Source organism: Pezoporus occidentalis, unplaced genomic scaffold, assembly GCF_034315485.1.
Source record: "Pezoporus occidentalis ecotype Australia unplaced genomic scaffold, CSIRO_AGI_Poc_V1 ctg2, whole genome shotgun sequence".
Classification (NCBI taxonomy): Eukaryota; Metazoa; Chordata; class Aves; order Psittaciformes; family Psittacidae; genus Pezoporus; species Pezoporus occidentalis.
Window position 1 is genome coordinate 10,507,095 of NW_026913855.1, and position 66,150 is coordinate 10,573,244.

The 66,150-nt window shown below is 38.7% G+C and overlaps 1 protein-coding gene and 2 long non-coding RNA genes across 8 annotated transcripts in view; 1 reads left to right on the plus strand and 2 right to left on the minus strand.

Moving 5' to 3' along the window:
• LOC134163178 (uncharacterized) overlaps nucleotides 1-1,690 on the minus strand; it is a 4,860-nt gene extending 3,170 nt beyond the window's left edge. The window contains exon 1 of the long non-coding RNA XR_009964611.1: nucleotides 74-1,690. This is a non-coding gene — a long non-coding RNA (uncharacterized LOC134163178). The remainder of the gene's footprint in view (nucleotides 1-73) is intronic.
• Nucleotides 1,691-4,359: 2,669 nt separating this feature from the next.
• On the minus strand, nucleotides 4,360-28,570 carry LOC134163177 (uncharacterized). Of its 2 annotated transcripts, none has more exons than XR_009964610.1 (3): nucleotides 28,519-28,570; nucleotides 21,234-21,360; nucleotides 4,360-5,594 (listed from the first exon to the last, which is right to left on the minus strand). It is a non-coding gene; the product is annotated as an uncharacterized LOC134163177 (long non-coding RNA). The 2 variants fall into 2 exon arrangements; XR_009964609.1 differs by having other exon boundaries at nucleotides 28,452-28,564.
• Nucleotides 28,571-30,249: 1,679 nt separating this feature from the next.
• On the plus strand, nucleotides 30,250-55,459 carry PRP4K (pre-mRNA processing factor kinase PRP4K). 5 transcript variants are annotated; one of them, XR_009964605.1, is made up of 19 exons: nucleotides 30,261-30,425; nucleotides 34,247-35,440; nucleotides 38,500-38,673; nucleotides 38,959-39,114; nucleotides 39,874-39,955; nucleotides 41,026-41,236; nucleotides 43,604-43,677; nucleotides 45,161-45,251; nucleotides 45,606-45,753; nucleotides 47,308-47,445; nucleotides 47,995-48,148; nucleotides 49,117-49,231; nucleotides 49,742-49,893; nucleotides 50,346-50,432; nucleotides 51,389-52,162; nucleotides 52,672-52,717; nucleotides 53,241-53,326; nucleotides 54,151-54,196; nucleotides 55,274-55,459. XR_009964605.1 is itself a non-coding variant. In XM_062617791.1 (15 exons), the coding sequence occupies exons 1-15, from the start codon at nucleotides 30,388-30,390 to the stop codon at nucleotides 51,590-51,592; spliced, it is 3,018 nt and encodes a 1,005-aa protein (XP_062473775.1). In that variant the 5' UTR covers nucleotides 30,261-30,387; the 3' UTR covers nucleotides 51,593-55,459. The 5 variants fall into 5 exon arrangements, 1 of the variants encoding a protein (XP_062473775.1); XR_009964606.1 differs by having other exon boundaries at nucleotides 51,389-52,717; XR_009964607.1 differs by having other exon boundaries at nucleotides 51,389-51,666; nucleotides 52,028-53,326.
• The last annotated feature ends 10,691 nt before the right edge of the window (nucleotides 55,460-66,150 follow it).

Sequence of the window (66,150 nt, forward strand, 5' to 3'; positions counted from 1 at the left end):
GGGTGCGGAGTTATCAAGGCAATGACCCCAAAGAACGCTGAATATCACTTTACAGCGTGGAACATTCACCCACCCCACGTCTGTTGGCTCATCTTCACATGCCATCTCTTGGCGTATGTTTTCTGTATCTAAGAGTCTGCAGGCAGCCGCTTATTGCGAAAATAATCAATACACAGTAAAAGAGAAAATATAACCCATAAAAGTTTTTGAGACAGTTTCTGCTAACACTGCTGCTTTGCAGCCAGTTTATTCCTGTTGGCCTTTTACATTTCCTGCTATATGCAGAATCACCTTTAAGAAGAGGAATGTCAATTTAGAAACACTGATTTAAGTTTTCAATAAACTTGAAAAATTCAGATGCTTTCACGCAATGCAATCCAAGAATGTACATCATGTATATCACCAAGTCCTGTTTAATTATGATCAAGAATCACATACTACTGCCTTGCAGAATGTACAGTTAATTTAACTATTGGTCCTACAACAAAAATCAGGTTTGAGCAATATTATCCAAGTCAGACTTCTCTTTCCTACCTTTTTAGTTTTATTAGCTATCCTAAATTTGTTTTCAAAATGAATCTTCTAGTGGAAGAAGGGAAAGAAGTTACCATTCTTTCTTATTTTTACCACTGTCCTAAAAAGAACTGGTATATTTGAAGAGACTGATGCATACAACTCTCTTTCCTTCCCTAACTTCTTCCCATGACTTGCTCTGCAACCTCAGTGAAGGAAAAATGTAAAGAACCCTCTTCTGCCTGATAATATGCCCACCAGCCCTAAAGAAAGGGTCCTGATCATATTGCTATGAGAACACCTGGAACTACTGCTATGCACACAGATTAATCCAGACGTTATTAGCCAACAGACAAAAAAAAGAGAATATCTACACAACATAGCATTTAAATCATGCTACATGGCATGATGAGACTTAATCTCTGTTCCATTTAACACAGATCTAAATACTCTATGGAACAGAATTTAGAAGCCTAGTCTCCTAGTGCATAAATTTCATAGAAGCACTTGATAAACCCCATTTCCAAAGGGTTTTACCTTTCTGCACTCCCTTGGGAAACTGAGACTATGAAATCCTGACCTCCTGTGCAAAGGAGTGATCTGAATATCCATGTGATAAGCTCATACAGGCAAACAAATTAAACCAGGACTTTCCCTGGGTGTGTTTTGTCAGAGCAGACTCCAACCATCAAAGAAGGAGGGAAGAGTTCATGAGTGAATCATGACCAGCCAGAGGTACCTAAGTCTGAAGATTAAGGGTAAAACTCAATCCTACTTTCAGCCTTACCTATTAACTTAAAGGATCACTGCTGAATGTCAGAATCTTCTGGATTGGATTCTGAGGCACCTAGCTCACTTGTAACTCAATGCGTAACTATGCTGGGACACTGGCTTGCTCTAGACATGCAAAGCTTGGGGTCCGGTGTTCCTACAGCAGTTTCTCAAGTCAGGATTCAGACACTTCTGGAAGGATTCCAAGTCAGTTATGAGATCCACACATTTAAATCCTACTTTATTTCCAAATTCTAATTCTTAGAAGCATTCCAGGTATAAGTGCTCACTCAGCCTTTCCCAACAAACAGCAGGACATTAGGGTACCCAAAACAAACAGCAATAAAATTACACTGTGCCATCCTAATCTGTTTCCCCTTTTTACAACAGTTCTGCAAGTTGGGGGGGGTGGCACGGTATTTACTATTTTAATACCTATGAACTATTAAGAAATTTGCAAAATTCATCTTGATACTGTTAAATGAGTTTCAAACAAGACTGGTGAATGCATGCAAACAGAAATGATCCACACTGAAGCAAAAATCAACCTAGCCTAAAGTTAACTAATAGACTTCACACAGATTTGCATTTACACACTTATGCACCATGTAGGTAACTGTTGGACACCTTTACTGAAGCTGGTAGGATGCTATGTTTAGAAGAGGCCTATATGTGTTTTAACAAATTTAATTAAAATAGCACAAAAAGTTGTGCTCATCCTGATAGATGTGCTTAGTGTTCCAGCCAAGTATCAGTTTAGCCACAATAACTATTCATTCATGCCTAAACCTGTGGCTAACATCAGGCACAGTGTGATTAATCCCAGGGAAATCTGGCAAGAAATGACTATGCTTATTATCTGCTTTTAAAATCATCCCCTATTAATAGTTAAATGTACCTTCAAAACCAAGGGAAGGGAAATAGAACCTAGAACATCAGTGGGTACCCAGTCTTCTAATAGTTTCAGGCAACTTTAATAATATATGGCAGATGACTATCAAGATGACATTTGTCTTAATTTATAGGAAGGGACTCATTAGCACAGGTATTACTATTAAAAACAACCAATCACAAATCTGGAGAATGTGTTGTGTGTTCTGCATGTAACCAGAATCTGCCCCTAACAGATTATACGGCAATCAACAAGCCTGTAGAGACTGATGTTTCCATTTGCAGTTTCCAATTAAAACATGCATTATTTATAACAGTAAAACATTTGCCTGAATATAACAAGACAGAGAGTCCTCTGTCAACTTTGTTACAGCCCCATACCAATGCCGTGGCTGCACTATGTGGAACTACTGCTCTGTGAAAGGTGTTTCCTGACAGCAAAGGGAAGTGAGAAGGAAAGGGAATGCAAGGGACAGTCTCGTCAAGAGGAAACACAGTTAATGGCTTTTTAACAGCCACACAAAAAGCCCACCTCAGTTTCCCTGTGGACTCACATAAATTGACATTCAAACACACTCACATCCACCATCACTGTTTGCTGGTTTACACAGAAAGAAAGCAAAGCATACTAACTTAGATATTCTAAAAAATTCTGCTTGGAGTTGGAAGCAGGCTTGAAAGATTTCTAATATATACGGCAGTGGAACCAGAAATTAATTTCTTACTGATCTAACTATATTTATATAGTTATATAACTATATAATTAATATTTTATATTAATATAGTTTTACATGATAGCCACATAAGTGTTTCATTAATAGCTACTCCTGAATGACCAGGGTGAGTAGACTTTTTATCAAAAGCTAAGTATTCCAGCATGTCTTAACACAACGAAAGAGAAACATGTCAAGATTATTAGGTTCTGTCTAAATTTCTAACTAAATTTCATTCCTTTTCTAGAGAGCAAGGAAGGACTAGACATTTTCTAGAGAGCAATGACAGACTGTGCCATATCCATACTGAAAGATCACTTACAAGGACATACCAAAATCTTTCACTTTACTGCAGAAAAACTGTACTGCCTGAGGCTGGTATAAAGAACAGATTAGAATTTGGCTCTGTAAATCCTACCTTACACATACAAAACCTGCCACATCAGTCTTTTCAGTAAATTGGCTAATGTTGAATATTTCTGCCCCTTTATAATGGGCTAACAAATATACAAAAAAAAAAAGCACCTATTTTGTATTCAAGATCCTATTTCTAATTAACTTATTAAACCTGTCATACAGCCGGCACAACAACAGTGGGGAGAAAAAAATGGGAAATAAAAAACCAAGACCCAGCACATTATAAATTCTAGTGGGCACGCAATTGCACCATGCTGTGCCTGCAGCTCTGCGACTCCAGGCTGTACTCTTGCCTGTTCTCAAACGCTAAGGTTGACCTTATATGAAAGACGTAAAAACAGGACAGAATGCTGCCAGAAGTAATCTTTAGTAATTTAGTAAGTGGTACAGACCATCCTTCACGACATTACTGAATAAATTCCCTAGAAAAGTAGGTTCTATATTGCTTACACCACAGTTGTCAAGGTGACATCAAAATGAAAGCTCAGGTCACTTACCAACTATTACAAGCCCCCTTGTGCTTTTTGCAAGATTGGGGCCATTGATCTGATTCAGTTTCGGCCGAATTCCAGTTTGGTTAATTAAATTCCACATACCTACATCCCCTTGTACTTCACATCTTACGCTACTGCTAAATGCTATTAAACAACCAACACATTAACTCATCATCCTCTGGGCCTATCAACAAGGGTCAAAGTATTCCCCCAGTGCAGTTAATGAAAAGCTGCTGGAATCCTTCAAAGTAAAGTACTGCTGTTGATGTAAATAAGAACCATTCAAGCCATTTCAAGTTAAATAACCATCACACTTGTTGTACAAAAAAGTTAAAATGCTGCAATGTAAATTGCATTAAGGAAAGAAAATATTACCCATTAGTAGCTATGTATATCCTCAGTTGTAAATGTCCAACTATTATACTTCCAGATGAAGCAGCACCAAGTGTTTCTGTTTAGGTATGCATTTCTAACCTCTCCTCTTCCAACTGTATAACAGGAAAATGAGGTCTGTGATGACCATCAGTTTCTAACAGTGTAAGAATTATCTTCTCTGAAAATTAATTTATCTTCAATTCTTTAATAAAGATTCTACCTACAATTTGCCAGTAGCTACTCTCCACATAACTCTTTTAATAACATTTTCCCGTAAATCAAGAAATCTACAACTTACCTGGAAGGGAAACTTTCATCCTGTTGAAGCAGTGTATTCTTTACAATTGTGTTTAAGAGAACAGCGTACATGCACTTCAGTCACTATTTGCTTCTGTCTGGTAGGAAGTTGTGATATTAGCTTTTTTATTTTTAGCAACAGTTACATTTTCTGAGAAACATTTATAGCTGATAACAGACTCTACAAAACCACCATAGTCAAAGAACAAATGTGCAGTCATGGAGTAAAATCAGTCCTCTAACAGCCTAAAATTAGAAAGTATATCATTCTTCTAATTTGATCTTCTAAAGTGAGCAATATCTATTTGGCTGAATAGGGTACAGTTTATGTGATGTCACATTTCAATAGTTTATATTTTTACTTCAACAATGGGTCAGCTTATGATAATAGACACATTTTGTTACAAAATAAATAAATACGAAGGCATTTCAGGATTTTTTTTTACCACATTGAGTCCTACAGCATCAGTAGATTTTTTTTTAACAATTTACTTGTATATATGTTTATATATATATTTAAATATATATATATAATTTATGTAGAGACCCGTATCAAAAATAAGAGATGTAGTACAGAAACAACCAGTAGTGTTCACTGTCAGCTTTGGTACATTTCAACAGATTCTGCCTTCAAATGTCAAACTCTTCATTTGTAAGTAAGCAGAATATATCAGCAAGAGGTAACCAGAACAAAAAATCAACATGTCCACCTTTGTGCAACACAAATCTTCACACTCCTCTCAGCACACTGGAGTTTCCACCTGCCCCAAAATACACAGAAGGCTTTCGGGAAGACCATTCTAAGTGCTTTTAATTGCCGCATAGGGACTGTTTCTTCTTCCAGATAACCCCTGGCTTTCAGCACAGAAGTGTGACAACGCCAACAGCTTCCTTATTCGCAGGGATGCTCTGGTGGAAGTTTAAGCATGAAGAACCTAATTTTCCACAGGAAGTGATCTGAGGGTAAAAGTGAGCTGGGAGCTGGTTAAGAAAGTTCTTGAACCTAGGTGATTTTTCTTAATGTGTTTTTGGAGAAGCTGTTTCTCAGAAGAATAGCAGCAAAAACCACACCTCACCAGTGTGATGTCAGGATATGTGAAGATCCAAGCTCTTCTTCTGAATGCTGTAATAAATTAAAAATGTATCAGTCATTAGTACTATCAGTAGCAGTGAGCAGTGCACAAGCACAGCCTGGCAGTTTGTATTTGGAGTGTTCAGAAATCCAAAATAGCCAAACAAGAGGTGAGGGTATGAGTCATCCCTAGCAAGATCTTGTGGCTCTGTCTAATGGCAAAAGCTAGATCAGAACACAGCCCTCCTGAGCCATAGCTCAATGATTTCACTTACAGCTAGCTGTATGCCCAACTGAGGGTTTCTAGACCTAAAATATGTCTCTTTGTCATCTCAAGCAAGGTAACACCTTTCACTGTTCTTTTTCCAGCCACTGGAGTAAATTAGTGGAGCCTGCACCATGCTTCCAGCAGTGTTTCTACTTCACTTTCAGTTGTGCAAATGTGGATATATCTACTCTTCAAAAATAAAACCTTCATACATGCAATAGGTACCTAAACTCCTATAAGGCCAAGTGCCCCAATTTACCTTTTAACAGGACCTTATATGCATTTACATCCTTAATGTAAGTATTGCACCAGCATGCAGCCACGCACACCAGATACGCACACATTTGTGTGTGCGTGTGTATCTGCATATAATTCCAGCTTAATGTCATGAAAGCTGCAAACCAGTCTGAATATACCAAAAAGTTCTACCTTTCATTTGTCATTTCAACCCACTTAGTTCACGTTATGACACGGACATACTTCAAAATAAAGAAAGTAACCATAACAGCAATACTGTCCATGATTCATTCTACATTAAAATGTGAGGTCTGCTACATACTATGGGTCTAAATTCTGCCCTGAGATAGTGGAATTATCACCTGATCCAAAACCTCAGTTCTTTCACATTCAAGGGAATAGCAAATATAGAACCTAAATCTTTAGATTTTGGCAGTTCCCTCATACAAGGCCAACCCAGAATACAGCTGTATACAGGCTGCAAGAGAACTGAGACTTGTGGGTTAGTCTCAGCACTTGTTACCTAACATCAAACAATCATATTTCAAAACTGACCAATTTGTAATGGTAGCTTCCTTGAATGTAAGGCTTTCCTTAAACAGATACTGAGGATCTGTTTATTTTGGCAACAACTGTTTGCAGCCCTATGAGCTAGGAAATTAAAACCACCACCTACAAGAGGATTCATCCTGCATAATGTTGCCAACGGGTGTCTACTCTAGATTTCCTCTGTAAAGTTAACTGTAGGCAGGCAGTAAGTAACCCTAACGGGGGTGAATTAGCCCACACATTTAACTAATGTCTCATATGAAATTAAGATGTCTTGTGGGAATGCCCACCATTCTCCACTGAGTATAGAAGGGGGTCCACAAAAAGGTCAGATTACACAACTAAATTGGCTAAAATTAATTCTTAGACTTCACAATGCATATACCATACCAGCTTAAAAACCTCAAGGTTGGTGCTGCAAATATTCATGGGTTTCCTGCATTCAGGGTTGTAGTACTCAGGTGATGGTGGTATTTGTATGAATGCAACAAGCAGAAGACTCTAGACCTTCTTAAAGTACACTACATCAGAAAAGGATACCCTAACCCTCCTTTCCCCTTACACCTAAACCAATTACATTTTTTGCTATCTGGCATGTACGAAACTATTTTACTACACAGACATAGAAAACCTTGTGTTTTCAAGGTAAGATTTACACAAATGATGAAATATTTTCCCATATATTCTTATTAAAGAAGCACAGAACTCTCCCTGTCATAATCAGGAACACCAACTTTAAGGAAATCCTCTTGTAGTCTTTGACAGCAAAACTACCAAAAATGTGAGCCTGTCGGATTCTGCATCATCAAAAGGAGTTATCTGACTCTTCCACGTCACTAAGCAAGACAGATACCCCAAGCAAATTTAGGTTTCTTTTTCTACATAGCTCTAAGCTCTTGATAAGACAAAGCCTTAAAGTAAAAAGACTGCTGTGAACAGCATAGTTACATACACATTTTAAGTCTTCAGCTCATTATACATATACACACAAATATATACACATATTGATACAGAGGGATGCACTTTAAAATTAAAATTTCACTGTAATACTGAATTTTGATGATCAGTTTCCACTGGAGAGTTCACTGTATTTTTTCACTCAATATATCTGATGAACGTAAAGCACAAGGTGAAAGCCTGAATAAACTTTTTTCTAACTGAATAACAGCAAACAATATGTATTTATTCACAAACTAAATTAGAATACTGGGAAAGTTTAGAGATTACACTTTTCTGTATATTTCACCACTGCAGTTATGCCATCCTTAGTCTTGTTTACACTCAGGTCTGCATGTGATTTCTACCCTTTACACCTCACTTTTGAATACAGCCCACTGAATCAGTCAAGGGGTTCTGTGTGAGTGTGAAGTACGTGCTTAGGGACTGGAAAAGGGTTGGGTCTTTTTCTGTCCTCTTCTTCTTTAGTATTCTTACATTCTGTTGTATTTTTGATACAATTCTGAATCAGAGTGCGTTATATTCCAGTGTGCTTAAAAAATCTGGTACAGACCTGAAATAGATTACTTAAGAAAAAAAACCTAAACTTAACTGTATTTACCCAGTTCAGGCAAACTGTTTCACAAGTGGTAATTTCAAACAACCAAACTATTTATGTATGGACCATTATGCACACAGCAACTAAATGTTTTGTAAGTAGAGATTTCACATACAAGAAACCAGCAGTTTCAGACATTTGTTAAAGCATTCACTTCCTGATCTCATAGGACTCTCTTTTTTAATTTATTAAAGAACAGTTTTATGAACTTCAAATGGAATTAGTTCCACAGCAAAAGTTGAATGTGCAAGTGTTTACGTTATGATAGCTAATGTGCATCTAAGGGAGCAAAGCAGGCTACGAAGAAGCCTGTCCGAAGAAGGCACATTGGTAATTTGCAAGCAACAAAATCTTTGATCCCTGCAAGAAGGGCTGGCTTATCACAAGTAAATGAAAAATGTTTGTAAAGTAATACTGCAGAAAGAGATAAAATACTGTGACAGGTATTAGAATGGTTTATTAAAAAACAGATTTTTAGCAGTACAGAACTCAGAACTTGCTGAATTACAGCCCCTATCAGGCTTAGCTGTATCCTGTAACTAAAAACTGTATTTCCTACGCCTACTACAGTAATGCATAAAGAGTAATAGGCTATCACTGTTCCACTGTCTACTCTGTGGAGTTCACTGCTATCATACCCCTCAAGTTCTTCAACCACTATTTTCTTCTGCTCATGAATTAGGACATTTTTGATACTTCTTAGAAGTAAATATCTGCAAACAAATATTTGTCTTTCTAATAAGCAACCATTCAATTTTACAAACTTCCCTCATTTGTTACAGCATTTGGATAATGTTTACAATTCTGAATTTTTACACATCTGCAACCAAAATTAGGAAAAATTATTTTTTCCTGTTATTCCAATACTGAACACTGAAAAATTCTCAATGAAAAGAAACCTAAAGAAGTGACTTGTGAACATTAGTTTATCTTAGTTTAAACCTTCTGAGTTTAAAAAACCCCAAAGCAAACAGTACATCATTCAGTGTACAGAGTTTAAAGACATAAGAATTTAACATTTAAACAGCCTCTAAGGCTGCTAAGTACATACTTTCAATATGTACTTAGGCTTTACTAAGACTAGCTAATGCTCCCACTCATCACATGACACATGCTGCCAACACTGCAAAATGAAAAGTATTAGCAGTGTCAGAAATGCAAGCATTTCCTCAGTTGGCAGGAGCAGGAAGGTGGAATCAAAACACTACAACAGAATCACTGTGAAAAAGCAGCATGGTGCCCCTTATACAGCAAATTAGGACATACAGTTAGTGAATGAACACATTTTTGCTTTTATGCAAGTCACTACTATTTGTCCCAGTACCCTGCACGTACAGACACAGATATATCACTGCCTTCTACTGTGTATTTTTGTATTTATAGAATCATAGAATAGTTAGGGTTGGAAAGGACCTTAAGATCATCTAGTTCCAACCCCCCTGCCATGGGCAGGGACTGTCCACATTAAACCATGCCACCCAAGGCTTCGTCCAACGTGGCCTTGAACACTGCCAGGGATGGAGCATTCACAGCCTCCCTGGGCAACCCATTCCAGTGCCTCACCACCCTTACAGTAAAGAAGTTCTTCCTTATATCCAATCTAAACATTCCCTGTTTAAGTTTTAACCCATTACCCCTTGTCCTGTCACTACAGTCCCTAATGGATAGTCCATCCCCAGCATCCCTATAGCCCCCCTTCAGATACTGGAAGGCTGCTATGAGGTCTCCACACAGCCTTCTCTTCTCCAGGCTGAACAACCCCAACTGTGTTCCACATTAGTGTTCCATACATCTTCTAGGACAGTCTTTGCAGTAGTTATATACAGAGTTGTAAAGAGGGGACAGAAAGCAATCCCTTTAAATAAAAAAGCCTTCTTAGAGACAAGCTCCCAATAGGAATATATTTAAATGTGTGAAATTAGGGTGAGGGTTTTACTGTTGCTTTTTAAAAGCCATCAGATTTACAGAATTTGCCTGACAGGGGGATTATTGACACCGACTGTATGAACAGAGTCAGCATTTGCAGGGCCTCTCACATGTTCAGAAACACTGCTGCAGGGAGCTTGCATCAATGAAGGTATAAGAGCAAATCTCACACTTGAAAGCCTTCTCACCTACCAAGAAATAGAAAGCAAATATTAAGGATATAGTATCTTCCATGGGAATATAAAGTATGAGTGGGAAATTCAAAAATATTAGTGGATTCGTATTTACAGCACATCCCCCAAGCCACAACTCACCTTTCCCATGATATTGTTGCTAATGAAGCACGATCTCAGATAATGGTCTAGGCAGTTAAATGCCACAGTCTGTTTTACCAGTAGGAGACCTACTGCATATAAATTTGGCTTCCATCAGAAGTCTAATCAAGAAAAAACAGCCAGAACCATTTCCAAATTTAGTTTTGAATTTTTTTTTCCTGAATTGAAGTTCAGAGGGGCAACTTTCAGCACGCCCTATGTCACCAGTTAAAAACAAACAAAAAAATCCCCCAGAATGGGGAAATGTAGAACAGGAAATTTCCAAGCAGCAACGGAATAACGCTAAAGGAAAGTAATTTTAACTTAATGAAGAAAACACCCAAAGAATTTTCTGTGAAGACAACAAGGATAACAATAACAAAGGAAAACAATGACCTCCGATAACAAAAGCAACAAGAGGTACATTCTTAAAAGGACTAGTCTCCCCTTTCACCTACATGCCCACGGATGATTTCTAACTTACAATATTGTCCTGGGTTCAGCAGTAGCAGGCATTTTTCTCCTTCTTAGTAGCTGGTACAGTGCTGTGTTTCTGACTTTCGGCCTGGGAACAGAGCTGATAATACTGATGTTTTTAGTTACCGCTCAAATGGTTTAGTCTGGCCAAGGACTTTCTGAGCCTCATGCTCTGCCAGGGAGGAGGAGAAGCTGGGAGGAAGCAGAGGCTGACCCAAACTGACCAAAGAGGTATTCCATACCACAGCACGTCATGCCCAGGATGTAACTGAGAGTTACCCAGAAGGGCTAGAGGACTGTGGGGCTGGACGAGGTATGGGTCGGTGCTTGGTTGGGCTGGGGGGGTGAATTATCGGTTGGTGGGTGGTGAGGTGTTGTATTCTCCTCCCTTGTTGTTTCTCTTCTCATTATTATTATTGGTGGTAGCAGTAGTGATTTGTGTTATACCTTAGTTACTAAACTATTCTTAACCTGTGGGAGTTGCATTCTTCTCGATTCTCCTCTCCATCCCTCCAGGAGTACGGGGAGGGCAAGAAGGGGGGGAGTGAGTGAACGATCTGCCTGCCTGGTTTTAAACCATGACAAATATTTATCTTCATATTTTTCTGATGCATGAAAATTATGAAGTATTAGCCATACAGTGAAGAACCTGGAAGGAACCTAACTAGAAAGAAACCACAAACTAAAAAAAAATGAAACAGAATCACAAAATAGTTAAGGCTGAATGGGATCTTGGGAGGTCATATAGTCAGACTCCCAAATAGGCAAACCTATTTTCATTTTTGCAGCCAAAAATAAAACTCAAAACCAACAAGTAAGTACATTTTAGAGAACATATTTTAGGAAACTAAATCTTAACACCAACCCTGGAACAGAAATAATTCTCCTCAAGGCAGTATTTCATGCCAACACTATTACATCTCCAGATATGGTTTTATTAGTGTTATCTTTTAAGAATTATGCAGGGGATATCACATTGAGTGACCACTGCATAGTCAGCATGATGTGGAAATCAAAGCACTTTTTCTGTGCACTCCCAGTTGTCAGTGAGGAAGCAAACAGGAAGAGGCTGATGAGATTTTCAGGAGCAGTTATCGATGGTTTGATAGCTAGATAATAAATCACATTTTCACCAGTAATAAGCAGCTTTCTAAAACTCATTACATGTGTTTGCAGTAGGTTATGTAGCAGATCAGCAGCAGAGCAAGGAATAGGAGATAGTTCTGGATTTGCAATCCTTCTTCTAGACAGTGACTTATTGCCTTCATTTTTTTGCAAAAGTTTAATTTATTTTGCATAGTTTTAGTCACTTGTCTACTTATGTACGTGAACATCATTATCAGTGCCCATACACACTACCTAGCCAGCCCCCTAGGAAAAGTTGGTTCTCTCTTCTTTGGCTCTCACTCTCCTTTTCCTGTATCTTTTGAAGCCCTGTCAGTCGCCTTCTCCATCAGCTAAGAATATTTAATAGAGCAAATGTCTGTCTTTGAAGACATGGCATACTTGCTGCTACAGGGATTGAGAGCCATCTGTCTCAGTAGCGTAAGACGTCTATCAGCCCCCTTCACACCTATGTTTCCTGCCAGACATCTGCCTACCCTCCTCTGCTGCCGTGTGTGATGCCATGGCTCCAGTGCTGCGGGATGGAGCACCACCCATATCACTCAAGTGTCAGAGCGCTACCCTCCTGCCAAACCACTGCAAGCGTATTTAATTTCTGCAACTCACTGAAAAGCTAATTTTGCCAGCGTGGACAAAGGTGGATATTCCCTATTCACTGCTGCCAGATCCTACAGGAGGATCTCCACAATTTATTTATTTAAGTATTATCATAAGCATCTAATTGACTCCCTACTGTCCCGTCCACCCACTCACTGAACACATCAAGTAGCGGGTTTCTGAAGGTCATTAAGGCAACACAGCACATTCCCATCCTATTTATTCAGTTAAACTTATTTTCTATTCCTGTAAAATGCTCAGAAGAAAGGAGAAAGCTTTACTTTTTAAATACCAACAAGATGGAGCAGATTCAATAGTTCCAAGCTACAAAGTACATTCCTCTGTATAGTTCAGAATTTCTTATAAAAGTTGCTTTATTGGCGGAATGATGGACTTAATAAAACTACGGCAATGCAAAGTCTATATAAACAGATCACTTGACTGAGACAGAAAGAACCCCAGAGCATCAGTCACAGACAGGCTGGCCCTTTGATAGAGGTTCAACATTCAACTTTAAAACAGAAACATGAAGCAGGAAGCTTTCCAGAAAATGAAATGGAATGTAGCCAAACTGGACAAACAACAATGTATTATATTAAAAACCATGAAACATGCCAATGTGTGCAAGTTGATTTAAAAAGTTTTGAGAAGACATTCCCATTCTTTCCTGGCCACAGAGCAGCAGTACAAAAATAAAACTTACAAACTGGTTGAAGTCTACATCCCTGTGAACTAGCAAAGTCATCTTTTCTTGTTAATGAGCCATGGGCATAAGGTGTCCTTGTCTTTGAAGTATCTACACCTTTATATATATAATCTGAATATAAATCTCGAACCAGGGTCAAACATATCCTTAAAGACCAACATCTCTGAATGCCATAAAAAAAACCCACTTCAGTTAAAAAACAGCCTGTTTTCTTAAATCAGATCACATGTTTGATATTTGCATATTCAGTGTGAGAGGGAGAACTACCTATAGGTAAAAAATACCCCTTTTCTGTAGAAATCCTTTTCATGTCACAAAAGAATCACTCCTATACAGTATTCAATATTCCAACTCGATAGTATTTTTTTTCCCCTCCTGAGTGGTAATATAAGTAAGACATACATGCAATCGACCTGCATCTGCTGTATCAGAAAGGTCTTTAGCCTTGTTTTGTACTCACAGTGCTGGCAGTGAAAGGCTTTGAGGCCAGGATGCATTCCCACGTGTTTTGACAGGACTAACTGTAAGAACACTTCCTGTCAGAAAGGAAATGAACCTTGTCACATCTAGAAAATCACCATCTATTCTTCCTGTGTAAAGTGGTCTAAGGGATGACATTTCTCAGTTAATGCGTTAATTAAAGCTTTTAATGCCTTTTATTATGAGTATTTAAGGCAGTTAGTTAGGAAAGATTGATATCACTAGGGGAGAAATGACAGCACAAAGATTCCTATCAGACCTGTCTACGATCAAATACTTCAGTTACTATTTTATTATCTTTTAATTATTTATTTACATTCCCAGAATTACATACTTTGCTGTGTTAAAGCAATTTACTAGCAACCAGTATTGCACAATGCAAGACGATCATACTCGATTATTGTATCTTGATGCTTGAATGGTCCATCTATGTTTCCTAGATTTTCTTCGTCTGAATTAAAAAAGACAGATTCTATCTTCTCCACTGTGTGACCTGCTACTCTTTCCGGCCTGCAAGTGGAATTTATTTAAAATTAAAAATAATGTGTATGAAAATGATGTGTGCTTATATACAAAGAGAGGATTCCTAGGGAACACAACTGTAAAGCATTTGATAAGTACTACACAGATCACAGATCTGCTGTTCCAAGTTCCTTGATTTTCCAGATTCTTCCCCACACCATGCTTAGAGTTAAATGGTTTTGAGTTATTCTATGTCTTAAGCACTTAAAGTTCCTCACAACTCAGAAACAACATAGCAAGCACTAGCTGTTCACAAATTCAAACACAAGTCTAATACTGTAAAGTCACATCTTCAACACACAGTAACTTCAAAGGTAGAAATGTAAGCATCAGAGAACATTAAAATCTTTGTCCTGTGGAAGTCAACTATAGCAGATTTAAAAGGTGCTTAGATCTCTACCCAGATTATTGATCAGCGCTCAGCAAAAGGAAACAATGTCATTTTGAGTCATACCTGTAAATAATTAATTACTAAGTAAATACTATTTCCAAATACATGCACTACATTCACATGTTAGATGTAACAAACAGGATTAATTGTTCTTTAAACATTCTGTAATGAAAACACAGCTACTTTCATCATATGCTATGAAGGTAATTAAAGTTCTGATATTTTGGAAACAAAGTATTTCAGAAAGCAATGAAATTAGTTTTTATTATACCCAAGACTTCTACTGGCAAAAGTATTCTTGCTAATTCTAAATTAAGAGTGAATTATACAGCTGTTAATTTATGCAACAGTATTCAAAACAAGGAAGATGAAAAAGGGATGTAACCCTCAGATATTTGTGTGGATTAACACTTTCTTGCAGTAGAGCTTACATTGCTCAAAGAATAAAAGCCCTTCATTTACATGAGGGAACTTAGGTAGACAGGGGAGTTGTTGACTTGTTGGATGCACAGAAAGTGTGAAAGCTGAAACAGTGATCTCTGTATAACCAAGGGCCTATATGGAAAAATCTAGATTTTAACAGCAAGCTTCAAGATGAAAGCCAACTCTGAAAGGCAAGTTGTGCCTCTCTGAATAACTCCTTGTAGTACTTTCTTCCCTCTTTCCTAAATATTTTGCTCTTTCAAGAGGAAAAACACATTAAAAAAAAAAAAATTGTCAGAAATCTAGATTCTAAACTCCTACATGACAGACAGAACTTTTTCAGAGCTAGGAGAGACTGAAAATGCAAAGGCTAATTTCTGTAATATCTTTGTGAATCCAATACAAGTACAGCAGTTCAAAGGTATAACATACCAATTCACAGTCTAGGAAAATTGTTACCATTTCTGCTCATTGAAATCAGAATTAAAACTCTACTTCTTTATGCATTTACAGGAGATGTCTTTCACAATTTCCTTCGTTAGAGGTTTAAACGCTTTGTAGAAAAGTAGAGCTATTTGTATTTTTTAGCTACTTGAATTACTGCTTTATAGAAAAGTGTGAGCACAGCTGCCTGTTTCCAGCACATTTAACTTTGCTTTAGATGCAAATTTCAGAATTTTGAAATGGTTGCCAGCAGTGCCTATCTTATGTAGTGCCTTTGGTGCAAACTCCTCACAAATACTGATGCATTCTTTTTTCTTTAATGAGAAAAGAAAGAATATTCTGTAACTAGGAGGCTTGCTTCAATCCTCTAAGGTTAAGAAGCTGAAGTCCAAAGGAGCCTGGAATTTGTAATATTGATAGTTTAACCTTCCATTCTTCAGATATAAATAAGGTGCATCTGAGACAGTGGGAAATTATGACCTGCTAAACCCGAAGTGTCTTGCATGCTCTTGATCAACTTTTAGGCTCCATGAAGGTCCCACATGCATTGTAACACTTATGATTTTAATGAAGCAACTGGATAAAACTATCAATACATCACTTTCATCAGGGATCAGCTTCATTCTTCCGAGTTCACTTTTGCACATAGATTATAGACAGCTGATATTCACAGATGCCTCTATGATTTTCCCTTCTTTATATGAACTTTATATTTATATGAACTTTATACTGGTTAAAACTCAGTGAATGAAAAGGTTAGACTGCCCCCTCTCTGTCGCTTCTTGCTAACTACTTGATCTTTAACTGACAAAATTATGGCCACACACTTTCAAGAAATTCAGAATGAGATGTAAATCAGCATTTTCCCATACAGTCATGAAAAAAACATCCCATACTCTCAATCAGTAATATGGTATGCCTCCATAAAGTTTTAGTTTATAGAACTGCACTTTGTTGCTGAAATAAGAATAAAAATTGGTTATATTGTTTAGTATTACTACTACTCTCTGTGAACTGAGGCCTTTAATGTGCATGCACTGTCAGCAGAGTGCACAAGCCATCCTTGTACATTGTATTTATATGTGTATTATATGTGTAATCATATGTGAATTAAACCCATCACTATAATTACTGTATTCTCAGTTTTATTTTCTGATGGGACAAAAATGGTTATGACAACATTATTTTGAATTGGAATATTATATTAATGTAAATTGAAATATAGAAAAGAAACATTTGAAAGATGTTAAGCAAGACTTGGGTGCCACTAACTAATAATTGTCATGGGATCCAAGTGTTTGGCTATTTTATCCTTTAAAATACATACACACCTAATGCCATAGTCATAAGAATCTTAAGCATTCATTTAGAACTACCTTCTTTATAAACTTGAATTTGATTTCACTAAATAAATTCTACTGCCTAATACTGAAAATGATGAATACTTCCAATCTATACATTTCAGCTACCCTTGTAGCAAACAAGTTAGGTAGAAATCATCATTTAAAACTTTTTAGATCAGTACGCTGCAGGTTATAATCAAAGAGGAACACTGAAAAGGCATTTGAAAAGTAAAAGCCAGCTCGACGTTGTTCATTTGCTGCCCCCTCCTGGGGAAAGCCAAAGCAAACAGTAAAAGCATCACAAGACAGCCAAGAAATTGTTCCCCGCGTATCATTACCTACGCTTCGCTGATAACTCATCCTTGTGACAGCAGATCTTTTTCCGTTTAAAGGCTTTTTTTAAAAAAAGTTTTAATTTTAAAGTATCAGTAGACTTTAAAATATATTTCCCAAATGAGTCTGTTAATCTAAGCATAATTGGAGACATTTCTGGAGGAAAGAAACTGAGGCTTCTTACTTTGGCATTCTGAAGTCCTGTACAGCAGCACAGACTCTGCACTCCGAGTCAACACAACAACATTCTCTTCAGGCTGTTCTGTCATCAGCTATTAGCCTAAGCTGTAGGACACAACACTGAACTGGCTACAATTTGCAGAAGATTCTGTTCTGCCACAGGGTTAGGACCTTTAGTGGGAAGAAATAAAAGCCACAGGACGGTATTATGGCTAACTGCTACTTTCATTAGTTTGCCCTTTGAAGAGGCTATAAAAGAAACAATGTTAACATGAGGTTTGCTTTGCTATACAGACAGCACAGCAAAACTCAAGTCAGAACTAGGTATGAAAAGTTGAAGTAAGTTTTTAATCTTTGCAGTAATTTACAAGCATCATTCCAGGGACAGCTCTCAGAGAACTAGTCCATAAATGCTTCTGAAACACAGAGGTAACAAATTCATCAGATAATGACACATTTCATATATAACCTCAGACTAAATTTGGATCGCCACACTTCACTGATTTTAAAATAACTGTTGCAATGATAAAAAGATGTAAAATGCTTAATCTTGTTCTTCAATTTCTTTAAAACTGAGACAAGTTATTTCAAAATACCTCACTGTGAACATGGAAGCAACTTGTCTACCTGCTTTGTGAATCTGTAATGACTGAACTGTGCTTTGACTATGACAAGGCTTGTTAACTGACAATTTAATACAAAACAAAAACCAGCTGCCTACGTGCACCATCAGCATGTCGGTCTACTCCCTACTTTACTTGCCAAGCTGCTAGTTCACTTATCAGTGATCAGACCTTTGACTATCCTTTTTTTTTCTTTATTACAGCAATTTCAGCAAGCTACTAAAACATGTATTTACTTCCTTCCACATGAGCAATTACAACTACAAACCAGGAAATCTAGATTCAATATAGACAATTACTTCATTCTTAGAAAACAGCAGGGTAAAGAAGATACCTGGGGAAAAAAACTCTGACAATTTGAGTTAATTAATTATAATACACAACTGTAAAAGTCAGAAAGCGATTACTTAAACTGAAGGTGTCTATTGTGAAAATGTTTTCTCATAATGTAACACACATATGCATGGCCATAAATAACAACTAAGAAAGAAAATGCCCAAAACCAAACTCAGATACTTGGAAGAAACCGAGAAAAACAGAATGCACACCAAGTTCTCTACCTAAATACTAAAAAAGCTATCATTAGAATATTGTATGATGTCCAGTTGTGGATGGGTGGCTACCAGAGATTTCTATCTTCTTTCTCAAAGGAAAATAAACCCACTTTTCTGAATAACAGGAAAGCATCAAATGTCATCTCAAGTTTTCTTTGGAAGCGAGGATGCAACTGAGGTCAGACAAAGTCTTAGTGTTAACTCTTACATCTACAGGTAAGTAGAATTCTGCATTAACTGGTAAGATTGGTGCTTCAATAAATACACCTCTTACAAATGCAGCCACGAGTGCAAAGGAAGCTGTACCCTGTCACAGTTCTTTCATTTCGTCTACATACAGAATTTCAAGAAGCCTCACAGCGCACCTCTTGGCTCTTCAAAGAGCACATCTCAGTGGCTCTCCTTTATCACTGCTTGTAACAAAACTTAAGAGAAAGCCTTTAGAAGCACCTTTTTATCAGCTTACTTTATTCAAAAGACTGGAACTTTCACAAACCAAGAAGAAGACACTTCTTCGAATAGGGAAGCTCATTTTTGTTCAGGCTATCTGTGGGCAGCTTTCTAGTAGAAAATAAGTAATAAATATACATGTGCCACATTATCAATTGTTCTGCAATGAACAGCTACAGAGGTACTTGGAGTATAACAAGCAAAATGGCAACTTTTGCCATGTATAGGTCATACCCTACTGTAGGCAATGCATGTACATTAACCAAAATCCTTCTAGTTGTTTTTGTGTTGAAGCACACAGAATTATCTTCAGCCTTCTTTCCTCTCTTTCATTTTTTTGTTGAGGTTTTTTTCTGATGGATTTATTTGTGATGACCACTCATCGGACATCTGGTTTTGAATACCTGATCCCAAAAGGAAGACAGAAAGGCTGTAGAAGTTTAGCAATTTTCCATATGCTCTTTCAAGTCTTCTCTTGATGGCCAATTAAGAAAGTAAATTAATTCAACAAGAAATCCAAAATACTGTATTGCCCAGTATTTTACATTACCATCAGTGACTGAAAGACTTCAGAATTCGAGACAAGATACTTTCAGGTGAAAGACAAAGTTGTAAAGGGGCTTTCAAAATAGCGTAACCCGTATAATTCAGTCCACTAACAGAGGAAAAAAAGCCTTGTTGATCATCCTGTGTTATGTATGTGAAACACACACTAAGGGCAAAACAACAGCTTCTCAAAAGAGCTAGACAAGCCATTTATTTGGGTTGGAGTTTGTTTTGGTTGGTTTTGGTTGTGTGGTTTGGTTTTCGTTTTTATAACTACAGTGCAGAATTAGATATAAATTATTACATACAGGTAATGTTGAAGAAAGAACTACTCTATTTTACTTTTGGACATGTAAATACAATGAACAGGTATATCACATACTGCAATGTTTAGCTGCCATTCACACACACCCTAGAACAGATTATCATCCTTGGATGCACACTTTCGTTATAAAATTGCCGCAGCGCTGCCCAGCACAAAGAAAAACAAAATTAAATAAGCACAGATTATAATGATAAAAATGGCAGCATTTGGAAAATTGCTCCTGTGTTTGACACACTTGCTGCCACAATGAATATCCCTGTTTCTTAAAAGCGACAAAGTAGGAAGGAGAAATACGATTTTCATTTGCCCTGAACCCACTGGTTTCATCAGATTAGAATGATTTTATCATACAAAAGCTTTATCTAACAATCCACATTTTAAATAGTTGTCTTTTCTAAGTTTCCTGAGCTTCCTATGACCATTATACATGTAGATGAAGATCAAGTAACATATTTGCATAATACAGCTATTACGTTGCAAGGAATTGATTAATTTTTAATATTTGGATATTCCTGACCTAATAAGTTTCCTTTCTCATTCTGTTGTAAAAATAGCATAAGATTCTAATTACATTGTTAAGACTAATACCGAGAAATGACAATCATTTCCAATGTAAAACATAAGCTTCGAAAAACCCACAGCGCTGCATACATATTTAAATATATAGCACGCTTGGCAAGATTAGGAAAAATTAAGTAAGCCCATTAGATGACTGAGAAGATAGCTAGCATTTGTGTCAGAGTAAGTAGAATACTTCTATATCTATTGAAAATATCATTTGCATGGAATCACTTAACTTGACTCAATCTTTTTGGTCCTGACAGAGTTTGGATATTATTGCTTTTTTATGGGGTAATTATTTCAGCAACAAAGCACCAAGAACCCTCTTTTCCACCCCACACTCCCTAAAACTGATGTTAATTGTTATATAAATGAATCGATCAGTTGCACCAACTCTGCAGATAACTTGTAAAATCCATCAACTTAAGCAGTATGTATCAAATGCTCCCCACAAGAACTTGTTAATGTAAGACGTTTCAGCACACTGTCATTTACAAGAAGAAAAAAATAAAGATTTTTTCTTTACCCAGAGTCATCATGACTGATTTATTAAATTGCCAGTTCTTTTTAATATGATAGCACAGTGTCAAGATTACAAATGCTGCTGGCTTATGGAGCCTCCAGTGACTGGGGGAAAAGGGAGGATAACTGCCAATTTTATGACCATTTACAGATTAAAAAAGAAAAAAACAAACCTAAGCGTCTTGCAGCTTTTTGAGATGGTACATTCAAGATAGTATTGTGAATAAACAAATACTTACCTAACCCTCTATACAGTGTACACCAGCTTCTCCAGCATGGTTCAATGGTCAGTAAGTCACCACCAACACAATGTATGTCAGGATGTTACAATGGAGCTGAAGCCAGTGGGTCTAGATGTCACAGGACCTAAAGAAGAAATACGTGAACTTACAAATACCAATGTATTGTATGGTCTCACAGCCTAGCCACTAAATGCATACAGCACATACTGCTGCATAATTATGGCATTTTCAGCATTTTAGTATGTTAATGTAGATCCCCAATATACTTCTCACAACCACAAAATAAATCCTGTATTAAAAACCAAAACGAAATTCCAGCTCATTAAGGTTCCTAAGGCAAGACATAAAAACTAGTAATTGCCAAAATTAAAGTTGCCTTGGTAACATTTATTCCATTGTTTTTTGTGTATATACTCTATGCTCACTTAACAATAAACCAAGGCTAATGAAGCACTACCCATTCTACACACTGTATTTTAGAAGGATCATGTGGGGGAAAGAATATGCATATACAGTCAAGTCAAGCAACTGAAGATTTTGCAAGTGTATATGCCCACGCAGATGACAAGTGACTTTGCATCCTTTATTGGGAGTTATCTTGAATTTCTGTGGGTGTTTGGTTTGTTGGGTTTTCTCTTTGTTTGGTTGGGGGTTTTTAACATGTTTTAGGCTTCATTTCTTTGAAACAAAGTACGTAAGAAGTTAAAATATGCTTTCCAGATTTCATAATGGGGAATTATATTTGGGTAACTGGCATTGCTGAAACCTTTGCAGAAACCTCTGATGCTTGAATTAATTCCCATTTGAATAATGACAGTAATAGTACATAGAAGTTATTGTGTACCCTATTATTTTAATTCTGGTTCACGTGCCTGAGGCTCTAGATCCTTTCTGTCCACTTCAGGCCACCCTTTTCCCCAAGTTATTTTAATTCTCTGAGACTCCTCACTATTTTCTTCACTGCTGACTATGGCCTGTCCACTAGCATTTTTCTTACCATGCCAAATTCTGCTCGAGTTCATTTCCTCATCATGTCCTCCATCAACTTCTCACAAGTCTTCCAGCCACAATAACCTTTAGTATCCAATATCCAACTTTAAAAAAAATAAAAATAAAAGTCAAGAACTTTTGCAGCCAGGTACCAAAGAAAACTGGCAAGTTTTCTTAGTTCTTGTCCCTGCCTCCCTTAAAATCATAGAATCAGCTGGCTGGAAAAGACCTTTAAGATCATCAAGTCCAACCATTACCCCAGGACGGCCAAGACCACGTTACTAAGGGCCTCATCTACACGGTTTTTGAGGGAGCAGGGACAGTGATTCCACCACTACCCTGGGCAGCCTGTTCCAATACTTGATTACTCTCGCGGTAAAGAAATTTCTCCTAATACCCAATCTGAACCTTCCCTAGTGCAGCTTGAGGCCCCTATCTGTTGTCCTATCACTTGTTACTTGGGAGAAGGGACCAACACTCACCTCACTACAACCTCCTCTGAGGTAGTTATAGACAGTGATAAGGTCCCTGCTGAGCCTTCTCTTCTCCAGACTAAACAACCCCAGTTCCCTCAGATGCTCCTAATAAGAGTTGCTCTCCAGACCCTTCACCAGTTCCGTTGCCCTTCTCTGGACCCCCTCCAGCATCTCAATGTCTTTCTTGTAGTGAGGGCACAGAACTGAACACAGGATTTGAGATGTGGCCTCACCAGTACCCAGTACAGGGGGATAACCACTGCTGTGGCCCTGCTGGCCACACTGGTGCTGATACAGGCCAGGATGCTGCTGGCCTTCCTGGCTGCTGGGGCACAAGCTGCTCATGTTCAGCTGTCAGTCAGCACTCCCAGGTTCTTCTCCACAGAGCAGCTTTCCAGCCACTCTTCTCCAAGCCTGTAGCACTGCATGGTGTTGTTCTGACCAAAGCCTGTGGCACTGCATGGGGTTGCTCTGGCCCAAATCTTGAGATTTGTAATTTGTCACAATTAGCTTCCTGCAGTAAGTTATCTTCACTGCTCATTGCATTTTTTGGAGGCTGTGAAAAGGCCAAATCTCCACAGACTTTTGCATGAGGAGTGTGCCTTTTATCTATTCTAACAGAAGACACCATACAAAAAATGCCTAGGTCTTTCCTGCAAGCCATGGGCTATTATGCCTTCTTAAATAAAAGGTATCCATGGTCTTACCAGTTCTAATTCAAAACATTAGGAACAGAAAGTTTTCCCCCATACGCACTCTAGAAAATTGGTTGAATTATTTTGCTTGATCTGTTCTTAAACAAGCATCAGTTGGAGGCAAAGAAACATGAGAAATTGCAGTTTAAACAAAAACAGAAAAGCAAGACAGACGAGCAAGTGAAAACTGCATATTTAAACAAACAATATTAGTAACAAAGAGAGCATCTAGGTTAGTGAAAAAAAAAAGGCAGTATGGTTTTATAACACTAAATATGAAGTAAGCTGTTAAAACATAGAGGAAGCATGAGAAATGCAGGCATACGTCATGAATTAATTTCTGTTTTCAGAAGAAGGGGTCTCCTTTAACAAGTCTTGGGGAAAGCATATATCAGCATGAAGTAGAACTGCTGCTAGAGACACATAGCCTCTACCACTACTAAAAGATAAGTTACAAAAAATCAAATTTGATGGTATAAAAATGCACAGCTCCCCTCCTTTTGTTCACTCTGCAAGATACAAAGCTGGATAGGGTCCTTTGAAAGTTGCTTCATGATTGTAAAAGTATTTAAGTTAGCCTAAGTATTGCTTATGTGATGGCACTAAAGTAAATATATTGATAGGCTGCTACATACTTCCCTGTGATATTCAGCCTGCTTCAGTTAATGAGATTAACTGAAGACAGCAGATAGAAATCAGAGATGCAGAGACAAGTCCCTCCACATAGCTCTGCTCTAACCGCAAGTCTAGGACTTTGTAGGTCAAGGTCACAGGAACTGGGACTGCTAACAGCATGAACTGCAACATGTATTTTTGACATTTTTAAATGTCCACAAAGGAATCAGAAAAAAACCAAACTCTTGGTCAAAAAAGATCTAAGTTGTAGATTGAACTTGGCTTGCCATCATTCAGAGTATCACACTTTCAGTGTTATTCCAGTAGCACTGACATAAAGCTAAAGTCAGAAAAGTTTCAGACAAGAAACATACTTCAGTTTAATGTTTTATGCAGTACAGTATTCCTCCCTCCTCCTTCCAAGTGAAGGGCCCAGTAGTTTAATAACAAAAACCCAATAGATCTGTGAGGTAACAGAGAGTCTTCCTTGTAAGAAGCAAGAATCTCTGCTATAGCAGATAAAAATAAAGCTGTCATTGAGTAAGATGGAGCAAGACTGGTGAAGGAAAATAAACTTGCTGCTACTAACTTAACAAAGAAGAATTTCTTCTTAAACTACCAGGCAACTTGTTAGCCAACCAAGCAATTATCAGTTGCCAAAGTAAGCCCATCAGAAACTCAAATACACATAAAAAAGGATCCAAGCCCCAAGCATGCTGTCATGCATCTAATTTCCTGCACTAAGTGTACTTGCTGTCTTCTCTCCTCTACCTAGTTAATAGCTGTTGAGCTGCCAGCTCAGTGCAGCTGCTACACCTCACTGCTACCATTAGCCTTTGAAGATAGGGATTCTTGTTTAGTGCAAACTGTAACAAGCAAACTGTAAGTCCCTTATCCTCTTCCCCCCCTTCAAAACACAGTTTTACTTTAGCTTAATAAATTTTAAAGCCTTCTTCCACCAATTAAAACAAATCTACCAGTACATAGACTTGCATTACTCAAATATTTAGCACTGGGAAATTCACCTTCACTCGATAAAAGCAGACAGAAGCAAAATGTTTAATCAGAAGTCCTGCATATGCTTTTAGCATTTACAAAGCATTTGTTACACTTCATAAACAAAGCAGTCAACCCTCTCACCAAAAAAAAAAAAAAAAACCAAACCAAAAACCCCCAAAAATAAACCAAAAAACCCCACCAAACCAAAATGCCAACAGCTGTTGAAGGAGGAAGGGGAATTAAAAAAAAAAACAAACAAAAAAACCAACCCAAAACAACACAACAGCCAAAAATACACCTCTTTGGAAAAAACATCTCATCTCTCATACTCAGTGCATGGGTACAGTTTGAAATTGTAACCATGGCTGTACAGATACCTGTAGACTTTGATTCATTCCTTAGCTGTATAAAAAGTCACAGAGTTTAATATAATGGGTTAAAATCAAATTAAATCCATTAAGACCAAGACAATTCTACATTTTAAACAATTACTAAACATTCAAACTTAACTCCTGTGTAGTTTTAAAGTGTTTTGTGCTTATTTAAGTAATATGAGGTTGCATTTGGCTGAAATACACAGTATTTCAGAAAAAAAGAGCAACTATTAATTGAAGATGCAGTTTGACCAAAAGCAAGGTTAGCTCAGCTCTAAGGATGATCCCACAGTGTCAAAACAGCACAACAAAAAGGATAATGAGCAGTTCTCAAAGACTTCAAACCAGAATTTAAAATGAGCTCACAAAATACATACTTGCAGTAGAATCATTTTGATATGAATTATAGAACCTATGAAGAATATTGAAAGGACAACTGGGAAACATCAAAATACCCAAGCTTTAAAGGATTTACTGGTGAGATGAGATACACTTCAGTTGCACATTTTCTTCTAAGTACATATCCTAAATTAGACAGTAAATCTGTCTAAATTTGGTCTGGAGAAAGTACTGGCTGCAGGTTTTGCATAAAGGATTTCTGTTTAATGGAAATCAAGATCACAATCTCTTTCCTGTAAAGGTTTTAATATAAAATAACTTTATAGCAACTTCTGGACTGTTTAAGGTTTAAGATTCAAAGGCCAAAAATAATGACAGGCAGCATGATCAGTCTTTCATACCTTTTGCCTCTTTATCCCTGATGCAGATGGTAAATAGTCACTATGCAGTCTACAGAAATACCAACAACTGCTTTAATTTATACAAGTAAACAACAGATAACATTGCATAACTGCATACAAGAAGCTCTCAGCATGATAGATCAGTATCTTTGTCCTACATAAGAAATTAAGACGAAACTTCAATGTACTCCAAAGTATTTGAGCAATTTGCACTTTTCCTCACTGAGCAGGTCAGGTTTTCATGTAGGTTCAAAGTTATAAAGCACATTGTCGCAAATAATGTTAACAATTACAGCTAAAACTTGAAACTAAATTAAACACAAGCTTGGTGCTAAGGAACATGCAGTTAAAACTTATTTCCAAAACTATTCCCATAGCAAGCAGGAAGGCTCCCATACCCATTGGATCAGCTTCAAAAGTATAATAAATTGGCAGAGAACAGTTCTTTGTACTGCTATGGTAAAACACCCTTTAAAGGAATAAAACACCTGAAAAATACTAGCAAGCTGAAGACTACTGAATTTCTTTCATGTTTCTTCTCCACCTCAGAAATGCACAGAAATTAACACAATGTTAAACAGACATTTAGAAGGGCTTCCTTTGCTCACATTTATTGCAAAAACGCAAATATTAAAACCAAATATAAAACATTCACAATTCCATCATACTACCAATAATTTAAAAAGCTATTAAGTATTGAACCTACTATATTTTTCAATAGGAAGCTAAAATTAAGAACCTTTCTGAATGTGTTAACTTAACAGTGACCAGTAAATTATAATCTTCAAAAATTCACAGTACCCAGACATAATGAAAATTATCAAAAGAGGATCCCAGAAAACCTCATCCCAGACTGCCTTCTCACTAGAGTTATAAGGGAAATAGATTCTTGATCTCCCTTACACCCCCTCCCCCTCAAAACAAAAGGAAACAAATTATTAATTCCAGACACGAGTTATAATTTGCCAATACAAAACGCTTTCCCTTTCACTTAAGAAAACATTGTTTGTATAAGCATTCATAAACCTTTTTCACTGTTGTGGTCATCTCTAGTTTGAAACTGTGTGAATTTCAGCTGTCTTTTTATGTGCTCTGCTTCCCAACCTCTTAGAAAAAAAGTTAAGACTGGACTACAGCCTTGTTGCCAGCTTAGTCGTATGCAATGAAGCGGAGACACTGTATGTCGCTGTTCTAAAACTGACCCTTTCTTTGGTTCCTTTCCCTGCAGAATTTCTGCAATAACCTATGAAAATTTTATTTCCTGCCCTTTTGAACAGTAAAAGCTCAGAACCCCACCTATCCCAAAGATTTTAAAATTAGACTGCACAGTACAATCTAATCTAAACCCTTCAAAACCTACACTGCAACACAGATGTAATGCCCAGCCTGGCTACAATCACAGGAAGCCCTGTAATTCCACATTCCTAACACTCCTAACATTGCCTGTTTTCTTATCTGAGCTCTGCCACAAACTCCAGAGTGCTCCTGCGAGCCATCATCTTATTTCACATAAATCACCTGGCTTTGCACCGGCTTTACTGAGCAATCAGAACCGAACAAATAGCTCAAGCCCAGAAAACAAGGCTGGTCTGTATGGGCAGTAGCAACCATGGAAACCTTACCAAAATCAATCAGTCACTGCAATCACCTAAAACACTGTCTGGTTCAACAGAAAAATGCCCAGGCTACCTTTGTACACACATCTTTCAAGATTTTAACCAGTCTTAAAGGTAAGCACTAAATGCATGTCTTTACCAAAGACAAAACAGTTGCAATCAGTATGAGAAACATTTTAATGTTATTTCCTCCTTGCTTAAATAAAGTATAATTGGTTCAAACCCAATATTTGTAGTCAATGCAAAGGAGAACAGCACTGGAATTATGTCCTTTTGTAATCTGAGAGACACAGATTATGTTACTTTGCCAAGGACCCTCATTTATAAATGGAGGCAATATTTAGCTATTAGCAGTGTCACAAAACTTAAGAGATAAAAGTACCTTCACAGTAATGTTACAGAGCCATTAAAAAGCTAATAATATTGAAATTATTAGAATATGATGGTCAACTACTCCTAGAAATAGTCTGAATCCTCAATATAAAATGAGACACGATTTTGCAGAATTAACATCACCAAAAAATGAACATTTATTAGAATTTTTGCCATTTTCATATTTTCTTTGTTTAAACCAGTATAAAGATACTTAACTGACAGCATTTACAGCTCATGCTGAAACTCTCTAGTAAATTTGGCACTGAGCAAATAAAGTTAAGTGCACAGACACATGTGTAGCTGAGGCAACTGTATGAGAATAAAATTTGACTTACTGGTAAAATCACTATACAGACATTTAAACACATCCTGATAAAGGCAAACTACATAAGGCTTTCTTACTTGCTCAGTTTCAAAAGATGATGAACATATTGTGCGCCTGAAGAGGTGAGGCACTCTGCGACGTAAGAACACTTCCACTGATGAGGCACTCAGGTTTCTTATATCCCTTTGGTGATTTTAAATGATTCTCCATTAAGCCCCCCTCAGCCATGCAACAATAAATACACTTAAAGTCACAATTGGCATCATGAACATTTTCATGGACTTTCTGAGCATCTTTTGACTACGTTGCACGCTGTAGAAACGCTGCCTTCTTTCAGAACCCAACTTTAAAGCTCAAACATCTTTCACAGAATGAGCTACCCCTTTACCGCTACATCCAGCTTTCTTCTGATTTTTGACATTTTTACACCTTGCTTCAGCTTTAGAGGTTTTTATCTCCCCAGCTAAGGTCCAAGTTGTAACACTGGAAACACAACAGAGGCCAAGATGCACAGACTGGGCATTTGAAATAGCAGTTGGCAGTGCAGAAGAGGGCTCCTCAAGGTGCAAATAAAGCGCTGTTGCTCCAAACAAGGTGTTCACAAAAGTGAGAAGCGTAAGAGTTACTGCTCTGACCACTTGGGCTCATGTCGCAACAGTGAGGACTCATTTTGAAGCATCTGACACACAGGCAATAAGAGCCATTTCTTGCAAAATTTTCTTCATTTTTCTTATTTTTCTTATTTTCTCGGTTAGCTTAATCTCCCATGCCATATGATTCATTTTCATTTTGGTCAATTTTAGGACAGCTTAGAATTTGATGCTGTATCAGTTTCACACGTATAAGCCAGGTACGTCCTGATTGTACTTTTGATGCTGCTTGTGAACTGGCAGAGCTTATACCTATATACCTCCACCAGAAACATCTTCACCAGGCTGGCAATCTGGGCTTCAAAACCCTAAAGCACAGTAGCATACAACTGGGATGTTAAGATTTCCTCAGAGCGATGCAGGTTCATTGACAGAATATGTCAATATTTGTATTTAAATTATACTCCATAGTTAGTGGTAGATAAATCTACAAATAACAATAAACAAAGCAGTTAAAATCTACTTCATAAATTATTAAGAACTCTAAGTCTCTATAAAATCTAGATTCGGATTCCAGTCCAAGCGGTATGTGCAGATTTTAAGACTACCTGAAAGAAGTGAGGGGTTTGATCATTAGCAAAACGATGCCACAAGTGATTACCCAAATCATCTGTCGAATTTAAAAACGAACTACAGGTTAACAGTACCACGGCATTTGCATGTTCAGTTTATAACACTTCCTGTCAACAGGCGGGCTGTGTTAACCTCAAAGCGGAATACACTAGGGAGAGACCTGCGCCGCTGACACCCGGAGGCCTCCAACCCATCCACCACGCCCCATCGCACCCCCAGGTACCACCCAGCACCCCGCCCGCCCTTCCCGCGCAACCCGGTACAGTCAGACGGAACCTGAGAGAACAAACCAAGCCGAACAACCTCCTCACAAGGCGCGCCAGCCGCCTCTGGAGAGCCCGCCCTGAAGACCACTCCTGGGCTGCAGCCCCTTCCATCGCCAGACCCTCTCCGAACATAAGCGGCACCCCTCTCCCAGGGAAGCTCCCTGAGGAGACACCACCACAGACGCAGGTGTCGCAGCCAAACACCCGCCACAACCCTCTCCTCCCCCCACCTCCGCCACCATCACCCCCACCTCCAGGCTGCTCCCGCCGCGCGCAGAGCACCGCCCCGGGGGCGGAGCTTCCGGCCCGCTCGCTACGCAGAGCGCGGGGTTCACTTCCGGCGGCCGGCTGTACCACCACCTCACCCCGCACGCCTCCACCCACCGCGGTGCCTCTGTGCGCGTGCGCCGCGGCCCCGCGTCTCCCCAGCGGCAGCGAAGGAGTTTGGAAGTTCAAAATGGCCGCCGCGGCGGAGCCCGAGCAGCGACCGCCCGAGTAAGAGATCGGCTGGGAGTCTCCTTGCCGTGGCGCGTTAGGGAGGCGGAAGGAGAAGTGCAGGCGAGGGGAGTGTGGGGAGGAGGACGAGGAGCGGCTCAGGTGGAGGTGGTGAAGGCAGGAGGAGGGATATGGGGCAGTGGCTGCTCCGGGGAAGAGGGGGTGCTCCGGGGGCCGCTCGCCCCGTGGCTGGCGGCCCGGGACGCAGGAGCCGCCTTCCGCCGGCTGGGGCCCGGGGTGTGTTGGAGGGAGGACCGGGAAGCGCTTCAGGGGCCGGGCGCGCACGAGCTGGCCCGCTGGGGGCATGGGGGAGGGGAAGCGGAGCCAGGACCTGCGGGCGCGTGTCCTCCGCCCTGCGTGCGCCTTCCCGCCTCGGTGGGGGGGGGAGAGCTGAGGGGCTGCGGCGCTACTCGCTTCGGTCCCCGCTCCGCCCGCCCCTCCTCTCCCTGGGAAAGCGGGGCGGGCGAGCCCTTCCTCCGCGTGGATGTGAGGCCGCAGCCCGCGCGGGCCGGCGGGCGCCCGCTGGCGCTCAGGGTTCGGGCATCCCCGAGGCGAAGCTGGGCTGCCGCTCCCCGGAGTTCCCCTTCGCCCCACGGCTCGTTATGTGAGCGAGACCCCCCGCCGGAGGAGCGGGATGGGAATCCGGGACAGCGGGTGCTGCGGCCGGGGTTGCCCTTCCGCCCGCCGCCGAGCCGCTGCCCGCCCCTCGGTGAGCCCACCTCCCCCGGGTCCCGGACGCTCTCGCGTTATGAACAGTGCCTGTGGTGGTGGAAGCAAAAACCGATTTGTTGCCGCCGGCCCCTCCTTCCAGCCCTCGAAATGACTGGCAACTCCCGGCTCCCGTTGGGAAGCGAAAATCGAGTAGCCGCCTCCCCTTCGTACCGGGGCTCCGGGGCTGCGTTTGCCTGGCAGCCCGGTTAGCGCCGTGAGATTTAGGTTTGTCGGCACTCACAAGCTCACTAACACTTTCTCCTCTGGAACTTTTGCCCGGAGTTGGTAACCTAGTGCTGACTTTATTGCTTCTCTTCACTATACAAATATTTTAGCCATGTAACCTGCTGTGTTTTTTTCTGCTTTGAAAAGTTGCGATTTGAGCTTTCTTTTTGTTTGTTAATCGTGGGTGTGAAAAACAGGTGAGGAAAAGCAGTAGAAGTACATGTGGACCATATAAAACGCGTGAGCACACGACGAACAAAGTTTAGTGTTACTTAGGGAAACTGAGAGTAAGAAAGTACTAACTGATGATGTCTGGATTTAGGAAAAGATGGGTAAAATCTCTTTGACAGTCTTCCTGAACTTCCTATCATTCTATTTAAATTTAAAAATAAAAGAAAGTGGGACAGCTTATGGCATAATTCCTCTCTGTTTAATGCTGTTAGCACCTAAACATGTTAATGGCCTCATCACCCTCTGAAATCTTTAAAAGGATTCTCCTTCATGTCATTATGCCTGTTAAGCACTGAAATGAAACAAAAATTTATCCATGTGCTGATGGAATTACTCAAAATAAACCCATTCATGGGCTATCTCATGCGTGTTAATGAAGTTAGTAGCAATTTTATAGGTGAGGAGTAAATGCAAAAAAAGATGGCAGCTGTCTGTAGTGGTCGTGGTGGTGCATCTCGCCTGGCGTCTCCACTGCCAGCTTGCTTTTACAGAATACAAGACAGGATTATTACATAGCATTAAAATACATACAATAATAAAACAACTTCCTTCAGCGACACTTTCTGCTATTAAAATAAGGAAGACTTACCAGGAGTGACTTGAACAGATGTGATTTTTGTTGTTCTGTAATGTTCTCATAATGCTGAAGTACCATCAGTTTGGTACTCTGGGACTTATACACCATCCTGTATCTAACAAAATCTTGAAAGATGTATAGTTTCCTTAAAGTTTGCCTTGTGGTGTTTTTCTGCCCTTTAGCAAACTTATGTCACTGACATACTTGTTCTGGATTGCAAATCCAGGTTGAAAAAGTTGTACATTTAATACTTGTTCTTTATTTTTCCTGTATTTTGTACCAAATGTAACATAGAGCAAACTCATTTTAAGGCAATTTGTCTGCTTTCTGGTATTCTGTTGTCATAATGGTGTGGAGTGTCAGGAGGAAGCAATTAAGAAAAACACTTTTTTTCCTAAATGTTATGAGTAAGCAGAAGTAGCATTAAAGATGTAAAAAGGTATACAGCCTTCTGACTTAAGTCTGTAAATATTGCGTATTTATAGCTCAGGCTGCCTGTTCCTCTTGGAAGTTGCTCATTTCAGAGCATTAAAGTGTCAATGGTTTTAGCAAATAATTTTAGTGTATGTTGCAGAAGTCTGGATTATTTACTAGTACTAGAATTTGCATTAACTCTAGCAGGAGAGAATCTGTAGTAGTGCACTGTTTGACTGTCCTAGCCTTAGTTAGGAAGACATTAATTGCATTTATAATGAAGTGCCATTCTTTAGGCCTGGCTTAGAATACCTCTGATACATGTATCGGATCATTGGTTGTATTCTTCATAAACAACTGTTGTATGAAACTAGTAGAGTTTGGAAGATACTTCTACATTTCTGTGTACATCCCTGCACCGCTCCTAACCATCATGTTAGGGGATTTCTTTTCAAGGAATGAGGCTTTGGATACTGAAAGGGCTATATTTAAGTTATTAAAGTGTTAGCTAGTAAATTTAAAATCTGTAGTTTAAACGGGGTGAGTTTATAGAAAAGTGAACTCAGGCACCTGTAATCAGTCACAGATTTCAAAAGGCAAAAGTCTTGTCTTGCCACAAATAGTAACTTCATTGATATTCTGAAGGAGATCAGTAGGTATTTGCTAAACAGTATGAAAAAAACCTGACTGGTAAGCCAGTTTCGGCATCTAAGGATATTAGAAATGAATGCATAAGATCAGGGCTCAATTTGATAATTTTTTTAAGTTATTAAGTACACCCACTACTTAATTTGCTTGTTGCTGGGACTAGCAAACTGATTTGTTCATTTTAGAAAAAACGCTGTATGTTATTGTTACTTTAATAACCTGCTGTAAACCTGTGTTCAGCCTTTTTGGCCAATGCCATTTTACAGGTTTAAAGCTTATAGATTTATTTTGGGGGGGGGGGGGGAGGGGGGGGAGAGCTGATAGTCTTCAGTATACTATCAGAAGGCTTTTTCTGAATTTAGACTTCCTTAATTTATCCTGTTTCTCATATTGCATAAATAATACAAGTGCACAGTAAGAACAGTTCTTGAGTTTTTTTTTGGTTGGTTGGTTTGTTTTTTAGCATATATCTACACTTAGAGAAGGAAATTGCAGTTAAGAGAACTGGTCAACTGTGAGGTTTTGCAAGAAGGTTTCATTAGGTGGTCAGCATCATCCCTTGAAATAAGTGTTGATCTTTGGAGCACAGCTGTGTTCTGCTATTTGAAAACACTTTTAAAAGGTGTAGCTTGGGTTAGGCGTCGGAGTGGAGCAGCAAAGTGATGATAAACTGACAGGCCTAAATACACAGCACTGTTCTACACTGTTAACAGATCATAAGTATTGAACCTAAAAGCATAAGCATTGATTTCACACACACATACGTGTTTTATTAGTGTATTTGCTGTAGCTACCTTCTGTAGTGTTTCTTTTTTGCAGTCATAACTGTCTGTTCATGAAGAAGTGTATCTGCTGTTAGAATTTAGTTACGTTAGTTGTACACTTTCAGTTCTGCCAAAGGTGGGTAATTAAATGCCACTTAGTTTCTATCACAAAAAAAGACTGTCAGCTTAAACACAGGATTAAGGACTGCAGTGAGTTGATAGTACTGATCTGTGTTTTTTATTTTTTGCAGGGTTGAGGATGCTGATGCATCCGAGAAAAGTGTAAATGAAGAAAATGGGGAAGTATCAGAGGCAGACCAACCACAGAACAAGCACAGCCGACACAAAAAAAAGAAACACAAACACCGAAGTAAACACAAGAAACACAAACATTCTTCAGAAGAAGATAAAGACAAAAAACATAAGCACAGGCACAAACACAAGAAACATAAATGGAAAGAGGTTGCTGATGCCTCTGACAAAGAAGATGGACCAGCTAAAAGAACTAAAATTGATTTTTTAGCTCCTCTGGAAGACTTGGAGAAACAAAGAGCATTATTGAAAGCTGAACTTGAAAATGAATTAATGGAAGGAAAAGTCCAGTCTGGAATGGGATTAATATTACAAGGTTATGAGTCAGGATCTGAAGAAGAGGGGGAGATAAATGAAAAAGCACGGAATGGGACAAGACCTGCAGTTAAGTCAAACACTAAGGGGAAATTAGAACCTGTGGACAATAAAACCAGTTCCAAGAAAGGAAGTAAGAGTGAGTCAAAGGAAAGGACTAGGCACAGATCTGACAAGAAGAAAGGCAAGGCAGGAGTTGATGGAATCAAAGACAAGACAACTAGAAGCAAGTCAAAAGAAAGGAGGAAATCCAAAAGCCCTTATAAGAGAAGTAAGTCTCAAGATCAGACAAGGAAGTCTAGGTCTCCAACACTTAAAAGGCGATCCCAGGAGAAAAACAGAAAGTCTAAATCCCCACCAGAAGATAGAAATAAGGCTGATGATAAAAGTAAATCAAGAGATCGCAGGAAGTCCCCAGTTGTAAATGAAAACAAAAGCAGAGATCGTGGCAGAAAATCTAAGTCTCCTACAGATCTAAGAAGCAAATCCAAAGATAGAAGATCACGGTCCAAAGATAGAAAACCTAGGAGATCAGAGACTGACAAAGAAAAAAAGCCAATTAAATCTCCTTCTAAAGATGCTTCTTCAGGGAAAGAAAACAGGTCCCCTAGGCGACCTGGCCGTAGCCCAAAAGGAAGAAGCTTATCTCCCAAGCAGCGTGAAAAGTCGAGAAGAAGCAGATCCCCTCTCTTTAATGATCGCAGATCTAAACAGAGTAAATCCCCCTCCCGAACCCGGTCTCCAGTTAGAAGAGTGAGGAGTAGATCTGCAGAAAGGAAAAGAAGAGAATCAGAAAGGAGGCGTCTGTCTTCTCCCAGGTAACTTAAAGGTGGTGTGACCAATCTCAAAAACACTTTACAGGATGAAAGATCTACTAGTTCAGTGTTTATCTCTTTGTTTTATTCTGAAAATAGCTATGAAAAAAGGTAATCAGGTTGTGCATTATATTATGAGCTGACTTTGTGTGTATTCAGTTTTTAAAAAACACTTCCCCCAGCTGTCAGACATGCAAATTCAGCTTTGGTTGATAAAGTGCCAAGTTAATTTGCACTCACACCATTAGTGGGAGCAAGTTTTATAGCTCAGGTTCTCCTTTTTGATGCTTAGTTGGATTCAGAATGTAGCTTATCTTTTATTTGTTAGTTAATAGTTCTGTTGCTTTCAGGAATTTTTTTGGGGTGAGAGTCCCTTCTGTTACATGTCAGCGTTGGGCAAAAGTGGATAATTAGCCCCTTTTTCCCCTTAAAAAAAAAAAGCAAACCCAAACACCCTAGCGATAGAATCAGTATCTGTGAGTGTAAGCAAATCTTTTACTTCAAGATGCCTTTCTCACAGTTGTAGGTTTTTTTTTGTTTGGGGGGTTTTGTTGTTTTTTGTTTTTTCCTTAAAAGTATTTCGTATTTTTCATTTGCTGGAGGTACAGTAGTGTTGCTTCATTATTGCTCTGTTGTATATCATTGCCATATTTTGCATACACTCAAAGGAGAAAGACTTTTCAATTTTATTTTTTTTTTGTCTTGGCATGTTTTTAAAAGAAAATTTAGCCTATGAAAGCAGTTACCTTGAAATTTATCATAAATTATGAGGCAGTAATTACTATCATCTTCTCTGAAGATGAGAAGGCCTGAATGTAAGTTCCCAAGCAGAAAATAATATAAGTGTATGCTCTTTTGGAAGTAATTCATTAAATGTAACAAGCTCAACAGGCAAGGGTTTAGCATTATTTTAAATAATGAGTAATTTAAAACTTGTTATTATGGGCTTTAGCTTCATCCACTCCCAAGAATTAAGAACAAGAAATTATTAATTTAAAACCATGTATTGGAACCACAAAAATCTAGCTCAGTAAATAAGCACCTCATAAATGTGAAAGCTTTTCTGCCTGCATCACTGAGGGTTGTTGTGGTTTTCAGTGTGGGATATCTTCTCATGGGTGCTTTATCAGCTTGTTTGTCTGTACTGCTGCTTGGCAGTACTGCAGGTGCTTTGTAGGATGGCCCCAGTGGTGCTAACCAGGTTAAGCAAGTACTGTAAGCTAGCAGTTTCTCTGACTGCTTTCTGGTGAGTCAGGAATGTATCGGCACATAACCACTAGGTTTCTTTGACAAAGTGTTTGACTCTTCTTCTGTAGCATTTTGCATCTTTCATTTTTTATGACAGCTTGTGTTGCAGCCAGTTTGGATTAGTTGTCTAGACACAATTTCAAGTGATGCATGTGTCTAGAATTTTGCTATCAAATTCATACTTCTGTAGCACCATGGTGAACAGCATGTGAGTGGAGGAATACTAAGAAATATTTGCTGCTGGAAGTGTTTGCAAATCAGCAGGAATAATCTTCCTTTGTGGGACATTTCCGAACCAGCTCCAGCTATGTTGGAGTTTTAACTACCTGTAATTACTCAGGCTGCCAGAGAATTTCAGGAGCTTTAATGAACAGTTTTAACAAAAAATTCCCAGTAATTTTATTTTTCATGTTTGTTTTGTGTAATGTTCTAATCACGTAAGACGCTTCTTAGGCCTTTGAGTGAAGTTACTCATCATATGATGTTACTTTGAATCTTAATCTGTTTCTACTTTTTATCTCATACCTTTAGTCCCTGAATTGATTCATGTTTTTCACAGCTATTTTGATTGGGTTTTGGCAGTACCACCACTTTGTTAGCCAGGAAACCTGGAACTGTCAGTTCATCCTATGACTTTTTTTCCAATATCGTTCACAAGCACGTAATGTAAATTAAATTAGTTAAAATGCCTGCTCCAGCACTTGAGTCTGCAGAAATTGCTTGTAGAAACTGTCATTACTTCTGCATGTGCATAAATTTGCCTTCTGTCCCACTGTTTGGTATTTTGCATCGGTGTTTATGCCTGGTCATTATAAGTAGCTACATTAATAGAAGCTGATATAGCAGTCTCAAACAAAAACAAAGTTACAGAGTCTCTCAGACTCAACAGATTTTTGTTAATTAATGAAATAACTTGTCCCTGTCTGATTAAAAAAAAATAAATAAATAAAAGCCCCAACAAAAAAAAAAGGATAGTAAAAAGCACTAGAATAGCAACATTTTCTTTGAACAATGGTGTGCAAATATTTTCCGTCACTACTCTCTGGGAATATTTTCTGTTGGAGCCACATTAGAATGGTGGTTAAATATTTTTAGCTTCTGTCCTTTCCAATTTTTGCTCAAAGTCTTGCTGTTATGGAATACAGTGAAGCCTTTTAATATACTTCTCCCGTCAGGGTTTTGGTTTTTTTTTCCTTGAATAATTGTGGATCTGTATAGACAAGAATGAACAAATTTTGAATAGTACATAGAGTCAAATCTGAATTATTTTTTGCCAAGGGTTGGTTTACATTGAGAGTTTTAGTATTCAGCTGTTGTGTGAAATGTTGAAGCTGTCCAGTTCTAGTGCACAGATTGAAGGAGACATCAGAGTCATTGCTGTGAAGTAGCATTGTCCTGAATTTCGATACTGTGTTTTGAAGTTGCTGGGAAAATTCTCAAGGATTAGTTCTGGGGCTTTGTTTATTGTTTAAATACTGCTTCTGATAAAGATGAATATAGGTCACTATTTATGTAAGACCTAAACACAAGCTTTGCTTTAAAACCCCTCTTAGCTTTGTGGTAGCAGTTAGCAAGCTGTGTTTCCAGAGTTGTCCTAAACAAGACCTAGGTATGGGCACATGTTTCCCAGGGTGGGGAGAGACACGTAGGAAGGGCAGCCACCTCTGCAGCGTATGCGTCCATCCCTCCCTCAGAAGCCCATCTGGTGGTCCCTCACCTGCAGCAGGATTTTAAAGGGAGCCTTCAGAGGGAGCTGTGATTTTTGTTTTCAGCTTGCTCCAGTTTTGACTACCATTCTCTTCCTCTGTTTTAAGAACACGGACCAGAGATGATATTTTGTCCAGACGAGAAAGATCAAAAGATGTTAGCCCACCCAGTAGATGGTCCCCATCCAGAAGAAGATCTCGGTCCCCCATTAGAAGAAGGTCTCGTTCACCCCTTCGACGTAGCCGATCTCCAAGAAGGCGGAGTAGGTCTCCTCGCAGGAGGTAAAGACACACTGCATTTTTTTTTAATGTGGTTTGTAAAATACAGTAATACTAAACAAATAAAGATTGCTGTTTTGTATAAATAGGCAATTCATTTTTTGTCCATGTTTATGTATGCTAGCATAGTTGAATTCAGATTGTCCTCCATCAGTTAATTTGCTTTATTATTTGGAGTCCTTATGTACCTCTATGTTTTATGAATAGATTTTCTTCCTTTTCTTGGGAAAAAAAAAAAAAAGACAAAACAAAACCAAACAAACCCCAAACTGCTCTCACTGTTACCAGGGACAGAGGCCGAAGAAGTAGATCTCGCCTTCGAAGGAGGTCCAGGTCACGTGGTGGCCATAGGCGTAGGAGCAGAAGCAAAGCTAAAGAAGACAAATTCAAAGGTAGCCTTTCTGAGGGTATGAAAGCTGAACAGGAGTCTTCATCAGATGAAAAGTAAGAATGAATTTCTAACTTGCGCTGGTTATCTAAAAATAGAGATCCATTGATACGGAGAATGAGCTGACATTTTGTCTTCGTAGTGTAGTTTTTGAGTTGTCATGTAAAACCACAGTCATGTTTTATAGTATTTATTTGTGGTCTTGTCAGATTGCTGTTGGAATGATCTGAAAAACTTCGGAGTATGCAAGAAATATCAAGACCTGTTGGCTAGTGGGCAGACCTGAGGGGATGATATCTTGTCAGGTTTCTAAATTCAACTTGATCGGTATCTTGTGAAAGTACTTGGTCTGTTTTCTCAAGCTCATTGCTTGAGGAAAAAGTGTAATAGCTGAAAGGATCAACTGCTATCTGCAAATTGTTTTTATATTTAATGAATATCTACTTAATCCAATTGCACGAGAGTGTGCATTCTTAACCAGATTATTAAGGAAGAATGATGCTGGAATGAAAAGGAGAAAGATTTGGGTTTTTTTTGTTGTTGCTGTTTTTCTCTTTAAAAGCAGTCACTGTTAGTTGTTTGCAGTTAAAAATGAAACACACCAAGTCCTAATGAGATACCAAAAGATAAATTTTCTCTGTAAGGAGATGTAAACATACACACTGGGATTTAATGCACCTTTGCTTTCTGAGTCAGTTGAACAGCTATTGTTAAATACATTGTGTGCTTTCTATGCCAAAGAACTGCATTTGGTAAAACTCCATAGATAATACTATGTTTATGATGATATGTAGAAACTAATTATGTATTTATAGTCTTGAAGACTTTGATTTGGAAGAAGAGGATGAAGAGGCAGAGATAAGACAAAGAAGATTACAGCGGCAAGCTATTGTTCAGGTACATGGTTTATATTATCATGTGGGTTACAGAAACTAATCTTACGTTTTTAGCGTAAAATGTTGTGTTAAAGGAAGGCCCTTCGACTATTACTACATTATGGTAATAATTATTATATTTTTTCCAATTAATTCATTGTAAATATTAGTCTCTGATAAACCTGACACCTCTATTGCAACAGCATTGCTTTTAAGACTGAAACAACTCTTCTGTAAATCATTGTTGTGCCACAGTTTAAACGTTCTCTGACAGTCTAAGCAGCACTATATTTGGTTTAGCTTTTATGCAAAGCCCGTTGTAAAATCCTTCAGAAGTGTGACTGAGCAAAGCCATATAAAATAAATTATTTTTAAAGGCTTTTTATAGCTGTTGTTGGTCCATGCAGGAAGCAAATTTCCGGAGTTTCATTCCCTAAATGGAAAACCTCTGCTTGTATTACTGAATGGTTTCACCTTGGTAACTGTGTGGTAGCAACATTTGTTCATTCTGATTTTGAACTTTTGGGGATTTTGAACTTACACATTTGCATTATGTCATACTATGTAAGTTAAATAATTTCTAAGGTGCTATCTTCAACATTTTTTTAATGCTTCTGAAATCTTTCAACAGAAGCAAATGAATAAACAGGATTTCCAATTCAAATAAAAAACCTGAATCTAAAAACTACTTTTCCGTACCATAATACTAATAGAAATAGAAAAGTTTCTAGGATGTAAAATACAAAATCATTACTTTTTCCTTAAAGACTTTGTTTTAATACTTGTGTGCTGGAATGCTTTAATAATGAATCTCTAGCTACTAACATTTTGTTGCACACAGCTAAATAGTTAATCTCCAATAAAAATTGCTGTAGGCACACATGATTTTTTTTTTTTAGGCTTATTTTACAGTCTGGGCTCTGGTGCCTTGTGTGGAATGAGTTTTCAAGAGGTATATCACATTCTACAAATAATCTGTTGCCTTTAGGCAGTTATGAAAGTTTTAGCACAAGCCCTTGGAAGGTTGAGTTTAAAAATGTTTAAGTCATGATAAGTTGAGATGGTGAGATTAATAATTAAATTTCTTTATAGAAATACAAAGGCCAGACAGAAGACAGTAATATATCTGTACCATCTGAACCAAGCAGTCCACAGAGCAGTACACGTAGTCGCTCAAATTCGCCTGATGACATCCTAGAAAGAGTAGCTGCTGATGTCAAGGAGTACGAACGGGAAAACGTGGACACATTTGAGGCATCAGTAAAGGCCAAGCACAACCTCATGACAGTTGAACAGAACAATGGTAAGAATTAAAACCTTACTACAGTTTTGAAAGATCAGACATTTTGCTTGGTTTTCTTATATACTTGCAGACTTGGAAGTAGGCTGACTTTTTTTGGTCAGAATTTGAGTGTTTCCACAAATGTCATGGTACTCAACATTAAAGTAAACCTTTCTCATTGAGGAAGATTATACGCATGAATGATATATTTCTAGTAACTCTCAACATAATTTATACCATACATTTGGAAAAGCAAATAATAATTTCTGTCTTTATTGTTAACTTCCTTTTTAACTTCCACATTTTTCTTTCCACTTTTGCATGTTGTTTTTGTAGAAACTTAATACAGTCCTAGTCTTTATTTTGGGTTGGGTTGGTTACCATGCCCCTTTGTAGCTGTTGTCTTTTGTCAGAGCCACTGTGTCAGAATATAGTTGGGTCTTGTAGTCATTTAGAATGATTAAGACTTTCGAGAGTCATTGCAAGTCGGGGCATTTTCACAGCATAACTTCTTGCTGAAGAAATGGCTGTTTCATCCTCTTCCTCCCTGCACATAATCTCTTATACAGCAATATTGAAATGGAATAAATTGTGATATAAAACCTGCCTTGTGCCTGCTGCGGCAAAAGGAACATGGAGCATCTTCCAGCATACCCTGTAATGTTGACAGTCTTCCAACTAGTCAAAGGTGTGTCTAGTTGCTGTGTGGTTGTACTTGAGCTAGTTCTTTTAATTGCTACAGCGCACTGTTTAACAAGGGCTATGAAACCTGCCCAGCCCCTCCAGGAAATCGTTGGACTGTTAACTTGTATTTCATATCATGTGCTAGATGTATCCTTGGGGTCTAAATATGCTATCTTCTAGCAGGCATTTCTCCTTGAAGTAATAAAGCTGCCCCTCTGGCACTGGTGCACTCCTCTGTAGCTTGTCCTGCTGTTTCCTTGAGCAATATGTTTTCAGATTGTTCTTCTGCAATGTAGGTGGAAGGAGCAGTCTATGCACTTTTTCTTTATTTGCATACTGCAAGTTTAGGTTTAGTCTTCTTGTGTGTAACAGACAACATCTTTTTCCTTTTTTGTTGAGGCGTGTACTCCTTTATGATTTTGTCTACTAAAGTGTATGAAAATATAACTTAACTACACAGGTGTTTTCAAAATACAAAAGAAGAGTTGTGTTTGGTTGTTGTTTTTTTTTTTAAACAGATCAGTTACACTCAAATCTGAGAATTTTCATATATTGATGGAGTTCTGGGTTGGAGGTGGCTATAACAACAGATGGAAGCAGTAGATCATCTTTTTTTTTAAGAGCCGTTTTTCATTTGTATACTGACCTCATACAGGGCCCGGATAGTAAGTTGCTGAGGAAGTAGTTACAACTCATTGTAGCCCAGTGAATAACTGGAACTAAAAAGAAAAATTTGAGAAAGTTGCTGGAAGGGCTTGTGTCTTGGAACAGCGGCATAACCTGTCTCCCCATAGTGGTAGATGACAGGTCTGTACCTTGGAACAATGGTGTCAACATGATGGATGAGAGGTTTTGATGCTGTCAGAAGATTCCAGTGTAGTTATTCTGTATGGAAGTGTTTGCATATATGCATCATGAGACCTGAAGCAACTGAGCTTAACCATTTATTTTTCTTCATTGGTTTATACCTTATTGTGTCTGATTTACTATGGTCATGAAGGGATGCTACTGTAATGTCTGTTACAGAATAGTTTGAAGTTTCCTTGCCTTCACTAACATTTTCTTAATTTATACTTCTTTGCTTTTATCTTGTCAACCAAGTAAAATATCTTTGGGACTTTAAAGATGATAAAAAGCTGAGAAATGGATAATCTTGCCCACATTAAAAGTGTTTCTCCTAAGCATAATAGTTAAGGCTTTCTTCGGCTAAAAGCTGCACATTAGGTCCTTTTCACAGGGTTGAAGAAAACATTTTCCAAAGAAACAAATTCTGGGCTTTACAACTTTGGTTTCTAGTTAGCAGAAAAGCCTGAACTTAGATATTGAAAATGCATCTGTAATTGTTTTATGTATATACATGGTCATTTTAAATTTCTTTTTATACATTTATGCATAGTCATTATCTGTAGGGAATCACTTACGTGTGTACTTCTTTCTGCTGTGTGAATTATTTGAAAGCTATTATACTTAATTTTTCAAGGAGGTATAAATTTTTGAGTGCTTTGAAGAACTGAAGCGATATGAGTTTTGTACTTCTACAACGTAAACCAGTATTTGCTAGAAACAGTAGAGCAACCTGTTTGCCAACATACTGATCTTAGGTTATATCGTGATAATATAGCACATAATGAGTTATACTGGTGATCGAGTTACTAGTTTGCCTTTTTTTTTTTTCACATTGAGTAATGTAAATTTCATTTTAAGGTTCAGCTCAGAAGAAACTGCTAGCTCCTGACATGTTCACAGAATCAGATGATATGTTCGCTGCATACTTTGATGTAGGTAATTCTTGGAGTTGAAATACATGATTTACTGTTTTGCTTGTTTTTTGTTAGAGAATACTGTCACTTGAGGTTTGTGGGAGCTTTGATTTGTAAAAGCATGTGTAACTGACTGGATAGCATGCTCTGAATCTTTTGATCAGCCAAAGCAGACAAAGTAGTTCTTGATTAGTATTTCACTGAAAGAAAGCCTGCTGAAATTAGTTTTACCAGAGTTAGCAATTGGGGAATTCACTTCCTGTTTGAATAGGACTTATAACAGCGCACGGTAACAAACCTATTACATTAAGCTTTATGTTAATGTTACCGTGCTGCACTGTTCTAATTATGAGCTTTTTTTCAGAGCTTCATGTATGGTTAACTAAAAAGGATCTGTGTAAGATATTTTAATTTGCTGATGATGCTATTGTGGAGTGATGTGGTGGTTTGTTTGGGGAGTGGGTTGGTTGGTTGGTTGTGGGTTGTTTTTTTTGGTTGGATGGTTTGATTTGGATAAAGAGATACAATTCCTGGTTTTAGTTTTATACAATTCTAGCAGCTTTTCTCTAAGTGTGTTTAAGTGTCCTGCAAATATTGATAGCCCAGTGACTGATTTTGAGACTTTACTTGCCATTCTCTGTAAATATACCACATTGTTGCTGATGCATAATGCTGAGGTATAAGGCAAGACAACTTTCTTCTCAACTTAGAGATTCTCTAGTTAATTTTGGTTTATGATAGATGTAATCAGTTAGTTACAACAGAAGCATTGGTGACAGAAGGCTGCCATGGTCTTACTCTAGTAATATTGGTAATAATAATAAAATTCAAAAATTCAAAACACCTTGAACTTGGAAAAATAGAAATACTTGAAGGATAGTGTCTGTGGGTGTATTTTTAAAAACTTGCATGTTACAAGTAGGGGTTTAATATGGCTTGTAAGTGAGCAGTTTCCCCTTCCAAAAACTGATCTTCAATTGAAGATAGACTTTACTACTCATAGATTTTGAGTTTGTGATGGCCAGATCTCTTAAGAGATATTAGCAATTGTACTAGTTTTATGATGGCAAATAAATAGTATCAAATCTGTGAAGTGGCATCAAATAAACAGAAATTCAAGGCTTAAGCAATTACATTTTCCTTACAAATTGCTAAGCTTTTTCACTATAAGCATACTGTAAGTAAAATCTTATTCAGATGGTCCAAATTGTACATCTCACATGAGTTGTATAAATTCCTTATGGGTATTAATTGAAACTGCCCATTTCTGTTTGATGATAGTTCTGTTTGCTGATCTCATCCTCTTTCCTGGCATCAGTCTTTAGATAATGGTATGTAAATTTTGTATTCAAAGCATTTTGCGTTCAGTAGTTTCTCTCCTACAAGTTAAGTGTGTTTGTACTGTGGAAAGGAACAGTGTTTCAGTAGGACTTTTGGTAAGTAAACATCATGGACAAAGAGCATGGAAGCAAAGATGTGTTTGGTTTTTTGCTTTCTTCAGAGCGCTCGTCTAAGGGCTGCTGGGTTTGGAAAAGACTTCAAAGAAAACCCTAATCTCAGGGATAACTGGACTGACGCAGAGGGCTATTACCGTAAGTTGTATTTGTTGATTTGCAAGGACAGGTAGAGCAAGGGTGCTGAATGGAAAAGATCCTTATGTAACACTGCTGAACTGTTATTCTCATGTCATTGTAGCTCATTAAGTGTGTAATGTGATAGATGAAATGAGCATGCAAGTTTTAACCTCAGTTACTGAAAAACTCCAGGCATACAGAATCACAGTTTGTTCCCCATGATTTCCACAAAGCTAGGTGATAAAAACATTATATGCTGTGAAACTGATTTATCCTGTTTCCTTGAATTCTATACAGCATGGTTTACTTTTCATACAAAGATCCATTATGTGTGTCACTCATAACTTTAAATTGCTTGGTTTTATCCTTCAGGTGTTAATATAGGTGAAGTTCTAGATAAACGTTACAATGTCTATGGTTACACTGGTCAGGGAGTCTTCAGTAACGTAGTGCGAGCCAGGGACATGGCAAGAGCAAACCAAGAAGTAGCAGTTAAAATCATCAGGAACAACGAACTTATGTAAGTAATGTTTTTGCTTGATAATAACAAAGCATATGTAACAGTTGCAAGTGTTTCATGGTGTGATTTGAATCTCCCTTTGTTTCAAGTGAAGTAACAGATTACAGCTGTGATTCCTGCCTTTTCTGCTAATATGAGCCAGATAATGGGAAGCGCTTGAGGACTATGTATCCACACTTTACAGCTATCACAGGAAGAAGGGTACTTGATTTTCATCAGGCACTTTCTCATTTGCAAAACTGCAGGCAACAGTGGTAGCAAGGAACAAAGTTACAGTTAATTATGAAGCCTGCCCAGCCCTAAAATTTTTGAGATGGGAGTTATGGACTCTAAAATGTAAAAATGGAGAGGGACTTTTTACAGGGTCAAGGGGGAATGGTTTTAAACTGAAAGAGGGTATATTTAGAGTAGACATTAGGAAGAAATTCTTTATTATCAGGGTGGTGAGATGCTGGCACAGGTTGCCAAGAGAAGTTGTGAATGCCCCATCCCTGGCAGTGTTCAAGGCCAGGCTGGATGGGGCTTTGAGCAGGCTGGTCTATGGTGAGGTGTCCCTGCCCATGGCAGGGGGTTGGAACTAGATTATCTTTAGGGTCCCTTCCAACCCAGACCTTTCCATGATTCTATGAAAACTTTGTTTGGATGGACCAAATTGAGTTGGCAGGTTATGAGTTGATTCCTAATTGATCATCTGCAACTTCCATGTTTCCGTGTATGTAGGATATAGAAAGAGGGTAGGAGTCTCCCTGTTAAAATACAAAAAAAAAAAATAGGTCTTTCAGAATGAGTGAACATGAGTGAAAAGTATGATCTATGAAACTGTGTTGTGTGAGGACTTGTCTTTAATACTCATTTTGGGTACCTGCTGCAATATTTCTACAGTCACATAGTATGTCCTCTTGCATTAAAGACAAATGAAAATCTTCTCCATGCATTTTACCTTGGAAGTTCTAAAAGATGTCTTGCTGTGTGTGTAACTGGGTTCTTTTGAGTTATATGAATAGGTGTCTAGGAAAGTTTTTTGTGTGGTGGTTTTTTTTTTTTTTCAAGGGGGGTTGATAACTATTTCAGCTTGGTATGTTACCAATGTAAGAAGGCAGTTATCAGTCAGTCTAGATACATAGTTTAGCTTAGAAAATTTTAATAGCTTATGTGTTTAAATACTTTCTGGGGTTTTTTGTTGTGGTGTTTTTTGTTCATTGGTGGTTTGTTTTTTTTCTTAAAGTGAACTTCCTGAGTGCTCTTTGAAACTGAAGTGTCACATTACAGGAGGAAATCTAATTATAGCTCTATATGCAGGCGGGAGGGAGGCAAAAGGATGAGGTGTTTACAAAGGCACACTGAAGAACAAGAATTAAATAAACTTTCCCAGTGTGTGGACACTGACAGCAAACCACTGTTGTGATGTTTTGTTTTAAGCCGTGATACATTAAGTAATGACAGGACACTTTTCCATTTCTGGATAGTTACAACCATGCGAGTGAATGTCTAGATTTAAAAAAAGTTATTAAGATTTCACTGATTTTGTTTTACCACCATTTCTTCTTTTTACAGGCAAAAAACTGGTCTAAAAGAACTGGAATTTTTGAAGAAGCTCAATGATGCAGATCCTGATGACAAGTTTCATTGCCTACGGTTGTTCAGACATTTCTACCACAAACAACATCTCTGTCTGGTATTTGAGCCACTCAGGTAAAATGTCAAATGTTGGGGTTCTCTGTAAAAAAGTAAAGTACTTTTGAGTGATCACTGCCTTTCTGGTTTTTTGCTATTGTTTTGATACTTGTTCTATTGCCAAGATTCAAGAATGCAGGGAGCTTAGTTTTGTCCTGGAATTGTTATCTTTTTATCTGCTGTTGAACTTGCCAAAAAATCCCCTCCTCAACTTGTATCTTACTTCGTTACTTATTTCTGAAGAAAACAAGGACAGAGGCTTTACAGTTGTTAAGAAAACGTTGTTCATGTGCAAATAAGTCCTCTCAAATTGATCTTGATTCTAAATGTGTTCTGAAATAAGTAAGCTTAGTCTACTAAGTAATTATACAATATAGGATAGATCTGGTTGAGTATTTTTGTTTTGTTACTGTAGCTAACAGAGGGGTATGTATGTTGAATGCTGCTTTTCTCTAAAAACAGCTACAGCTAACTGGTTTGTTGAAGTTTATCTTACAGTTTTAGGAGGCAACTAGTTTTCTTTTTTAAGCTTTTCTCTGTTCTTTCTCCCGTTCTTTCTTTTAATAGTATGAATTTACGAGAGGTGTTGAAGAAGTATGGGAAAGATGTTGGGCTCCATATTAAAGCTGTGCGTTCTTACAGCCAGCAGTTGTTCCTGGCTTTAAAACTTCTTAAACGATGCAATATCCTACATGCAGATATTAAACCAGATAATATTTTGGTAAGTAATGAATAATTGAAACTTATTTTGCACAGTCTGTAGTGTGAAATGAAGTATTTGAAATTAACAATATTCCGTTAGTTTAGTGAAGTCAAAATTTACTATAACTGAAAACGTTAAGGGTTTACCGTTGACATAAAATGCTGTTGTGGTATAAATAGTAAGAAATATAATACAGCATCTAAAGAAAATCTTCTATTTAGTATAATGTTTCTCAGAAAAACCTGCATCCACTCGTATCCTGTAGAAAGCAGATCTTCTGAACTAAGACAGTATCCTTTCTTAGGAGAAATCTTGGGACCTTTTCCAATCAATAGTTGAAGAATGTTCATGCTTTCTGCAAAATGGAAGGAGGTTGACTATGGATGAAGATTTTGTTTATGTGAACGAGATAATGGGGAAAAAGTCCTTACTGCTTTTTTTCCTCTTGGGTTTCCGTTAAACATTCTGGTTAGCAGGCCATGAGAGCTACATCAGAGGAATCAAACACTTTTCCATTGTTTTTCTTGGTGGTCATTCCTGTGACAAACTTAGATTTTTATTTTACTCAAAAGTGTTCTCTTCTAGCCATCACAGCAGTAAAACTTACTATATAAGCATGAGATGTGTGAATATTATGCTGTTTTAGGAGTGGTACTCTGGAAACCAGAGTTGAAAGTGTAAGTTGATAGAATTTTAGTATCTGGAGTGAAATCTGGGTCCACCAAGGATATTTTGATAAGGGCAGAGACTATGTGAAACTGACCTTTTTATGTTTTGTAGACTCTGAAGACACAATCTGTCACTTTCAATTTAAGAAAGTTTTACGATTTCCTTAGAATACAGAGAGGAAGGATTGAAATATGGGAAGAACCTCCAGTTTAAAGACTGAATGCTTATCTCCAACTTAAATGTATTGCCACTTTCACAGTGCTGTCGGCAATTCTGACTGCAAATAGTGCTAATGGACATTTCTGTTTAACTTCCAGGTGAATGAATCTAAAACAATATTAAAGCTTTGTGACTTTGGATCAGCTTCGCATGTTGCAGATAATGACATCACACCGTATCTAGTTAGTAGATTTTATCGAGCTCCAGAAATCAGTAAGTTTCATTTTGGATTGGCTACATGTATCATAAGCAGTATTTACTATGCAGTAGCAGGATGTACCAGTCCCAGCAGATAAGAATTCAACTTGAATTTACTCTCTGTTTGGTCTTAGCAAAACATCACTCTGGAAATATGGTGGCAGTCAAAAATTCAGACTTTGAGAGCATGCTTGTGTGACTCTGTGTATGTTGGTGGTCAGCTCAGTGAGGACAGGGAGAAGTCATTCTGGTTTATTATGGTTATGTTTTAATTTAGAGGTATTGTCTGAGTTCTCACTACTAACTTAATTCATGCTGATTAGTTTGGGTATTAGATAAAAACCTCCCTTTCTGAAATAAGGATCCTGTAAAAGGTTTGCATCCTTCCTCTGTGGTAACTTTTTATTCCTAAGAGGAAGAGCACCAACATAGTGACAGATCAGATTTTTTTTTTTTCATCTGTCTGCTTTTGTGATATAATTTAAGGCTAGCTTTATGGAGTTAACTGAAGTTGCTCTCTTTCAGTTATAGGAAAAACCTATGACTATGGTATAGATATGTGGTCTGTAGGCTGCACATTATATGAACTTTATACAGGAAAAATACTCTTTCCTGGCAAAACCAATAACCATATGTTGAAACTAGCCATGGATCTCAAAGGAAAGATGCCAAATAAGGTAAGAAAAATAAGTATGTATTTTTACTGTCTGAAACTGCTGTAGTGACGAGTAGAATATACTTTTTTTGCTCTCAGTTCTCTTTCTTATCTTATATATCTCCTAACAGCAAGTAAATATCAGACATCTCTCTGACAGTATAATTTATATTGATTTGAAATCTTATGAAGTGAAAGTGTACAGCTTCTTTTTCATAGACTAAATATAAAGTGAAAACAGAAACCTAAGCAGTGACCTGAAAAGAATACGTAAGTCAATGGAAGATACAGTGTCCTTTCAGATGGTTTGAGCTGTATTTTTTTACTCTATCTAGACATTTCTTACTGTCTTTTTTATATATTTTTCATTAGTAGTGAATTATTCATGTTGCAGTAAGTTGTTAGACATTAATGTTAATTGTGAAATTTGTGACACAGAGAATTAGCCTGAAACTTGCCTCCCTTCTTTTCTAGATGATTCGAAAAGGTGTGTTCAAAGATCAGCACTTTGATCAAAATCTCAACTTTATGTATATAGAAGTAGATAAAGTGACAGAAAGGGTAAGTCGTTACTATGTCGACTATTACAGTCTTTCAAAATATATCTTGACATCTTAATTAAAAGTATGATTTTTTAAAACTATTTGAATGTCCGTTTGCAGCAGCGTGGACAGGTTACATAGTTATGAACTGGCAACAGAGGATTTTTCCTACAATTTAGGAGTACGTTTAAGAAAAATCTTAACTTTAATCTTGGTAGGTATACAGGATATCTCCACCTAGTCTGTCCTTAAATTACTAATAAGAGAAATTGTGCCTTCATTTTAGAGAAGTTTGTCCAACTTAAGTATAATATGCTTAAGTTGTTGGAGGTCACTGTTACTTTCTGTAACATTGTAATGTAGTATATTCATCAAGAATCGCTCAATTTAGTGGTCAGAACTTTATGGGAACTTTCCATGTGGAATTTTGATCATAGAATAGTTTGAGTTGGAAGGGACGTTGAAAGGTAATCTAGTCCAACCCCCCAGCAATGAGCAGGTACACCTTCAACTAGAACAGGTTGCTCAGAGCCCCAGCCAGCCTGGCCTTGAGTGTCTGCAGGGATGGCGCAACTCCCCCTTCTCTGAGCAACCTGGGCCAGTGTTTTACCACCCTCACTGTAAAAAATTTCTTTGTCACATCCAGCCTGAATCTCCCCTCTTTCAGTTTGAAACCATTACCCCTCATCCTATCGCAACAGGCCCTGCTAAAAATTATGTTCTTGGTTAACTGGGACATAAATTTCCTACGTGTACCTGCTGTTGCCAGAAGATACAGTCTGGCCTACCCCTGACAGCATTGCTTCCACTCGTTTCCTTTGTCTGCATGAGGATTTACGAAGCTGTATGATGATGAAGAGCATTGCTGATCAGATATGAGATAACCCTGCAGAAAAGCTGCTGCTAAACCTCTCTGAAAGGTATAAGAGGTTTCATGCCTTCTCTTCTACAAGGTTGTCATTTTTGCATTTGTAGGAGAAAGTTACTGTTATGAGCACCATTAATCCAACCAAGGACCTGTTAGCAGACTTGATTGGGTGCCAACGACTCCCTGAAGACCAGCGTAAAAAAGTACACCAGCTAAAGGACTTGTTGGACCAGATTCTAATGTTAGACCCAGCCAAACGGATTAGCATCAACCAGGCTCTGCAACACGCCTTCATCCAGGAAAAAATTTAAACCAGATGAAGAAGTTCAAAGGGTTTGAGTAATTAAGATACAAAGACTGAAGAAATTTCACAGCAGTTATTAATGTATATAAACATAAATATTTCCCCTGCAAAGTTGAGGAAGCAATGATACGTTTGAATTAACATCAAGGCTGATATTTCTTTTAGAAATGTTAGAGTAATTCTGTTTTGTGTCTTATGTGAAAATTTTCACTGTAGAACTGTTTTAATTGCCAAGACTGCACAGAAGTACAATGCTAATGTATATGGTTGCAGTTCGTATATATTATAAAAAGAAAAAAGCATCTGTTATATAAAAAAAAAAAAGAAAAAAAAGAAAGGAGCAGTAATACTGGGTGGTTGATTTGTTTTTAGCAGACTTGGCTTCATTTTTGTCTTTAAAAAATGGCCAGCATAAATGCTGTTTATATTCACATTTTCCTAGGTGTGTGTGTGCAGGCCACAGCAGCATGCCCTTGGTGTAGTCAGTGCCGAAGGGGGTCTGTTCCTTCTTGAGCCTGCCCGCAGGGATGGTCTCCTCTTTTAAAGCAGGTTGTGTACAACTTTCAGTACACTGAAGGTAAGCTAACCCATCAACATCACTGGTGTTTAAGCTGTTATTTTACTGGAACAACTGACAAATGAGAGACAATAGCATTGTGGCAGAATTCCCTGCATGTTTGATAAATGACCGTGTTTTCTTTTCTGGCATTGTAACCGTGGCATAGTTACAACTTCTGTTCTGTTCATCACATGTAAGACTTGGAGAGTGCGCACCTGATGGATAGAGCGCCTTCAGTGTACTGTTTCTTATTACTTTAATTTTTTTAATCAACTTGCTATAAACTTTGTATACATTTTGTTAAATACAGTTCACTATGACATAGAACAGACACAGGAGAGTTTTCATTTAGTAATTACAATTGTTGGGATCTCGTTCAAAAGACCTTATATCTAAAGGTTAGATAGACAACATAAGGAAATTTTTAACTATTTGTATGTCATTTTGAAAGTGTACTGCTTTATGCTAAAAGTGTTTCATTTGTTCATTGTTTTCATTATTTGTGATCATGTTGTCTTTCAATACAGGCATAAACCTTCCACTCTTGAACAAAGCAGCTGCTTTTTAAAAGCGGTAATTGCTTCTTTACCTTTTATTTCTTTTGTAAATGAAGCTTTTCTTTAAGAAATGTGACTTTAAAGTGTTGTCTCTTGCATAAAACAGTTGACACTTACTTATTGTAAAGTGAAGATTGTTCTGCTGCATGTAAAGTGGACCATGCAGATTTCTGTATGTTTTCAGTATGCATCATTAGATAATAAAGTCTTTTGTGAACAAGGCATTTGTAGCCATTTTTAAAAGAATCTGTCTTCAGTGATGGTAAATCAGGTAATTCGTAAGATCCACCCCTGCATTTCCTATTAATGATTTAATTAAAGGGATTATTAAACATTATGATCTTTGGGGGAGCTGTAGCCTGTGTAAATTAGATCTATAATTATCACTGCTTAAAGAAAAACAAAGTAAAAGCCCCTTCAGATAATGTCTGTCTGCTTTCATTGTAATGAAATTATTCCTGTAGGACATGGGATTAACTTCAGGCTTTAACTAATGTTTGTGCTGTTTTTCTCACTTTTCCTTTTGATGGTGCTGAAAGAGAAAAAGGAAAGCGAGTCACAGGCCACTCAACGCCTACTCCATGGGTCTGATTTGCTGAGACACCAACTTCACCTTCCTAACAAGGTTATTTCTGACAGCATGTGTAGATAAACATTTAGCAACAAGTTAGAAGGTCTTGAAACATTTGAGTTGGTTATGCAGGGCGAGGAAAACAGAATCAGACTTTGCAGGTTGTCGTGGTATAAACCCTGGTCCATACTGCTGTTTTAATGTTCTCTTTGGCAATGTTCATCTTTTAATTTTTATTAATATATTTGGACAAGCTGTGAAAACCCCACCAGTTTCACATACTTTACAATACTTTGAATTAAGAAGGGGTTTTGTATCCGTCTAGGTACATAATGGCAACAGTCATGCACTCTTAGTGCACTCAAGAGTGGAAAAATGACACAAAGCAGTCATTCTGCTGGTGGGGAATACCCCACCGAGGAGATGTAATGAACTAACTACGAAAACAACCAGGAGATGGGTGGTTTTTTATGCCTATTTGGAACCTTCAGCCTGTCTCTTCTCAATTTATATTGTCAAATTCTTAATTAAAAAAAAAATCTCTCCTTAATTCCATGTATTAAGATATTTGTTCATACAGGAAATGATAAATTAGCTTTCATGCTTAATGAAACACTAGTTGCTTGCTAGTTAAATGCAGAAAGTAGCTTGCACTTTTACAAGATAGGCAGCACTTTTGAGGGCAGTTTTACACAGATGTAGTAACAGCTTAGTCTCTCTGTTGCTTTGTACTTTATTCTTAAAATAGGGATATAAAACAGTGAAATGAGTTGGTGAAACAGAGCAGTAGAAAAGAAGCCCCTTAATGCCTACAGAACTGTTTTGAGCTATCGTGGAGAAGCATAAAGTTGCTCGTTCACTTGTTCTTTGTGTTGTAGGTGCAGCTCAAAAGAAGATGATGGCTACCAGAAGGCATGAACAAAGGTTTCTGTCCTATAAAAGATACAGAAATACTCTTCATGTAGTTCTGTCTTAATCTTTTGGTTTCCAGCATTCCAATTTAGAATTGATTAACACTGCTGCAGTACTGATAATTCCTGAAGCATACTTTCTGATTTAGAATTTGTTACATAGATGTGTTCATTCTGTTTGCGGTTGAAGATACTTTTCTTTTATTGTGATTAAATGTAGGTAACTGAGCATTACTGTTTAAATGAAGTTTTTTTTTAATGCTAAAATAATGATCAGTACAAAACTTGTGAAATTTTAAGAAAAAATCTGCCATTGTATTTGGTTAAAATATCCGTGTGTTAACTAGAAAAATATCTAAACAGACAGTGCACCTTTTCTCTTTAACTTCAGCACGTTCATAACTTACTTTAATTCTGCTAAACTATTATTGATCCAGAGGAGTAACTGATGGGTTGTTCAAAACCAATGGGTTTCAGTCCTCTGTCCAGTATCAGCTTCAGCTGATAGTTCTTGTGGGCAACAATAAAAAACCTTTAGTTCTGGCTTCAAAGGCCTCCGGAATTGAGAACTTTTTGACACTGTTAAGTAACTTCTCCAGTTTTAGGCAGTATCTATCCCAGTAGCCTGTGGTCTGTGAGGAGAGCAGAGTAGCTGCTCATCCCTCTGCAGTCAGCTAGACAGTTCCAGTGGTTGCAGCTTGGTGCAAATAAAAGAGCTGTGCAAGAAACGGGGTGTTTGTGTTGAGCTGTTTCTCAGCTGATCTAAGAGGGAGGATAATTTAACTTTTCCTCCAGTACATGAAGATGTAATTTGTATCTTCACCTGAGCAAGGCCCTACAGGTATGAAGTTTGGCTAAATCTACTGTGTTAATTTCTATTTCTTTCTCCTTCATGGGGACAAGTTGCTTCATATTTAACATGTTTAGTTTGCCAAGCATTCACAAAACACAGGATATCAGCCCTGTGCAGTTAGAATGTGTGTTTATTGCCTTGCTGTCTACTACTATAATTTAAAACTGTTTAAGAGTTTTTAATAAAAATAATGATTCCTTTAAAACCTTTTTAATAATACTTTATCTCCATACATAGGGTAAGTGGCATTAAACCTCTGAAGAACCTTTGTGTCTGTATTGACCTGCATGCAGAAGGCAGACCAGTCTGTGACACTGCTGGAGGTAGAGCAACCTTCTCCAGTATGTGTAATGTTGTGACTTGGGTGGAAGGATGTTGGGAAGTGGCAATCACTTGAAATTAATAAAGTACCTGTATAACTGACCTGCATCCTGTCTTCTGCTGTGTTTATAAAAGTCACACTGCAAAGGTGCTGAATGTATGAACAATTTTAAAATGCATTAAAATCAAGTATAATTCTTTGAAGGGGGTTTTCTGCTTGGGTATCAGAGGTGTTAAAGGATCTGTGAAAAAATCTTCCTGAATTATGTGTAAAATGGAATTGTTGCCTTTCATGAAGTTGCATCTCTCCCCAGCATCACCAAAGAATTGATGTGGATTTCACTTTGATTTTCCCTATGCCTTTCTTTATAGCCTTTATAAGGAGAGCTTGCTCAGATGAGTTAGGGGATGAAAGAGTTACCTTATATAGTAATGAAGGGAAGCCAGTGATACTAATAGGTAAATGTTTATAAGAGACAAATTGAGACTAGTCAGATGGGAGAAGCAGGATGCTAAAATGGGATGGGGTGTGTATTTTACTTTCTTACCTTGCAAATGATGTATCAAATTATTAATCTCAGAATATTTGTTATTATGCGGGTTCAGAAGCAAAACTACCAGACTTCCACATTTCAGTTTTGCTCATCTAAGTACTTGAATAACTAAAATTCAATTTAAACTTGTGACAGATAATTACTTTCTCTAAATTAAAAACTCAGCCCTTGCTTCCATAATATGCCTTTTGAATTCTTGATTGTCTCAAGTGTTTGCTCCTAAACACTGATTTTTGATGATTGTGGCCCAGATCTTTCTATAAAGTAGGTATGAGCTAAAAATTTGTGAAATAGTGAAGACACATGAACATTTACAAAGATTCAGTGTTCAGTTTATGATAAATAACGAAAAGCTACTTAGGGGTAGGTAGAAATAAATAGGTCATAACCCAGAAAGTAAATGCTGATAACAGTCTCAGTCTATTCTGTTACCGTTTGTGGTTCAGTCTTGAGAGTGTTACTTTTGAAGAGAAAGTGCAACAAGTGTGGCTTTATGTTCTCCTAACAAGAAACTGGGTGGGTGTAACTGAAGGCAGCTAAGTATACCCTATTGAAAGAATGGGACCTATAGTTGCTGCCAAGAATTGTGAGTAAACTAAGTCCATATGGCTTTAAAAAGAAACACGAAAATTGGTAAAGGAGGTTGTTTGCCACAGGAACATGTCTGCAGTCATGCCAAAATAAAGAAAGCTCTTGGCTCTTCTGCCCTGCCCTCAGCTGGGTGTGCAAGGTGCCTGCAGTTTCCACTGTAAGAGGTCCTGTTAAGAGCAAGGAGGGAATGGCAGCCCCTGGAGCCTGTGATGTACTCTACCATGCTTTCTTTATAGTTGCAAGGGGCAAACCAGTCTTCCTCTTCACAAAAAAAAAAAGCACTCTGGTTTCCAGCAACATGCCAGAACCCCTAATTGTGTGTCATTACAGGAAGTGGATCTTCCCATGGACCGCTAGTGAAACTGACATGTTCTGCAGGCCTTGGAAAGCCTGTTTAGAGCTTCAGCTACAACAGACTTGTCTCTTGGATAGGTAAATGTATTACAGAACCTGGTACCTTATCAGGTGGCAGTACAATTTCTTAGAGGATGCAGGTAAATTTCTGCATTGGTGGAACGTCATAACCACTTTAAGCCATCTGCTGTCTAGAAGAATAAATGTTAGTAGGTTTTGGCGTTCTGCATATCGCCTTTTCTAACAGTTTCTAACTGCCACTTATGAAATTCCCCACCTAAATGTTGGGCGAGTTTTAGTTAGCATGAACAGGAAATACAGCCGCTTACTTGCATCCTTACTGGTGGGTGTATAGGGGTCTGAAATTGGATTAGTGCAGCTTCTTGTGCAGGTAATACGGAAGGAAAAACACCCTGAAGAAGGTAGGCTGGCTGGTAGCCTGCTGGGAATCACAGTGCTGTAGTGATCTGAACTGTACCAAAGCATAAGAATGGTGGTAAACACAAGCAGGAGCAGCAGGACTAATATCCATGATTTTCGACAAAAATGAGTTTCTTCTGCAAGTATTCTTGACAATGACTTTGAGCACTGTGAATATCTCTGTTTCTGCTCCTGTTCTCAAATGAGGAAGCTGAATGTCACATGCTACCTGTAAAAGGAGCTTTATCTAAATACGCTTGTAGCTCAGATATTCTACTGATCTATCTCCTATGTTAAAATAAAGCTCATCCTAAAAACATTACCCAGAGAAGGTACTTAATATAGAACAGCTTTACATTTGGGCTGCAGACTTTCCATGGGAAAGAACAAAGTTCTGCTCAGCTAAAGCCAAGCTGCCCTTTATACCATGTTTGCTTGTGTATCTACTAGACATCCATAAAGGTGACACACAGAGAATTCCATAAACAATTATACGAAATTTAGTCTGGATTTACTATCCAGACTGATTGTCCTGAGTTCAGCTGTAACATCAGGACACTGATGAGGCCAGCTGGCTGAATCCAGGAAAGGCAATTTTCCCTTCAGCCTCTTGAATGAAGGAGTGCCTGCAATCGCTATTCCTTTGAATGATCTCCTACATGCAGGAAAATGGCAGTTTAGTCATTCTTTTGGTGAGTTTTTAAGTTAAATCTGAAACATGCATGATGCCTATCCATTTTCTTCCCCTGGAAGGCTTAAATTACATAAATCTGCAAAACAAATCGATGTGCAGAGTTCCCTGCCTCTTTTACAGAACATCCAGGTGCTCTGACAGGATGGGAAAGAGACACCCACTGTCTCAAATTGCTCTGCTAGCTCATGAAAGCTGATATACCAAGTCCATTCCTATTTGCACGTAATTAATCATAAAATCATAGAATAGTTAGGGTTGGAAAGGACCTTAAGATCATCTGGTTCCAACCCCCCTGCCGTGGGCAGGGACACCTTACGCTAAATCATATCACCCAAGGCTCTGTCCAACCTGGCCTTGAACACCACCAGGGATGGAGCATTCACAACTTCTGTGGGTAACCCATTCCAGTGCCTCACCACCCTAACAGGAAAGCATTTCTTCCTTATATCCAATCTAAACTTCCCCTATTTAAGTTTTAACCCATAACCCCTTGTCCTATCACTACAGTTCCTAATGAAGAGTCCATCCCTAGCACCCCTATAGCCCCCCTTCAGATACTGGAAGGCTGCTATGAGGTCTCCACGCAGCCTTCTCTTCTCCAGGCTGAACAGCCCAAACTTCCTCAGCCTGTCTTCATATGGGAGGTGCTCCAGTCCCCTGATCATCCTCGTGGCCCTCCTCTGGACTTGCTCCAACAGTTCCATGTCCTTTTGATGTTGAAGACACCAGAACTGCACACAATACTCCAGGTGAGGTCTCACAAGTGCAGAGTAGAGGGGCAGGATCACCTCCTTCGACCTGCTGGTCACGCTCCTTTTGATGCAGCCCAGGATACGGTTGGCTTTCTGGGCTGCAAGCGCACACTGCAGCCGGCTCATGTTCATTTTCTCATTGACCATCACCCCCAAGTCCTTTTCCACAGGGCTGCTCTGAATCTCTTCTCTGCCCAACCTGTAGCTGTTCCTGGGATTGCTCCGACCCAGGTGTAGGACCTTGCACTTGGCATGGCTAAACTTCATGAGATTGGCATCAGCCCACCTCACAAGTGTGCCAGGGTCCCTCTGGATGGCATTCCTTCCCTCCAGCATATCAACCAAACCACACAGCTTGGTGTCATGGGCAAACTTGCTGAGGGTGCACTCAATCCCACTGTCCATGTCAGCGACAAAGATGTTGAACAAGACCGGTCCCAACACTGGTCCCTGAGGGACACCACTCGTTACTGGTCTCCAGCTGGACATTGAACCATTGACCACAACTCTTTGTGTGTGGCCATCCAGCTGGTTCTTTATCCACCGAGTGGTCCATCCATCAAATTGATGTCTCTCCAATTTAGAGACAAGGGTGTCGTGTGGGACAGTGTCGAACGCTTTACACAGGTCCAGGTAGATCACATCCACTGCTCTGCCCCTGTCCATCAGTTCTGTAGCCCCATCATAGAAGGCCACTAAATTGGTCAGACAGGATTTCCCCTTAGTGAAGCCATGCTGGCTGTCACCAAGCACCTTGTTGTTTTTCATGTGCCTTAGCATGCCTTCCAGGAGAATCTGCTCCAAGATTTTGCCAGGCACAGAGGTGAGACTGACTGGTCTGTAATTCCCCGGGTCATCCATTTTCCCCTTCTTGAAAATGGGGGTTATATTTCCCTGTTTCCAGTCATCAGGAACTTCACCTGACTGCCATGATTTCTCAAATATGATGGCCAGAGGCTTCACAACTTCATTCGCCAGCTCCTTCAGGACCCGCGGATGGATTTCATCAGGTCCCATGGACTTGTGCACGTTCAGATTTTTAAGATGGCCTCGAACCAGATCCTCTCCTACAGTGGGCGCAAGGTCTTCATTCTCACAATCCCTGCATCTGCCTTCCAAGGCTTGGGTGGTGTGGTCAGAGCCTTTGCCAGTGAAGACCGAGGCAAAGAAGTCATTCAGAACCTCAGCCTTCTCCAAATCCTGTGTAGCCAGTTCTCCCGAGAGCTTCCTCAGGGGGCCTACATTCTCCCTAGCCTGTTTTTTATTTGCTATGTACTTGTAGAATCCCTTCCTGTTATCTTTAATACCTCTAGCTAAGTTTAATTCTCTTCACAGGCATATGGCTTGTGTTGTGGGTGTCTCAGAGCTCATGGGAGCACTGTGGGATGCTCTGACTTCCCTTGCAGCTGAACTGCCAGTGCTGGGTGCTCCATTATGCACCTGCCCATCCCTCCGGAGTGTGAACACATTTTGAACAGCTCTGCTCACATGCACAGTAGCTGGAAAGTTTTGTCACTTAAAAGCTGTCTGAAGACAGGAAGAAGGAGGTAGCCCTGGCTGAGCAATGCATGTGCTTTGAAGAAATAGGTTGTTGCTGACAGCCATCTGGGGGAGAAACTGCGAGGTCTTGGTCTTCTCATGGAATGTAGTCAGAGACTTCATTCCTTCCATTTCCTGTAGCTGAGAGAACAGTGTCCCTCCAGAGCCTTCTGGAGAGAGATCGAACCCTAACTTGTGCTTATCCTGTTTTGAAAAAGACTACCTTTTGTAAAGACTAATGAATAGAGGGTCAGGGAGGAAAGAGGAATATTTTGGTTTCATGTCTGGGTATTAGATCCTCCATTAGTTTCTATTGATTACAGCTTTAACTTCATGCTTTAAAATATTTAGGCAAACCATCACTTACCTTATCACTTTCAGAGATGCATTATTTTCTTCAATTTCTTTCATTCCTGTGTGTTCTGCCCTGCTGAATGTAGTAAAGATCTTGACCATCATTGTACTCTGTAACCTAAGGGTACAGCTGTTGATACTCCATGTCACAAGAGGGGAAAGCAGTACTCCACAAGATTCATTTTGAATTTGCTGATATTTTGATTTAAGCATATAATAAATGTGGACTAACTGCTTAAATTATTTTTCAATGCCTACAAGCAACTAAAAATCAACTCTACTTCCCTCACTCAAGCACAAACGCAAGATTGGTATTTTTATTAAAAATATCAAAAGCTGAATGTCACCTGAGTCATAGAATCACCCATCTTCTGTGCGACTCATCCACTCTATTGTCAAAAAATGTAAAAACTTAATGTGAGGTTTATCTAAAAAAATTCAGTCCTCTGCTCTTTACCTTCTACATGAAAATGAGTGTACCCAAAGGGAACATTCATCCTTGTAGTCTACATGAGCTATGTTCAGCTCCAAGGACTGAAACCAGTCCTGAGGAACAGACTTCCAACTGGACTCCCACAAGAAGGTGCATACCCAGTTTAGTTTCTTGTGCTCCTAGGGCCAGGAGAGGCTGGGGCAGGGAGAGGGCCTTTCCCATGCTGTTCCTACTGGATTCACAGCACAGTATGTATGTTTGCTTTTCCAATACACCAATTGCGGAACAAAGCGAGCACTAGCATAAATCAAGAGCACAAAACACAGGTAACAAACTATGTATCTCTCACCTTCTGGGTTTCCCTGCTTCTTTCCAGCTGACCTTCCAGGTTTTGCTAAAGAACAGTTGCTATTGAAATAGCTCTGAGGTAACAATTTTAGAGCAATTCTGTCAGGTTTTAGTGTATCTAATTTCAGCATCAATAGCAGATAATCTAATCACCAGTAGAATCGCCAAAAGAAGATTCAGCAGCAGTAGCATGAGTGGAAAGGTGCTTCTCATTATTGAAATTCAGCCTGTTCATCATGAACAGTCCAACTCACCAAGACATTCTTAAATCTTGGTGTCAGCCACATAATACAATACTCTCTTTTGGCGTCCAAAACATTCATGGACGCACTGAGCAAAAGCAACACCAGAATAAACTGTCAGATGCCAGCCTATGCCCTCTCACTTTGATAACCCGGTGACTACTGCTTAGTACAGTGTTTCAGCCAATTCTATAACTCTACACTTGTGATTTAATCCAGATCACATTTCCTAGAATTGTTTATGGCAGCTTCACAGCAAAACAGCACAAAAACCTTACTAAACTTTAAATTACATTCACTGCTCTTCACTTACGCACCAAGCCAGACACACTAATGAAAGAAATTAGATATTGTTTGTCCTTGACATATATAAACTATGTTTTGTTCCATTTTATGATTGCAAAGCAGGGAGACTTCCAAGAAATTCTCTTCACTAACTGCATGTACTTAACTGTACCTTCTGCTATTTCTCCTTGTACAACAGTAGACCTTGATGAAAAATTTCACATTCTGTGCTTGTACCACAAAAGAAAGGTAAAATCACACCAAGTTAGAAGATAAGGGATAATGGAACAATATGATCAGAAGTTAGCTTCTGCCCTTTTGTTACTCGGGTACTTTTTAAAAAAAGGTTTTAAAATGTCACTCAAGTCTAATCACTTTAAATGTCAAAAGGAAATAGAGCAATATTCAGCAGTGCTGTGAGACAGCAAAAATACCGCTTAATCAATGCAAATTGTAACAGCTTACAGATTGTTTTGTTACCTTCTTTTAGGTATGTTCTTACAGACCCCACCAAATTTCTGTAAGTACTTCAATTGGTAAATTTTTTAATCCATGCAAATCTTTTCCAGGTTTTTAAATTAACTTTTATAACAATAGGTAAAGGATTGCTTATTTCATATCTGTTGGATTAGTCGCACTACTTTTATCTAAAATGCCAGGTTAAAAAATACATTTGCAATAGATATTTTACTGAGTGAAAAATATGAAACCCTATGCATCACAAAAAGTTAATTAAAGTGAACATACGCTATCCTGGGGGATACAAACTGGAGATACTATCAGTTTACCTACATAGACATTTAGGGAAGGTATGTAAGTGAATTATTCAAAGGTCGGGTTGCAGTTTTCAATCTGCATAAACACTTCCTATACATTAGAACAGGTGGTGTGTAAGAAAAGTAGGTTTCAATTGAAAGTACTGATTTGGTTCTCACCAAGAGAAAGCTCAGTACTGATAAAAAAACCCCAGCCAAACAAAAATCGTAGAATGGTTTGGATTGGAAGGGACCATACTACTCCTTTAATAATGAAACCTGCATCAGACAGAGTATATAGAGAATCTGCTGAAGACACTGCACTCACTAACAATGGAGTTAATTAATTGTGCACTTGAATACCTACAAGCATCCTCAGGGTGTGTAACTACAGTTCAAAATAATATGCTCTAGAAGAGACTAAAGGCTTTTACTTGAACATAACTGTTTGTTACCTCCCAAGTGCTCTCCCTTAACTTTAATGAAAACAAATTTACATCAATTAACAAAAGCCTTCTTAGTGCTCCAATTATGAAACATATAAGCTGATAATTACTTGTTGATATTTAATTCAGATTGACAACATGTCTTTGCATGCATTGCCCTCACCTGTTCAGCCTGGTTGGATAGCTATGACATTAACTACTCAATTTAAGTTGATGTAATTATTAAAACATTATTTTACCTGCTCACTGCAATTTTGCTTTCACTATGTGTCTTTTTCCAAGCATGAAACATTATTTCTTTAGTGATACTTTTAATTGCTAAAGTAAGGAAGATAGTTTTGTTTAAACATGAGAAACATATTTTAGAATGAGTGCAAGGAATACAAAATAAACGAGGATACCTCATTTGTGAAGATAGGCTGACAAAATTGGGGCTGTTCAGCCTGGAGAAGAGAAGGCTGCGTGGAGACCTCATAGCAGCCTTCCAGTACCTGCAGGGGGGCTATAGGGTTGCTGAGGAGGGACTGTTCATTAGGGACTGTAGTGATAGGACAAGGGGTAATGGGTTAAAACTTAAACAGGGGAAGTTTAGGTTGGATATAAGAAGGAAATTCTTTCCTGTTAGGGTGGTGAGGCACTGGAATGGGTTGCCCAGGGAGGCTGTGAATGCTCCATCACTGGCCGTGTTCAAGACCAGGTTGGGCAGAGCCTTGGGTGACATGGTTTAGTGTGAGGTGTCCCTGCCCATGACAGGGGTGTTGGAACTAGGTGATCTTAAGGTCCTTTCCAACCCTAACTATTCTATGATTCTATGATTTGGCAAACAAAGTCCACCTCTGTTGTGCTACACTAATTTTCAGATGACCTGAAATCTAACAATAGGCCTACTGGAAGTCTGTAAGATTTCTGCGAAAAGAACAAACCAATTTGGGATATAGTGCATGTGAAAACACTTCTTGGAAATTATCACCTAGTTTTTCATTTTGATCTTTTCCCAGAAAACTGTTGCAATCATCTGTCTATTAGTTTCAATGAGCTGAACTTGGCTTTTAACAACATACCTCACATGTTGTGTCTGCATTTGAACAAGATGGGGGTTTTAGATAGGGAAAAATAACCGGTAAAACTATCTGCAGTAGTTGGAGAAAAGAAGTGGGGTTTTGAGGACACATGAAGAAAGAACTACGTGCCAAGAAAAAAATAATCTTTTCACACTACAGTAACCACTCTAACAAAGGATATCTTCCTACAAACCTTACTTATATTCTCAGCACATGTCTCTAACATAATATAGGTGCATGTAAACTTTGCACTCATGAAAAGCGCTGGTTCATGAGCTTTGCAAGTCCCAGAAAGCACATCTCAGCCCAGAGTGCAGAGCTCAGGGCATCCCTGAGGAATGACTGGAGGGCTCATGCAGGGACAAACACAGCACTGCATCCCCTCTGCAGCAGCACTATGACTGACCCTCTGCACGCAGCTAGGCATTCCTTCAAATGACACCTATACCCACCTGTGGCAGACTAATAGACATGAGGTCCTCATCAGCAACCTACCAGCTCTCAGCATCACCTTTGGGTGGCAATGAGAGAAGGCCTGGAAAGAGCCTGTGTGTTTCTGTCAGAAGAGGGACTCTTCCACCCTTTGATCCAGAGAATAGGTACTACCTGACAAGCTGCTAGAGTTTTCAGTCATACAGATTTATGTTTTAATCCCCAAATTTCAGGCAATATGTCAGCAGTAATCTTAGCCTTTTTGCTCCAGCCCTCTGCAAACCCCAAACTGATTGCTCTGCAAAGCTCTGCAGGCTTTGCTGCCAGTTCTGTTAGTCCTCATCTTGTGCTGCGTAAGCTTCTCTATGAGAAGGTGCTGAACTGCTATCACAGGTGTGTCCCACTGCAACTAATTAAAGTGATATCATGTTAAACACTCTATAAAACCTGCTTTCAACTGTACATGTTACCTATTCCACCTACTTAGGGCTAAAACATATTGACACTACATTTCACTTATTACAGGCAACACAGTTAATTTTAAAGGTTGCCCTCTTGCAAATCAAAGAGAAAACCTAAAGCTCCAAGAAATCTTTGTGAATGGAAGTATTTGGTTTTGTTTCTACAAGATTATACATGTGCATGACCGTGTGACCGTAAGCACCTATGAGAGTTTGTACGTGTGGGAAACCTTTTAAGAATGGCCAAGGTTTAGAGTTCTTCATCGTAAATTCTAACTTGTTTGAAAAATTTTAGAAGTCCATGTTTAGATCCAAGGTCTTTTACATAATGCTCATGGAAGCATTCACATTCAGCTGGAACAAGGGAGGGGCACTTTAACACAGCAGTTTTTATGGGATATTTACAACTGAGCTGTACATTCAATGTTAGAAACATAAAAGCATACAAAATACACTTGATGACATAGCTCATGCGCTTCTAAATCTACTAAAAATCATCATTAATGAAGAGTTTTAAGAAGACTGAACAAATGTTTAATGAAACATTAAACAAATGTTTAACCCTGGCTATGTGATCAATGGCCACCATTACACCACTGCCACAGTGCTAGAGCAGTTCTGGCACATGTGAGCAGTGTGGAAAAACAACCAACAAAACAGACACGAGAGCCACAAATGCCTTGGCAAGACAAAGTCATCTTGTACTCTCCGGTCCCCTCTGCGCTGCCCCCAGCCCAGGGGCTCCCCTGTGCCAGGGCCACAGCTCTTGGCCGCTTCCTCACCTCACGCAACTGCCGCCATTTTGTAGCCAGCACCGAGCCTCACACCTTGGGGTGCCCTGGTAATGCCTGCTCAGAGCCAGTGTGGCCCCACCAGACAACCTGCTACCTCAGCATGGCTCCTTGCCCAATGGCTGTCCCGTCCACAGCAGGGTGCACGTAGGTAGGATGGTAGAGCCTGCTGCCACACAGGGCTGGGGCATCATGGTGGCCCTGAGCTTCCCTCGCCTGCCAGCAGCGCTTTCCTCCCCCCTACATCTCTGCCCAAGTTTCTTCTCCCATTGTCACTCCTG

Bases quoted from the DNA above. Each gene is read 5' to 3' on its own strand.
- PRP4K (XM_062617791.1), top strand. From the start codon at position 30,388: ATGGCCGCCGCGGCGGAGCCCGAGCAGCGACCGCCCGA. The intron at 39,956-41,025 runs GTACATGGTTTA...ATTTCTTTATAG, and splicing joins AGCGGCAAGCTATTGTTCAG to AAATACAAAGGCCAGACAGA. The intron at 50,433-51,388 runs GTAAGTCGTTAC...TTGCATTTGTAG, and splicing joins TAGATAAAGTGACAGAAAGG to GAGAAAGTTACTGTTATGAG.